Source organism: Camellia sinensis, chromosome 6 (genome assembly GCF_055761805.1).
Source record: "Camellia sinensis isolate YWXY chromosome 6, ASM5576180v1, whole genome shotgun sequence".
Taxonomy (NCBI): Eukaryota; Viridiplantae; Streptophyta; class Magnoliopsida; order Ericales; family Theaceae; genus Camellia; species Camellia sinensis.
Window position 1 is genome coordinate 13,116,457 of NC_138966.1, and position 72,089 is coordinate 13,188,545.

Below are 72,089 nucleotides of genomic sequence, written 5' to 3' on the forward strand. Positions count from 1 at the left end.
GATGGCAGTGGTTGTCGAAAGCTAACGGAGAACGGAGGGAAGAGTCAAAATTAGGAAGAAGGTAGAGCTCGAAAATCATGGATTCGAGCCAAGAAGAGAGATTGGAAGGGTTGTAGTGAACAGTCTCGGAAGCAAGGTGAGACAAGCCATCTTCCTGAGCATGACCCATCACTTCTTCAAGCTGTTCGAGCTTCTGAGCAACTTCGCTCATATCGGAAACTTTCACTTTGTAACCCAACACAGCCAATAGCTCATCCATTCCAGCATCATGTTCCTCCCGCATCTTACTTTTCCTACCCGCCTCCTCTGTCGAGTAACCACAGCCGCTGCAGAAAGTGTCCTTATAGGGAGGAAAAAGAAGAGGAGAATGAGGAGGAGGATGAGGGTTATGGAGGTCGCGCTTCATCTCTCTCTCACTATTTTTTTTGTCTAGAACGAGGGGAGCTCATAAAATGGCATCATGTAGCCAAATGCAACAAACGGAACAACGACGACGTGAGTCTCTGTCTCTATTTTTTCCAACAAAGAGAGTTTTTTATTTTTTGAAGTTGTGAAAGTTTTGACTAGTAAAAGAGAAACAGAGTAGCAATACTAGTAAAAAATTGTTAGCTATAAGCACAGCATTTGGGAATGGAAAGTTGTGTTGCATGACCTACATTTAAATATTGGCACAGCAACTGGAAATGATTGTATTCATTTCACTATATTGCATGTTCACAACACTCAATTTGTTCATACGAGCTTAGATGCACAGATTTTCCTTTCAGCTATTGAATTCCTCTCTCTTTTATCAGGAAAATTTATCTAGTTTGGTTAAAACAATTTTCTTTGGTTTAAAATTGTGAACAAATACGGAGAAATTTAAAATATCTCTAGTTTTAAACCCAGAGAAATTCTTTTATCACTCAATTTGTCTACATCTTCAAGCTCATGCAAGTGAGTTTTTCTATATACAAACATATATTCCTAATTTTTTGCCCTAACTTTGCATGTGTAGTTGTTATTGATAATAATTCTTTTTTTTTTTTTTTTTTTTTTTTTTTTTTTTTGCTTTTAGATCATTGTAATGGCATTGATTACAATGATAGTCTTCCTACGAACTGACATGCATCAAAATTCAATAAGTCAGATTAGAAATTTGGGAGTTTTTTCAAATTTATCTGGTTGTTCAAATTTCTCTGATAGATCTTTAGTTTGTTCAAATTTCTTTGGTAGGTCTCTTGGTTGTTCAAATTTCTCTGGTTGTTCGAATTTCTTTGGAAGCTTTGTTATTACCTCATGCTACCTCCAGTTAATCATTTATCTTGTTGTGCATTTGTGTTGATGCTATCAAAGTGCTCTTGCTTATATTGCTTTCATGGTGCTACTACAGCTGATGTAGAAAGAAGATGATGATGATGATGAAGGCTATCAAAGAATTTCTCTAGAGAAAGAATTTGAATTTGAACTCAAAGAAATTGGTCTAAGGTCCCTCTTCTATTTTTGATAATGAAATAGATCCACAATATTTGAATTTGAATTTGAATTTGAACACAGAAAAATTTGAATTTGAATTTGAATTTGAATTTGAACCCAGAGAAAATTGGTCAAAATGATTTCATAAAATAATATTGTGTCTTTATGATCCAGAGAAAATTGGTTAAAATGAACCCAGAGAAATTTGAATTTTCTCTGGGTTGAACCTAGAGAAATTCTTTGGAAGTCCAGAATTTCTCTGGACAAAATTTCTCTGGATGAAATTTCTCTAGATCAAATTGAAGGACCTTAGATACTATAAAAATACTAGATGTCCTTTATGTTATAAAATCTTAATACCAGGGACCTTAAAAAAAAACTCCTATAAATTCTTATACCTTCAATAACATCAAGAATTAAGTCTCCACACATAAGTATTGTTTAATTCACTAAAATAAAATGATTATTTTATCAAAACATTCATTCTTATGTTTTGTTAATTAAAAACAATAAATAAAAAAATACATTATAAATAAAATTATCATTCACTATTATAATGAAATGATCATTTCATAATTAAATCAAAGAAAAGGCCTTTCTATTTCATTTCATTCTTGTAAACTAAATAAAACATTAAACTCTCCCTCTCTCAAGTCTTGAAAACTGTGGGCTGCAACTAGGGTGATGCAACCACCCCCTACTCCCACTCTCATTTCAAGATATATATCATTATTCTCAATACTGTTTGGAAAGAGTAAGTCAAATGGTCCCATGTGCATAAAACATGTCTACCAGTACATTCATCATGTTAAATTGGTGGTTAACATTCCACACCATCATCAAAATGATTTTGAATGGTGCATGTCCTCTGCACCAAAAACCATGAAAAAAAGGGGAGCCACATGTCACAGTTGCCTTAATCCACCAAGCAAATGGTTGATGTAACCAAAAAAAAGTGAAAAGCCATTTCATTTCATTCTTGTAAACTAAATAAAACATGGAGAATGAATGAGAGCACTAATTAGTGCTATCACTAATGATGTGGCAGTGGGCCTCACCATAAATGATTTGATGTTTTGGTCTTAGTGTTGTATTTTTTTTCTTTTTTTATTAAGTGCCATGTCATTAGTGGTCTTTTTAGAGCTCTAAAATTAGTGGCTCTATCATTGTTGATAAAACATTAAACTCTCCCTCTCTCAAGTCTTGAAAACCGTGGGCTGCAACTAGGGTAGATGCAACCACCCCCTACTCCCACTCTCATTTCAAGATACATATCATTATTCTCAATACTGTTTGGAAAGAGTAAGTCAAATGGTCCCATGTGCATAAAACATGTCTACCAGTACATTCATCATCTTAAATTGGTGGTTAACATTCCACACCATCATCAAAATGATTTTGAATGGTGCATGTCCTCTGCACCAACAACCATGAAAAAAAGGGGAGCCACATGTCACAGTTGTCTTAATCCACCAAGCAAATGGTTGATGTAACCAAAAAAAGTGAAAAGCCATTCACTTGTAACATCCTTCAATCTCCTGCACATATCTTTAGCAACCTCTCAACAGTGACCCACATGGTAAAAGGTTTATAATCAATTGAATATCATTACAAACTCATGGTCATGTGTACAGATCGACTCTGATAATATTTGTAACGTCTCATAATTTATTGTTCAAAACATCTTAACAGAGTGAGTCTGTTAATATGATCCAAAATACTTAATTAGTTAATAATAAATCAGTAGTTTCTTATGTATCCAAAATGGACTCAGATTATGGAATGAATTGTACCATTATGCCCATGTAATTCATTGTAAGTTATCTTAATAATTTAAATCGTTTTTTTTTTTTAGTCTACGATAGTATAATCAACGCACAAAATTTTGATACAGAGTTCCGATACAAAATGGGATCATGACAGTTAAATGGAAACAAAGATAATGACTAAGATTAAAGGCACACTACTTTTAGAATAGTTACATCTCAACTATGTCTTTATTATTCAGGTTGAATTACGCTTTCACCATTTAAAGTATGACTAATTTCTACTTTGTCCCCTAAATAAAATATTCTCCTACTTTAGACTCCCTAAACTATTTGTTGTTTCTAATTTTTCCAAATTTCAACCATTGGGCTCATCACTTGGCCAAATTGGAGGAGAGAGAGAGAGAGAAAAAAAAAAAAAAAAAACCTTCATTTGTTACCGCGATTGACGATTAGATCAAACTGAGAAAAGTTGGACAGTGATGTTGTGTTTGGTTGGGGGATTTGGGGATGGATTTGGAAAGGAAAAGGGAAAATGTGTGTGAAACTATGTGAAACATAAGCATGTTTTATTCACATTTTACCTACCTTTTCCATTTCCTTTTCCAAATCTCTCTCCAAATCTCTCAACCAAACACAGCATGAGGGTGCAAACTGGAAGAATCCATTTTCTCAAGAGACAAATTGAAAAATAAGTCATACTTTAAGAATGTGAAGTGTAATTTACCTTGATTCTCATTTTCTTTTCCAATCTCCACAACCATGTCAATCATTCTAGCAAATTATCAACAACCTTCATTAAAGGTAAGTGGTTGGGCAACCCCCACAACCACAAAAAAGACAGCAAGACCCCACCCTACCCAATAATGAACAGAAACAGTGGGTACCTGAGTCTAAAACCTAGCCAAAGTCTTAAGCAAGCAAATGTGAGGAGCAGGAAGAATGCAGCCCCTCCATGGCCATGCAGTGGTAAGAGGATCACCCAAGAGGGACCATCATAATCCGTACAATACATGTGTGTGTTGTGCGTGTGCACACGTGGGGGGCATACATGCGTAGAGAGTGGGAGAGAAGAGAGATCTCATGATTAAATAGTTAGATGCTTCTAAATATATTTAAAAAATTCCTCGAGCGAGAGAGATGAGAGATCTTGTGATCAAAGATGTGGGTACTCCTAAATTAAACCCCAAAATTTTTCACCTGAGGTAGTAAAACACCATCAACCAAGAGTTCCAAAACCAAAAATGAACAAACAATAAAAATAAATAAAATTAGAATTGAAAGAACCTGTCCACCAAAAGAGCATCTCTATTTTTACTTGCATATTCAAAAGCAAAAATCAATTAGCAATTGGTACCCACAAGCACCTAAACTTGTACTGGCCGCAAGTAACAATCAATAATATAACAGGATAGGGACTGTGCGGGGGTGATTTCCGCACTATGAAGAAGGGTTGAACTTCGTGAATGAACAGCAGGCTTTAGGAATTGAAGATCTGCACAGAATAACAAACGGTGAGGCTGCCCGACCGGGGTTTGGTCGGAAACCCCTCCGATGGTAAAGTTAGGGACTCAGGGAGAGGAAAAAGAGAGGAGAGAATACAAAGAGTGTATGTGTTAAGTGTGTGGATTTCGGATCCCTTCAGAGTGAATAGTGTTCACCTTTTATAGGAGAAGGTTGTTTGTCGTTCAAGTCTTTCTCTCTCCGCCATCTGTCCAACGTGTCTTATTCGTGGTCGTCTCCTATTGGAGGAGGACGACCACTCCGCCTGACACTCGGGTGCAGGTCTGTTTTGTTTGTCTCATTAGCGGACATCTCTCATTGGAAGAGGACGACCACTCCGTCTGCCATTCAGACGCAGGTCTGTCATATATGCTCCTTGTCCCTCTGCACCTCCATGTCTCCACGTTATGTTCATACAGAGGGAGAGGAGCAGAGTTGTTTGTCTCTAGTGGACCCAAGAAAGATCTTCAGTGAATTGGCCTTCTCTAAGTTGGTCTGCTCTAGAACGGTTGTCCAACCAGGAGGTCCAACATGTTGCTCAACCCACTTCGGAGTGGTTCTGTCCATCCAGAAGGTCCAATATGTTGCTCAACCCACTTCGGAGTGGTTCTGTCCATCCAGAAGGTCCACCATGTTGCTCGGCCCACTTTGGAGTGACGCTCGTACAATGGGCCGAACTCCTATGATTGTCTTACTTCGGAGCAAGTGTTGGCCATAGGGCCGAGGTCCGACCTAGCTCCACCTTGGAGTGAGTGTTGCATTGGGCCTAGCTCCACTTTGGAGTGACGCTCGTACATTGGGCCGAACTCCTATGATTGACTTACTTCGGAGCAAGTGTTGGCCATAGGGCCGAGGTCCGACCTAGCTCCACCTTGGAGTGAGTATTGCATTGGGCCTAGCACCAAGACTTGATTAATTTTCACCCACTTCATTTGCCCCCTGGCTTGCGCTTATGTTTGGCAAAGCGGAAGCCAATTCTGTCACCAACTTCGAAGTTTGGGTGATCACAACTTAATTTGAGCTCCATGAGCTGGATTAAAAATTATTGTTCGGTCTAACGTATGCGTCTGCCCAATGTTTTGTAGCTCGGTTGTGCCCCCAAACTAAATGTGTCTTCACTAGCCTCGTAATTGTCTAGCTTGGTGTTTTTTTTTTTTTTTTTTTTTTTTTTTTTTTTTTTTTTCCTCAGTCGGCTGAGCGTCATTGCTTGACTTGAAAAAAAATATATATGCAGAATAGTATATATATATATATATATATTTGCAGTGTTCGTCGATTGGGCCGAGCAACACAGCAACGCTTCAAAGCAGGCCAAGTGTGCTTTATCGCAGCTTTGTTCTAATTTGAAAGACATTCGCTATCTTTTTGCTCGGTCCTACTTGTAAGAGATAAATTGGTGTTGGTCTCAATGCTTGGTCGACCAAGTCCTGCCCCTCCACTCTGCTCGGTCTCGAAGCATAGCTTGCTAACATTGCTTGGTCATGCGGATCATGCACCATTTTCTTGTTTGGACATGATTAACACGTCCATTTGTTCAGCTCGTTTCTTCATATATTAGTCGGTCGTTTTACCTTCAGCTTAAGGATTGTCCGTCACTTAGTTAGTTGGCCGTAGCAGCTTGTTTGCATAATTTTTGTTTTTCAACACCGAGTTGCCTGGTCGGCCCTAGCAGCTTTGGCGTTGCGAGTCTGCATTTTTTAATTCGGTTTCTCTACCACCAAGCTACTGTCAATGTTAGCACCTCTTATCTTGAGAGTTGTCTAGCACATAGTCGTTATAGTCTTGGTATCGACTTCGATAATATTGACTCTCGTCGGGCACTGCACTCCTTCGACCTTTGCTTGTTGTTTGTAGTGTATTTATTTGGTAGAATGTTGCACTTCCAACTTTGTTTGTTGTCAATCTTTTGGTTGTTTACTCGAGCTATGAAACTTGGTCTTGCTTAGCTAGTTTTAACTTGCTTCCTTTGCTCGGTCCATTTTAGAGTGGATGTTAGGCGTCCAATCAGCCACTATTGCTTGGTCCACTTTGGAGTGAGCATTGAGCGTCCGACCAACTTTCATTGCTCAGCCTTTGTTGCTCGGCATAGGCATTGGGTGTCTGACCAACTTCTGCTGCTCGGCCCAGTCGTTGGGTGTCCGACCAACTTTTGTTGCTCGGCCCAAGCGTTGGGCGTCTGACCAACTTCTACTGCTTAGCCCAGGCATTGGACGTCCGATCAACTTTTGTTGCTTGGCCCAAGCGTCGGGCGTCCAACCAACTTCTATTGCTCGGCCCAGGCATTGGGCGTCCAACCAACTTTTGTTGCTCGGCCTACTTCGAAGTGGACGTTCGGAGTCCAACCAACCTCCATTGCTTAGCTCGCTTCAAAGTGGGCGTTGGGCATCCAACCAACCTCTATTGTTCATCCCTCTTTGTAGCTCTTCCACTTCGTATCACCTTCGTTAGGCTGAGGTCCTTTTGTAATGAAACTTTAAGTTAATAAAGTATCTTCGAAATTTGCCAAGTGTTGGACTTGTAACTCGAACTTTCAATTTCTTCATGTTTATGCTGTTTGCCCCCAGCCGAGCAACAAGGATGTAGCCCTACATTGTTCGTTGTTCGACTAGACTTCGCCTTATGCCTTTGAAAAGTTAAGTTGCTCTTCCAGTCGAGCAATAATAGGGAAACCTTGCAATATTTCCCGTTTGGCCTTAATTGAATTAGTTGTCTTGCCCCCAATCGATCATCATTGTTCGGCCGTTACTTGACTCGGTTACACCTCTGTTTATCCCACTTTGGAGTGGAGAGCAAGCTTTGACCTAGCTTCTGTTCAGACTTCATTGTAGAGGGCTCGGTTTAACCTAGCTCTTGTTCGGTCCACTTCGGTGTGGCATTTGTTCGGCACACTTTGGAGTAGACGGCTAGGTTGAACCTATCTTCTTTTTGGCCTACGTTGGGTGGCCTCTATTCAACCCACCTCTTAGTGAAGAACTAGCTTCGATCTAACTTCTGTTTGGCACACTTCAGAGTGGCTTTCGTTCGTCGCACTTCGGGGTGGACAGTTAGGTTTAACCTAGCTTCTATTCGGCCTATATCGGAGTGGCCTTTGTTCGGCCCACATCGAACTGGTCAACTAGGATCAACCTAGACCTTTGTTAGGCCCACACTAAGGTGGTCGGCTGGGATCGGTCCAGACCTTTGTTAGGCCCACGTCAAGGTGGTCGACTGGGATCAGCCCAGACCTTTATTAGGCCCACGTCAAGGTGGTCGACTGGGATCAGCCCAGACCTTTGTTAGGCCCACACTAAGGTGGTCGGCTGGGATCGATCCAGACCTTTGTTAGGCCCACGTCAAGGTGGTCGACTGGGATCAGCCCAGACCTTTGTTAGGCCCACGTCAAGGTGGTCGACTGGGATCAGCCCAGACCTTTGTTAGGTTCACACTAAGGGGGTTGGCTGGGATCGGCCTAGACCTTTGTTAGGCCCACATCAATGTAGTCGGCTGGGATTAACCCAAACTTATGTTTTGGTTGTACCATACCCTTGTTTGTTGTTTTCTCCATCAATGGAGTCTTTCCTTCCAATAAATGGAACAACTCAATTGCGAGGATATGGTAGAGCTTCACCACATCTAAACTTTGTTTCGTCAATACAGATCTTATATTTCAGAAGACTCAGGAGCATCTATCCTTTGTCATTCGTCTTCTCCATCATTGGAGTTCTTCCGTCTAGTCGGTGGGACAACTGAATAGTATTGATACAAATCTAGTATTTTGACACTGTTAGGATTATTGGTTTTTTATCATTCGTCTTCTCCAATTGGAGTCCTTCCGTCTAGATGATGAGACGAGTCAGTAACAATGATACGGTGGTGTTCCATCATATTTGGACTTTGTTCTTCGATGCAGATCTGGTCCTCCAACACTTTCATAAAATATAGTCCTTTATCGATCATCATCTCTTTCATCGGAGTCCTTTAGAATGAGGCATTAGAACGACTAAACAATAGTACAGTGGTGTACGTCGTGTCTAGACTTTATCTGTCGGTGCAGATCTGGTCTCTCTATATCCATTAGTGCAGATCTAGTTTTCCGGCACTCTTCGAAGTGTTAATTTGTTATCCTTTGTCTTCTCTGTCAACAAAGTCCTTTTCCACAGTGGCAACAAAGGTATCTCTTTCGTTCCCCTCACCAGAGCTTGTCATAGAACAGTGTGGTACTCTCTCCCTTTGGTCGCGGTTGTCTCTATCAAGGGAGCTATGTTGGGGTGACTCGCCGACGATGACGTGACGTTGCTCTACTACATCGGTGCTCTATTCGTTAAGGTCTGCAAGGTCTTCATGCCTTCTAGGGAATGCTGGACCGTTATCTTTGGTTCTCTCTGTGATTGGAGTCCTCTCTGCTAGCCCAGAATGGGGTGTATCTTCGATTCCCATCGCCGGAGGTCGTCACGAAGCAAACAGTGGTTTTCCCACAGACGGCGCCAATTGTGCGGGGGTGATTTCCGCACTATGAAGAAGGGTTGAACTTCGTGAATGAACAGCAGGCTTTAGGAATTGAAGATCTGCACAGAATAACAAACGGTGAGGCTGCCCGACCGGGGTTTGGTCGGAAACCCCTCCGATGGTAAAGTTAGGGACTCAGGGAGAGGAAAAAGAGAGGAGAGAATACAAAGAGTGTATGTGTTAAGTGTGTGGATTTCGGATCCCTTCAGAGTGAATAGTGTTCACCTTTTATAGGAGAAGGTTGTTTGTCGTTCAAGTCTTTCTCTCTCCGCCATCTGTCCAACGTGTCTTATTCGTGGTCGTCTCCTATTGGAGGAGGACGACCACTCCGCCTGACACTCGGGTGCAGGTCTGTTTTGTTTGTCTCATTAGCGGACATCTCTCATTGGAAGAGGACGACCACTCCGTCTGCCATTCAGACGCAGGTCTGTCATATATGCTCCTTGTCCCTCTGCACCTCCATGTCTCCACGTTATGTTCATACAGAGGGAGAGGAGCAGAGTTGTTTGTCTCTAGTGGACCCAAGAAAGATCTTCAGTGAATTGGCCTTCTCTAAGTTGGTCTGCTCTAGAACGGTTGTCCAACCAGGAGGTCCAACATGTTGCTCAACCCACTTCGGAGTGGTTCTGTCCATCCAGAAGGTCCAATATGTTGCTCAACCCACTTCGGAGTGGTTCTGTCCATCCAGAAGGTCCACCATGTTGCTCGGCCCACTTTGGAGTGACGCTCGTACAATGGGCCGAACTCCTATGATTGTCTTACTTCGGAGCAAGTGTTGGCCATAGGGCCGAGGTCCGACCTAGCTCCACCTTGGAGTGAGTGTTGCATTGGGCCTAGCTCCACTTTGGAGTGACGCTCGTACATTGGGCCGAACTCCTATGATTGACTTACTTCGGAGCAAGTGTTGGCCATAGGGCCGAGGTCCGACCTAGCTCCACCTTGGAGTGAGTATTGCATTGGGCCTAGCACCAAGACTTGATTAATTTTCACCCACTTCAGGGACTACACTAGTCAATTTGGGTGTTCTGAAATAAGGCAAACCAGATCCATAACTACATTAATGCCATATAGAGAGAGAAAAAAAACAAAATAAATCAACTCGCAGTTATAATATTAACCCTAACAAAATCACCAGCTAGATACAAAATCAATCAATTCTATAGAAAGTTACATAAATTTGAAAATAAATTTTCCAGTACATTACATTGGTATTTCCTACTTTCTCTTGTGCCATTTTAGTTACAATAATTTTAATTAATTCAGTTTTGACCCTTAATTTTAGATTTTGTATCTGTGGGAACATAATTTTGAGTTGTCCATATGACCTAACACTACTAATTAAAGGGCCATTTGAGTCGATTTTTTGAGTCGACCGATTTTGCCGTCGCAAAAGCTAGTCTTTTTGCGACGGCACGGAGTTACCGACGCAAATACCAAACTTTAGCGTCGGCACCGTTGGCCAACACAAAAAATTTAATATTTTATAGCATTGCTTGAGTCGGTTGAATACCGACACAAAAGATGGACCTTTTGCATCAGCAAACTCGTGTCGACGCAAAAAACTAGACCTTTTTGTGTCTGCAACTGATGCCATGGCAACAAAAAAAATTTTATACTCAAGATATAAATGTTTACTTGATTATATTTAATAAATATAATTGTTTATACATATACATTTACATTAATGTTGAGTGTATATACTATAAATAATATACTCAAGTTTTCAAGTTTTCTAGATGAAGTGGGTTCAAATCTTGGGAGCCTTAATGAGAAAATCATGGGTTAGATTTCTTAAAGCATTTAACCACTTTTTGTGTCGGCAACTTACCATTTCAAAAAATTGAAACTTTTTGTGTCGGCAACTTGTCGACTCAAAAACCTTTTGCGACCCCACCAATTTCGTTCTTTGAGTTGCCGCCGCAAAAACTTTTTGCATTGGCAAAATATGCTATTTATGATGATACGCTGCTGACTCAAAAACCCTCTTTTTTAGTAGTGGTTGTTAGCTAAGGTGCTACGTTGGTGATTCTGATTGGCCGATGTGTGGTCAAAGCACATTTGAATCTGAGTTGTTCAGATGAGGGACTAGAGTCCTAAATGATGACTGACTTCTATTTGGGTAAGGTTGGACTTTTGAGATGGTCGATTTTAATCCAAATAGAAGGAGTCTTGGATAATTGATATCATTGTAAAGGGTAGAGTCCCATGAAGTAAGACTTTTAGGAGAAGTTGGATACTGATTATTATAAAAGTAAAGTACTCTCATGGATCTAAGGTATGTGATTTATTTTGTGAGCTTTTGATTTGAATTGATATCTTGTGAGATAAGTTACTAAATTGTTCGTTGGAGTGTCCTCTGGTAGACGAGCTATCGTGATATTTCTTGTATTCTTATGCGTAGGTACTGACTTAATCTAATCTTCCATGTGCTCTCCAGCTGAGTTCTTTAGATCTTGGCAAAGAGATCTGTTTGGTTATGACGTCAGAAATAAACACTCATAATTTAGCGCCGTCTGTGTGAACTTAGTAAAGAATAGATGGCCAACGCCGGACAAAATGTAAGAGTTGGGAACGACATACACAATGAGGAACATGAGTACGTAGATCCAAATGGTGGAGGAGGAAACAATGATGAAGAAGTGTAAGAAGTAAATCCCGAAGTAAACAATGTCGTCAGGGACCGTAATGGCCCAATAAGAGACAACCGAGAAAAATATTACAACGAGAGTGATTTCCAGGTATGGAAAGAAAGGTGTCTGAGAGGAGATGATAAGGTGAAGGACCTGGCCAACAAACTGATGGACTTGCAAACCGTGGTAAACTTCATGATGCAAAGCAAGGTAATGCAACTGGCGTTGCCCTTACCGGAAATGCCAACTTCAGCAGTAAATGCTGACACCGAGAAGGGACGATAGGTTGCAATACCAATTATCGCGCATCACGAGAAGAAACCTAGAAACTCGTAATGTGATCACAAAACGTCGGACAGATAGAATCATGGTGGGAATAGTCCCAGAGAACCCCGAGGACCAAAGGAACCCAGATCAGAGGATCTCAGTAGATCAATGGACAAGGCCTCTATTTTGATAATGTAATAGACATGGAAAAGTCCCAGAGAACACATTGAAACACAGGAAGCAGCGTACTGAAAAGACTGAAGTTGACTGATAGCCGAGCTCTTGGATAGACTAAGGAAGATTTGTGAGATTACCTCCAAAAGAAGAGGCAAGACGCCGAGGTTACATCCATCGCTTAGCCGAAGACGCCATTCTCGATAAAGTTAGATACGTTTGAGGCACTGAAGAGATTTAGTATCCCAAGGTTCCATATCTACGATGGTAAGTCAGACCCAAATTCCATGTTGGTTTATATTTAAATGCAATATCTCTGTGGAGTGGAAATGAGCATTTGTTATGCAAAGGGTTCCCTTCGACATTTGGGGAAATATCATCAGATTGGTTTCTCAAACTTTCGAAGGGATGCATCAAGAACTGGGAAGGCCGAGATTTTTGTGGCTAGGTTTGTTACGAACAGATTGCAGCCGCTCAGGGTTGACTCCCTATTGGCCCTGAAGATTGACGATGGCGAAAGCCTTAGAGCTTACACCAAGAGATACTACAAGGTTTACAATCGGATACCTGCTTGTACGTAAGTAGGAACTTGCAGCTTTGTTTTTTAAGAATGGCTTGGAGAATGATTGCCCACTTCGGTAATCCCTTGCAAAGACCCTCTCGAAGAGTATGGAGGACCAGGCATGCCATAGACCAAGAACTGTGTCACAATAGAGAAACATGTGATAAATACGATCTTCCATGGAGTTGAACATCAATCCCAAAATAGTATAGTTATCAATATGCCACTATGCACGTGTAGGATTTGTTGCAGCAGGCTAGGTAGTAGAAGATAAATCCAATGATCTTTTCCCTTGCCCCCTAAATAGAGTTTAAGGGAGCAGCTCTAGGTGGCAAAATTTTTCTCATTCAACACCACACTCATAATACAATGAACAAGAGTGTGATGAGAAAGAGAAAATGATGGATCAGTCATGGTGAGAGAAAACGGGCTGAAAAACCCACAAAGATAGCAACATAATCCAAGAAAAAAATAAGAAGTCAGAAAAAAAACTCAACGGCTTATCTAAATAGATACTACCGAATAAACTCGATAGCCCGAAAGAATAAAAGGATAGACAAAGGGACTTAAACATCAGTCCAATCACCCCAAGAAGGGGAAAAAATAGCCACGAACCACCTGAAGAGGCAGTCGAAGCACGTAAGACTAGAACCAGGTCTGGTCGGCAGCAATCAGAGCCTCGACAGGAATAAAGAAGGCTTGCCAAGGTGAAGACAAAGAAGGAGATGGGCTACATAGGGTGGGTTGAGGTTGGGTTGAGGCTGTTAGGGGGAGAAAATGAGATGGAAAAGGCAGTCGGAGGCTAGAGAGAAGAAAGATGGCAGTCGATGGTAATGGGTGGTTAAGAGAGAAAAGGTTAGGGAGGCTCTGATACCAAAACGAATGGAAATAATTATTTGGCTTACCAATCAATGAGGTAGAGGCCATGTATATATAATACATTCATGATACAATTTAGGAAATAATAAACACGAAGCAAGATTTCTATAATCAAAATAATTCCTATTCTAATTTCTATATTCAAACATAACATTTTGATTCCTATATTCAACATGCATAAGAAGAAATATAGTGTGCACTATCCTACAATAGAAAAAGCTGATTTTCACAAGGAAATGGCCTCAATGCATGGGTCAAGAAAATAGCTAGAATATCCAAAATCAAACTTTTCCCCCTCATGCAGCCCTTTGGGTAGAGACAGAAAATACCATGTTTGGGCTGGGGGCATTCCCCTATAGCGTTTTGTTTCGCCTTCAAATATGCCAAGTTCTTTGCCTTGTGATCAGGGAAGGGCAACAAAACTTTTGATACTAGATCAGCTCCTTCATTTTCGATGTATAAAAGAAAGTTACGAAAGAATCACAAACAATGGCAAATTTCAGGTATACTTAGACATGAAAACACACTATTTAAATGACAATTAGTGGTTTCAGAGTTCAGAAATAGAATTGACTTATAAATGAAGATCACAAACAAATGGAAAAGAAAATTTGATGTCAAAGACCCAAATAATGGAGTTGAAAAGGGGAAAGGGAAAGGGAAAAAAAAAATTAATAATAATTTCCTACCATTGATGTTGCTGTGATGTGTAGGATTTTTTGAAGTCAATCAATCTGCAAGAAGAGGATCAGCAGTTATCCTTGTTTAAGAGCTTGGCAGGTCACAGACTCACAGCTAGGTAGGCCTAATATGACATTTCTCAGGCTTCAGTTTTGGCATACAAAAGAGTTAGCAAGAACAAAAGTACAATTTATGATGCAAAATAAGGAGATAGATTTTAAAGAAATGAAATTAAATCAAATCCTATTTATGATGAATAGAAAAGCAAAACATCCTGTTGATCAACCTTCAGTAGAACTAGATTGGATAGAGCAGGTGCCCACAGTGTAGCGATTGATAAGAGGAACAGATCAAAACGATACTCCATCTCTTCTATCGCTCGCTCTTAGCCTAAATGGATGCTCATTTTCTGTTTGATTTTATGCTGTACCCGTACTTTTGTGTTGACAATTTGACTACAAAGATTGAGTCAATATTTTTATGTTCTTAGGCTTGGATGAGTGATTAATTTTTATAGCTTCAGTATTGCACGTTCATTGATTGAGCTTGATGAAGCCTGTAGGGTAGTATTCATATAGTTGGCACAGCTAGTATAGATCGACAGAAGTAAAAATGGGATATCGACTAACGTAGAACACAGATTGAGCTAGGAAACTGTTCTACAATTAAGTAGGTAAGATCTACGCATTTGAATATTGGTAAGTCTTTATTTTTTTTTTCCCTTTTACTAGTGGATTGGTGCATCCATAGATTTTTTCCATGAGTTTAGAGTTTTTCCATGTAAACCCTAGTTCTCTCGTGTGGTTACTTTTTATTCCCGATAAAATTATGGTGAATAATTGATTGGAAAAACTACGAAAAATTAGAACAATATATATTGAAGATTGAGAAGCCAGTTGGTGGGATACTGAATAAATGGGAACTAGTTGCACTGACAGTGAAATTTGAATGTAAAAACTCGAGAGAAAAAATACAATGAAAAACCAACATACAGAACCTTTAATCAAATATCATGTATCATCATACAAATACAATTGAGAATTGTTGGACCAATCAGGCAATAAATGAATTGCATCCCTGTTGTTGCATCAATCTTCCAATCCTGATTGATTAGGTATATGTAACAAAACACAACATCAAAACCAGTTTCAATCTGTGTTTCCGTATAGTACAATATATACATAGACAAACATGGTAAATGTAATGAAGAGAAAATACAAGCCCAGGTGCAACCATGAGGTATTTCATTATCAACATTTTCCCCCATCCTAGTTCATTGCCACCCACAATCATGTACCACCTGTTAATAGGTCGCGGTTGCCAAGTTCAACCCCTTTATGATCCGAGGGTGCATTTTCTGCACGAACGTCCACGCTGGCAATTATGTTGGCTGATGATGTGTTTGTGTTAGGTGGTGGTGCATAGCTAGGGCGACCGAGTGTAGGAGAATGCTCTGGTGAGACACCTGGGCTCCCCGGCCCGCCACCTAAAGTCCGGGTAGCAACCGGTCCTGGCTGGCCCTCACTCTTTTTCTTCAAAGCATTCTTATGCCAGTTCCTTAGAGCCTTGGAAGTTTGATCATCAAAGATAGACCTCTTCATAGTTGATCCCATCTGAAAATTCCCAAACATAAATATGAGAAGAAAAGAAAACCTAGTGTTTTTTTAAGCTAACAAATAACATGTTTAACATGATTATAATTTTCTGTTTATGTTTGCTAAAAAAAAAATAATAATAATAATAATCAAAATCAAAAATCAAAAATCAAAACTATAAACAAAACTTATTTGATGTCTATTTTTGTTTTCAAAAAATTAACTAAATCACCAATTTTCCCAAAAGCTTAAACTAATAGGAAATAAGCCTAACAATGAATATCAAGCTATTTACCGAACATTTTTTTTTTTTGGAGAGAGGTGTACATATCTTCTCATTTCCTATGAAGAAATATGTGAGAGAAATTATATGCCCATGCCACTTTATGACTAGAGAGGAAATGTAAACAAATTTATCACATATTAGATAAACCGGTTTTTGAATGAGCATTTTGGTTATAAAATTGGCATGTACTACTCACATGCCACTTTTTTTATTCTCTTTTTATAGCAGAATGTCAATATAATGTTGAGATTGAAATAAATCAGAAGATTAGGGGACAAAATTTCACATTTTTTAGTTGAGGGAGTAAAATGAACTCATAATTGAGGGGAGTAAAGTGTAACTTGTCCTTACTATAAATATGCAGATTAAATAGCAAGTACCTGAGTGACGAGGGCATATAGTGGAAGTGTAATGTAGCTGCACAAAAACTGAACTCCTACCCTGCCCAAACAAATAGATCCATTATTTAAGCCAGGAATTTCAGTTCAATAATAGGAATTAACGCAGTCATGAATCAAACAGTTCTGTAACTTTACTTCCAAGGAAGATCATGGTATGTCAGATTACTTTCTTGGAAGAGTAACTTCTGATGACGTTGAAATATTCTTGTAAAAATAAATTAGCAATTAAAATTGCTAGAAGTTTGTTAAACTAGAGCACGTTTTCGATATGTATAATGCAAAAGTTGTAGTAGAAGTACTTCTTTCTTTTATGATTACATTCGAGGCAAAAACGTACTCTTCCAATGGGGTTGGGTGCAGGGCAGATGGTTTTAAAGTAGACCCCCTATTAATAAGACATAAAGGATCACAAACTTATTTCAACTTCAAGACTCATTTAGTAGACAGTGAGCCAATCTGCAAGCTAAGACTTTGACAAGCAGCAAGCACCTACCACTATCAAAATGAAAAGTAACTAGTGAAGCTTGAAGAAGCAAGCCTCTGTCAGAGAAAAGCATTGCGCGCTAGTCCCTTGGTTAGGATTTAGGAATCTACTACAACTTTTGCATTATACATTCACTATTTGAAGTATTTGACCCTCAAAAACTTAATATGTACACTCTTCACTTACCCAAGAGCAACTCTCATTATTATAAGACTGAAATCCTGATGAAAGCAAGATTTCAACCCGAACTCATACTGCACCAGAAAACGTTACTTCAAAAAAAACTGAAACTAATATAGAAATAATGATGAGGAAGAAAGAGGAGAGCAATTCATTACCCATATCCAGAAGAAATATGTTAACTCCAATGCATTCTGAACACAGAAGAAAGATAACCAGCTTGTTAGAAAATTTTGGAAAACAACATATACCAGACTTCAAAAAGTATTTTTATGTGATTTCTTTACTTAGGGTGCTTTGGTAATAGTTTTTTTAGTTCTTTTTTTTTTTTTTTTTTTTGACTTGACTTTTTCAGGATAAAGTTATTGCTCAAAAAGCCAATGCGTTTGGCAAATGCTAAAAAAAGCAATTTTTATGCCCCTCATCCTTTTTTTTTTTTTTTTTTGTGAGTATTTTAGCATTTTTCTTCTTTTTTTTTTTAAAGGTTTTTCTAGACTGCAGGGGATCAGCAAAGAAAAAAATTAAATACAAATTTATAAGTTTTTTTACTAAAGACAAAAAAAAAAAAAAAAAAAAGGAAAAAATGTTATTTTTTTAGCACTTGCCAAAAAGGATGAATCCTGTTAAGAAAACTTTCTCCTTCTTCTTCTTTTTTTTTTTTTTTTCAATTGTTAGCTAAATAAGTTGAATCAAACTACCAAAAAGTGGCCTTTTCTGTTAGAGTGAATACCTGAAAGAGAGTGATATGGATGAGATGGAGAATTAATTGAGGCCAGCCAAACCAAAAATGTCTATCAGAGACTTGTACAAGAGGTATGCCTTGGACAACAGCATGTCTTTCTACGATTTCAACAGCCATCTGAGTTATAATTGCTTGCAGCTTTGTTCCAACTGATAAGACCACCTTTAATCAATTCAATGGTTAGTTCTTTCCTTTCTCCAACTAAGAGCATCATAATCAATGAGAGATTATTAGAACACAAATTTCTTACAATTAGAGGCAAAAGGGACAGCCAAAATATAGATTGCCATCCTGCAAGAAATAAAAAGATTTAAATTATATCATGTAAGTTGTCCAATATGTATATCATGTAAGTTGTCTTGAATCTTTCACAAAAAAAAAAAAAAAAGTTGGTTATGCAAATAGTTTCTTAAGTAACCTATCTATTTCATTTTGGTCCCGAATCTTTCATTTGTATCAATTACATTCCTAAACTTTGCATATTAGTTCAATATGGTTCCTTCCCATAACTGCCATTAACTTTAGATGAAAAATGTTGACACCATGCCTAATGGAAATGCCAAAGTTTCCAAACACAATGTGTTGTTGCTTCTCTACCATTTTAGGGCTTAGCACAGCGAGTAGCAAGCAAAAACTGGGGTCTTGGAAAATTTTAGGGATTGACTCACCAAATTAGAAGCACAAGGGACATAAAAGTTTACCTGTCACAATATGGAATGGAAGATTTGGATGTATTATTTCGTAAATATTGTGCATATCACTTGTCCCACAATTTATTTTAGGCGAGAAATGTGATAAATTCCTCCCAATGCATTTCAAATGCCTAATATAAGGTTGATGTAAGCATGATGCAACATTTTCTCTCTAAAATTAACGGAAGTTATGAGAAGGACCACATTGAATTAATGTGTGAAGTTTAGGGACATAATTGACAGAAATTAAAGATTATGGACTAAAATGATGTAGCTAGTATACTTTAAGGACTATTTATGTAATTTATTCAAATGAAAACTAAGTCTGTTATTATTACCAAGTTGGGCTTGTCTCTAGTCTACATTGGATTGAAGGGTATTGTCCGAGGCTATAGGGGCCAACACGGCCTTAATTTGATCATCCAACCCATTCATTTTTTAAGCTTGTGTGGATAGATCATTTATGAAAAAAAGAATTAGATTGATTCGATGATCGCAACCTTATAATTTTATCATATTTGTTTTGATAAAAATGATTTTGAAAACTAGATGGTCTATTTTTTTTACAAAAAAAAAATGATAAAATCATGTCCTTACAATTATCAAATCAATCTAATTTTTTGTAAGTGATAAAAACACGAGTGTCTATAAAAATGAATGATTCGTATCGTCAAAATGGGGGCCAAAATCCAAATTTACACCAGAACAAATCCATTCTCAATAGTACCAACATGAAAAGAAAAAAAAGAAGAAGAAGAGACTAACTCACCATTAACATTGAGCAATAGAAAGATGACTGCAGAAGCCCATAATACTGGGCTGAAACCATAGTGAATATAAGCAAACACATTAATTAGCACATTGTTATAAGCCATAAAATTTTTGAACCAAAACTAATAGGAACCATACAAAAGGTAATACCTGATTCCCACAACTACCTTGAAGTCATCTTCTAGTGATCTTTTGATATATTTTTGGAAGTCAAACTTAGTTCCAGGTGCTAAATGAACCTAAAAAAGAAAAACATAATTAATCCATCAACTATAAGAATACAAACACAATATTAGACATATTTGGGAACATTTGTTTTTACTGTTTTCTATTTATATTTACAAAAATGTTGAAAATTGTAAATAAAAACTCATTTGGTATCTATTTTGATTTTTAAATTTTGTAAACCATGTACAAAATTTTCTAAATTCTTGAATGTTCAGGAAAAGAAAATCATTCTTCCCCTTCTCACCCCCCTATTAAGTCACCAATAACCAAAGAAAAAAGAAACAACCAAATTGGGAATAAACGCCAAATGTCAACGGAGAGATTAGAACCCAAGTCCTCTCTCAACCTAAGCTCTGATACCATATTAATTTCCCAAAAACTCAACAATGTGTAAGTTTTCTGAACAAAACTGTATATTAGTCTTGAAATTAAAATTTGAACAAAGAATACATACATCATTTATATAGAGTACCACTAATTCCTAACCCTACATGAATACATTACTGAGATATATAGAAGTCTAATAGACATAGGACACTTATTCCTAATCCGAGAAGAACACATATTCTCACACCCCCGCTCAAACTCAAGGTGTTTTAGCAGAAAACACTGAGAGTTTGTCAAGAAAAAACCGAAACCGAGCAGTGGTGTGAGTCTTAGTGAAGAAGTCAGCAAGTTGCAGAGCCGAAGAGACAAAAGGAAGGGAGATAAAGCCAGACTGCAGATGCTGACGGACGAAGTGACAATCAATCTCAATATGTTTTGTCCGTTCATGGAAGACTGTGTTATGAGCAATTTGAATAGCACTTCGGTTGTCACAATAGAGAGAGGTTGGGGAAGATTGAGGGACGCCCAACTCAGATAAGAGCTGACGAAGCCAGATAATTTCAGCAGTAGCATGAGCCATAGCACGATACTCAGCTTCGGCAGTAGAACGGGCAACAACAGGCTGTTTCTTGCTTTTCCAAGAAATTAGGGAATCGCCAAGAAACATACAGAAACCAGAAGTAGATTTACGATCATTAACATCACCAGCCCAATCAGCATCAGCATAAGCCACCAAGTCTAAGGAAGAAGTAGAAGAGAACAGCAATCCCTGAAAGATAGTACTGCGAAGATAACGAAGAATCCGAAGCAAAGCAGCCCAATGTGTAGAGCGAGGGGCAGAAACAAACTGACTAATTACATGGACAGCATAGGCAAGATCAGGGCGAGTAACTGTCAGATAGACTAAGCAACCCACAAGCTCGCGATACAACGTAGGATCATCTAGAGGAACCCCATCAGTAGTGTTGAGCTTTACATTAAGTTCAATGGGGGTATCAGACAGCTTAGTGTCAGTAAGTCTGGCACGATGGATAACCTCGTTAGCATACTTAGCCTGGGACAGAAAGTAACCCTTAGGAGAAGAAGCCACCTCAATGCCAAGAAAATACCGCAATGGTCCCAGATCCTTCATTTCGAAGGTGCGAAAGAGATGCTGCTTGACCTCAGAGATAGCAGAAGAGTCAGAGCCAGTGATGATCATATCATCTACATATAGTAAGAGGGCAACAAAACCAGCCGAGGTATGTCTTAGAAATAAAGCAGAGTCGGAAGCAGAAGGATGAAACCCAAGCTCGGTAACAGCAGTCTGAAAGCGATCATACCAAGCACGAGGAGACTGCTTCAGACCATATAGAGCACGCCGAAGACGACAGACTTGGCCAGAGGAATGGTGAAGACCAGAGGGAGGACGCATGTAAACCTCCTCAGTGAGAGTACCATTAAGAAAAGCATTCTTAACATCCATCTGATAAAGGGGCCAAGAACGAACAGCAGCGACAGAAATCAAAGTACGGACAGTAGTCATCTTGGCAACAGGAGCAAATGTCTCCTCATAATCAATACCATACTCCTGGGAGAAACCTTTGGCCACCAGACGAGCTTTGTAGCGCTCAAGAGAACCATCAGAATGAGTCTTGACTTTATAGACCCATTTGCAACCAACTAGATTCTTACCAACAGGTAAAGGAACCAACTCTCAAGTACTCGTTTTCTGTAGAGCAAACAACTCATCCTCCATAGCTTGAACCCAATGAGGATCCTGACAGGCCTCCTTGTAAGACTGAGGTTCTGCAAAAGAGTGAATAGCAGACAAAAAGGTACGATAGGAAGCAGAAAAACAAGTATTAGACCAACCCAACCTTTTTGGAGGATGACGCGCTCGAGGAGGATATCGGTGTGCAGCAGGATCAGAGTCGTCAGAAGCAGGAGGATCAGCAGCAGGGGTAGAGACAACTAGTAGAGGAGGAGCCTTACGACGAGAATAAACTAACAGCGGAGGAGAAGAAGAAAGAGAAGGAGAAGGCGAAGGAGGAGGCGAAGGAGGAGAAGTAGTCAGAGGTGAAGCAGAAGGAGAAGATGGAATAAGCTCAGGAGGAACTGTGGAGATGTACTCATCAGATGGGACCTCAGAAGGAAATGGATCAATATGAACCAAATCCTCTTTGGAAACTGGGGCGGTGAGAGGAGGAAGCTGAAAGTAAGATAGACGTTCAAGAAAGGCAACATGGCGGGAGACATAAAGGCGACGAGAAACAGGGTCATAACAACGATAACCTTTCTGAGTGAGACTATATCCCAAAAAAACACATAGGACAGATCGGGCACTAAGTTTAGTCCTATCTTTACGGGGTAAAAGGACAAAACACGCAGACCCAAATACACGAAGGAGGGAGTAATTAGGAGGTTGAGAAAAGAGAGCCTCATAAGGAGACCGACCCGAAAGAAGGGGGGTAGGCATACGATTGAGAAGAAAAGCAGCAGTAAGAACTGCCTCACCCCAAAACGGAGCTGGAACGGAGGCAGAGAGAAGAAGAGATCTAGCTGTCTCAAGAAGATGACGGTGTTTACGCTCAGCTCGGCCATTTTGGGCAGGTGTATCAGTACAAGAAGTTTGGTGAATGGTACCCAAGTTGGCCAAATATTCACAGAATTCAGTTTTAAAGTATTCCCCACCCAAGTCAGACCGCAACAATTTAATAGTTGATCCAAACTGTGTAGTGACCATAGACTGAAAAGTACGATATATTTGGTAGAAGTCAGACTTATGAGTCATAAGATAAACCCACGTGTAACGGGTGCAATCATCTACAAAAGACACATAATATACTGAACCCCCTTTAGTAAGAACAGGAGAGGGTCCCCAGACATCAGTATGCACAAGAGAGAAAGGAGAAACAGAAATAGACGTACTTTTATTAAAAGGTAAAGCTGACATTTTAGCAAGTTTACACCCCCGACATTCATCAATTTGACTAGGAGAAACTTTACCCAACAATCCTGACTGAGCTAACGACCGTAAGCGGTCAACAGACAAATGACCAAGACGAGAATGCCATAAGTAAAACTGACTCGACTGAGAATCTAATTGAAACGAGGAAAGTGCAGCTGGAGAGGTAGATAAGGGGAGATGCAAGCTTTCAACCACATAGAGATCTCCAATTCTACGACCGATCCCAATCTGCTTCTTGGACACCCGATCCTGCACACAACAGACAGAAGAGGAAAAGATAACATCAAAACCAGACGCATCAAGTTGACTGATAGATAACAAACTGACAGATAACTGAGGAACATAAAAGACAGAAGGAATAGTAACAGCAGACATGGCAGAGGGTAAGACAGACCCAACAGATAAAACAGACATACCAGATCCATTAGCAGTATTAATAGTAATAGGAACGGGTGGGGGAATACAATTTTGAAGTAAGGCAAGGTGAGGAGTCATATGATGTGAGGCACCAGAATCAAAAATCCAAACAGAAGAAGGGATACCTGAAGAGGACCCAAGCAAACCTGAATGAAGAGAGGTAAGAGCGGAGGCAGATGGGGATGACTGAGAGGTGGACAAGATATGCTGAAGTTGTGCAACCTGAGCACTCAGGGAAGCCAAGTCAGGATCGGGAGCCGGAGTAGATGCAGTGTAAGCAGCAGGAGGTCGGAAAGTACTCGAAGTAGTACCGCGGAACTGTGTCTGAGAAGACGGAGCAGGCTGACGTCCCTTTTTAGGACAATTGTTCTTCCAATGACCCCTCTGATGGCAGAAAGCACACTCATCTAGCCCTAATGGTCCTCTCTTGGGTTTTGCAGTGGCCTGAAGTTGATGAGAAGGAGGGGTCGATAACAAGGGCGGCTTGGTAGGAGCCAAGAATACAGAAGGAGGCAAAGTCTGACTGGCCGTCTTAAGACGAGTTTCCTCGGAGAGGAGTTCACGAACAATAGCATCCACAGAGGGAAGAGGAGATCGGTGAAGGATGCCACCTCGAATAGCCTCATAATGAGGGGAGAGAGCTGTTAAGAACTGGACTAAACGACCCTGTTCCCGAAACTCAATATAAGCGTCTAGTATCTTGAGACTAGGTGGTTCCATAAGAGCCAACTGATCCCAGAGACCTGTCATCTCAATATAAAAGTCCTGAATAGTTTGATCCCGCTGACGAGCACCCTGAATAGTTGTTTCCAACTCATACCGCTTGGCAAAATTGGACTGCTGTTAAACACCGAGTAAATAATCCCATACTTCCTTGGCAGTACTGTACTTGGAAAACATCATTCCAATACGGTCATCCACAGAGTTATGAAACCAGGTAAGAACTTGGGCATTATCACAATCCCAAGTGTCACAGGAAGACAGATACCCTTCTACTTTTGGGTCCGATGGACGAGGAGCAGAACCAGAAACATAGCCCCATTTTTTTTGACCAAGAAGAAAATTCTTCATAACACTGGCCCAATAGGCATAATTGCCACCATTGAGTTTACATTTAATAGCTTGAATTTTAGGGTCCATTATTGTAATAAACTAAAGACAAATGGGTCAAAGAGGAATAAGGGTTTTAATACTGTCGATAACAAATCACGGAGACAGAGATAGAGAGATGAGAACCAAGGTTGAGAGAGAGAGTCGCAATGATGAACCGGCAATGATGAACCGAGATGAAGCCACAAAGAGAGAGAGAACCAAAGTCAGAAAATCGCGAGAGGGAGTTGCGATGATGAACCGAGATGAAGCCGACGAGGACTGAGAGAGATACGATGATGCAAGGGCGATAATTGATCGTGATTTACAGCCGATGGGTTGCGACTGAACAGAGAGGCTACGGCTGTTAGGGTTTCGACTCTGCAAGAAGGCACGGAAGAGGCAGAAACAGACAACCAGCAGGTTGTGACGATGGGTCTTGAACTGAACCCAGATGGATCGCGATGGACAGACGAATCACGATGGTTGGGTTGATTTTGAACCAGACGAAAACGAACAGAGATGGTTGCTAGGGTTTCGAATCCTTCAGATTAGGGTTTCGAACCAAGCTCTGATACCATGTAAGTTTTCTGAACAAAACTGTATATTAGTCTTGAAATTAAAATTTGAACAAAGAATACATACATCATTTATATAGAGTACCACTAATTCCTAACCCTACATGAATACATTACTGAGATATATAGAAGTCTAATAGACATAGGACACTTATTCCTAATCCGAGAAGAACACATATTCTCACACAATGTATATCAAGTTATTCAACACACCCACCCCTAATCAACACCATTAGCTACCATATCCGACCAACTGTCGCCGATGACCTCTTCCAACAGCCATCATCAATGATATGCTCTGACAATCACCCCCAGCCACCATCTCCCACTAGCGACAACCACATATAGGCAATAGCCACCTCTTGTGAAAACCACATTTGACTACCACCTTCGGCCACTAGCCACCATCTTTGACCTTTAGCCACTACCTCTTGCAGCCAGCAAAAACCTCCAGCCACCACCAACTACCTCCGACCAAGGTCTGGCAACAACATCCAATCACCACATCTGGCACCCGACAATCACCTCCAGCCACCATCTTCAACCGTCAATAATCGCCTTTCAGCCACCACCTCCCGCCGGACATCCCTTTCACTTATTTTCAAAACAATTTTTAAAAATACACGAGGTACCAAACATCTTTTTGTTTTGTTTTTATCAAAAATAAACATAAACATGTTCAATATATTTTGTAAACAGAAAACAGTAACCTGCACTACAAGAAAAAGCAGTTTTGGCGACTAAATTTTTAGTCGCCAAAAGTCCGTTTTTAGTCTCCGAAAGTCGAGTTTTTACTTTCAGCGACTAATTTTTTTAGTCGCCCATTTTGTCGCGTATATATGGTCGCCGGAGGTATTGGCGACTAAAATTTTTTTAGTCGGCAAAAAATAGCTCTTTAGCGACCAACTTTTTAGTCGCCAATAGTGATTTACACTTTTTAAAATCACACATTTGGCGACTAATCTTTTAGTCGCCAATAGTCCATAAATCGCCGACTAAACGGTTTAGTCGCCCAAAATAAACACTTTTGGCGACTAAAATTTTCATCGCCAAAGGTCCTTCCGTGAAAAAAAAAAAAAAACAATTTCTTTGCTTTTTCTGAGATTCGAACCGCCAACCTCTCCCACATTCGAACCGCCAATACCTTTAGCAACACACTCCCTCCACTATGCCACTTCAACATCACATGAATATATATGCAATATATATTATTTATATAGTATATTGACTGGTATTAATACAAAACTATATATATAAATATAATTATTTTTATTCAATATAATCTATGTAAAAAATAAATTATTTATTAAAAAAAATTTAGGCCACTTTTGGCGACTAAATCCATTATTTAGTCTCCAATTCTATTATTTTGGCCTACTAATTAATTTTTTGTCACTAAAAAAAATAAGTTCAAATTAAAAATAAGCAGTTTTGGCGACTAAATCGTTTTTTAGTCGCCAAAAACGTCCCCTTTTGGCTACTAAACTGAATTTTAGTCGCCAATTGACTGTTTTTAGCTACTAATTTTTTTTTGTAGCCAAAAAGCTTCATTTTCAGCGATCAATCTGTTTTTAGTTGGCAAAACACCTATAATCGGCGACGAAAATGTTTTTTAGTTGCCAAAACCATCACTTTTGGCTACTAAATTATTTTAGTCGCCAAAAACCGTCACTTTTGGCTACTAAACAACCTTTAGTCGCTAAAACCTCTACATTCGGCGACTAAACTGCCTTTTAGTCGCTAAAGCCCCTGTATTCGGCGACTAAGCTCTTTTAGTCTGCAAAAGTGTTCAATTTTGGCGACTAATTCCATTTTAGTCGCCAATTCTACTACTTTCAGCGACGAAAAATGAAGTTATAGTCGCCAAAAACGCTTTTTCTTGTAGTACTGTAAACATTTCCAAATGGCACCTCAACTTCTTACATTAAATTCTTATCCCAAAGAGAAGAATTATTGCACTTAAAAAGACTCACAGAGATGAACCCATGGCGCATTGTCAGGTAGTCAGCTCTATTAACAGACCTGAATAATTGCCGAAAGAAGCATACCTGAAATGGTTAAATTAATTCAATTTCAAACCAAAGGTTATATAAAGAGAACCAAGTGAGCTGAATCAAGAACTTTAGCGACTTACAGCAATGTTATAAAAACCATACCAATCACCAAATTAGCAAAGATGTTTAGGTTCTTTTGCTTTATTGCTTTCTCTTTCTTTATTTTCCTTTTTCTTTTTCTTTTTTTTTTTTTTTTTTTTTGAGGGGTGGACTCGTAAAACGGGATAAATCAGATATTATTTTTAGTTATATTATATAAACAGTATTAAAGCTATGACTTTAAAAATAAAAATAAAAAATCCAAACAAAAGAGTTGTTACATAAGTAATAAAACTTGTGTCAACAATTTTATTGAATTCAGCATGTTTCACTAATGTTGAATTTAAAGCACTTGATGGAGCTCCATTGTTTATCTAGACACGCATTTTTCTAAAATATTAGAATTAATATTTTTGTGTACGTAAGATAAAATTTAAGGGAGAGAATTGCAAATCAATGAAAAATAGACAATATAATTACAAAAACATGGAGATACAAGTGGGGTTTGTGCTTTGGTGGAAAAAGAAAGCTTGCATCAGAGCACAAACCCCACTTACACCTCTATTTTTTTGTAATTATTTTTCTTGAAACTTCCCATTGATTTGCAATTTTCCTGAGAAATTCAATTAACTAATACAGCTTTCTTGTGCAGCTTTACAAGGTCATCTGAAATATTCACCTTTATCCTAGACCATTAGCAACAGCTATTGATGGTTGGATGTATTGAGTATAAAGAAAATAGCTTCCCACTGAAAGTTTAAAATATAGAGCTGCTAACTCGAAGTTGTTATTGTAGTTATTCATATATTTGGATACTTGTTGTGAGGCTTCTTTAAGCTAAAATGTCACAATGCTAATTTGCTATCAATTTTATCGCACCAAATTCAGTATGCTAAAAGAAATAACAAAAATAAAAAGTTAATCAGAAGCAACTTGAATCTTCCTTACAAAATAAAAGAAGAATGGTGATTTGACCCAGAAACTCGTGTGCTCTTTAACAAAAGACGTCTCATGGGTAAGCCTGAATCTATTAGGATCTGCATGACAGGACAGAGAGTTCAGCAATGAAGATACTAGGAGAATATGGAAAATTCAATGGGGGATTCGAGTAAAAAATAATTTGGAAGATAAATAAAACATATTGGATTGTTTGATGATTTACCATTGAATTCATCATTGGTTTCAGTTTCATGTTCCCATTCCTTCCACCCACGTATCTGCATGTAAAAAAACCTTGGAATAAAGTATAAAGTATAGATCACACCGTGCACAAATTGAATATCAAGATAGAAGGCTGTGAAAATGGGCTAAAAATATAATATAATCTGTCCCAAGGTAACTCTTAAGCCCCTCGGCTAATCCATATAATGAAAGAACTTTCAAGTAATAAAACAGAAAAACTAAAAGCAATCAATTATATACACGCACCTTCAATCTCCCAAGTGTCATTGTTATGGCACTGTATATAACATGAAAGACGGCCAAAAAGAATATGAAGATGTGCAACTGATGTAACCCATGGATAGATATAAGTGGCACGTACCCCTATTGATAGGAATTGTATTAGTATTTCTTGAATAAGTATTCGTCGTGCTTCAAATCAAATAGGGAGCACAGTATAGAAATCAACTATGTCAATTGAAGGCTTCACATATAATTTGAGAATATGATTCAGAAGAATGCCAAAAGCATGAATTTTGAAAATTAAACAAAATCAAGCAAACAAACAAAACAAATTCGTTTTTAAATAATAATAAAAAAATGCCTGAGAAATGAAAACCTTGATGGACTCAAGCATATTATCAGCATATCAGGCATGCAACAAAAATCATTTCTGGATTTTGGAGGTATTACTACCACAAACAGCACCAATACAACTATATGCAAACAAACACCTTAATAAAAAAAATTCGAGTGATGATTCGTGAATTTAAGCTAGAATCAGCAGATCTGTGAATTCATCCTATGTTCATTAAGCTGATTCAAGCTAAAAATTGATTGTTTGAAAACTCATCTGAACTATCCATAGTCTGTGAATGGGATTTATAGATGATTTTCCTACAGAAAATGGTAGTGTTGAGATGTTCCGCAAGGGTCTCCCCCTCCCCAATTGAGTAAAAGGGAACAAATTTGGCTGAGGATGTGGGAGATGAAGGAAAGAGGAGAAAAGAAAATGGAACATACAATGGTAGATCTGCAATTAAACCCTCTTTATTTGGCTGAGGATGTGGGAGATGAAGGAAAGAGGAGAAAAGAAAATGGAATATACAACGGTGGATCTACAATTAAACCCTCTTTATGTTGCGGAACAAACCACACACACAAACGATAGCAAAATAAACAATCACAAACAAAGAAACACGACACAGAGATTCACGTGGTTCAATAAGATTGCCTACGTCCACAGCTCACACCAGTTCCACTATAATGAAATAAGAAAAAGGTACAACATGGATGCTGTGAAGGCAGCAATATATATGTCAGGCTTTACATCAAGAAAGTACTGGAATACCCTTAGTACAATTTGCTTGTATCCGTGTCCACTTTAATTCTCCATTTTTATGAAATGAGAGCATGGCTAGTTCAGCTTTTTCCCATGCATAAGTTATAACTAAACATATAAACCTTTTATTGCACCAAAACAAGCAGAACAAAATTTAGATTTAAATCACCTACAGAACAAGACACTTACTTTCTTGCACCCTTTAGCAGGTTCACCACCAGCTAAAATTCTATGGTCATTCCATAGAAGCCTCCTATGGTGGTCTGGCTCCTCCTTAGGGGCAGGTTCATGCTCTGGTTCAAGATGGTGGCCACCATGATGTTTTATGGGACATGGCAACATTGTATCTGCAAGCTTCGTGGGTATACAGACGTTGGCAATGTAGATTTGCCCAAATGTCAAGAGTAGGGAAATGAATCCTAGAACCATAAGCTCTGCAAAATTTAATCAAAAATGCAAAATTTAATCAAAAACAAAAAAACAAGGGTTGCTAAGAACTGGAGAAACACTTGAAAATTTCAATTGCATAAGTGTTTTTGTACTTACCGCCTTTAATCTTCTCAAGAGCTTCCAGCATAGGTTCCTTTCGTCTTTTCCTAAACCACTGAAACAAAACAGTGTTTCTTATAACAATAAGACCCATGAAGAAACTAAAGGTGGCGATGAAACAGAAAATAAATAAATAATCCACCAAAACAAAATTTGTTTTTATAGTTTTGGTTTCTTATGGATATCATTTTCAAGAGAAGAAACAGTAAAATAGGTAAAAGAGAAGGCAAACAGAATGAAAACAATTTTTACCCAAGTCCTTGATAATCTATAAAATAAAAAGATAAAAAATACAAGTTTTTTATTTTTTATTTTATTGTTTTCATTGTTTCTTATGGATATCATTTTGGAAAGAAGAAACAGTAAAATAGGGAAAAGAGAAAGCAAACGGAACGAAGGCAGTTTTTACCCAAGTCTTAGGTTTGTAATCTATAAAGAAAATTTTTAAATTTTAAAAATTAAAAAAAGAATAATTCAAACAAATAAAAAATAACAAAAAATGGTATTCTCAAGAAATGTCTTCTGCTACTTTCTTTCTTTCTGCACCCCTTATTTCTTGTTTTGTTTTTGTTTAGGTTCAATTTCAACAGCCCCAAAACAGAAAAAAGACAACCAGAACCCCACAAACTTTATCTAACCAAAATAATTGTGATGCATCCAACATAAATATTTATATATATATATATATATATTGACTCCTAAGATTGAAGAGACCAATTTGCATAATATACCAAAAAGTGAAAGAGAAAAAGAAAAAAAAACCCTCCAATTAAAATTGCATGGGTGATGGAATAACAACATTATTAACACAATTACCTCTCCGACTCCGTGAAGAAGCTTCTCTAATAATATAGAGATAACAACGATAACTGCGCAAACCAAAGCTACTGCCCACGTTGGTGTCTGATCAAGCTCCCTCCCAGCAGAACTTTCATCTCCTCCTCCTCCTCCTGCTGCCATTTTCCGTTGCTCAATTCACACAAATCCACGAACCACGTCAAGGTTCAGAGAAAGAGGAAAAAAAAAAAAAAAAAATCCAAGAAGAAAAAATAAAAAATAAAAAATAAATAAATATTCCAAGTTGAAAATTCTTTGGGAAAATTCACATTTGTGACGAATCTCCCAACCAGAGAGGGTAACAATGGAGAAATTCAAAGTGGTTTAGGGTATGGGTATGGTAGTGGCTCATGATGCAAAGGACCGTTGTGTTAGCCTCATGGTTTTGGCTTTGACGATGAAGGCGGTTCCATGTTTTGTTTTGTCTGTCTCGTAACGGAATCGAACCGGGATTGTACGGACTTAAGGGTATGGCAGTTAGGTATATGTATATTGCACGAATTGCCCATCATTTTGGCGTGTATTTTCCAAGTTGCCCCTCAAACAAACGTGTTAACCAGAGCATTAGTAGGGATTAAGTTGGGTGCGGTCCAAACATGGCCACAATGGAAGTTGTGTCTTCTTTTTTTTTTAACAGATAGAAACATATGCGGGCAAATTACTTGGAAGTTCTTTTTAAAATAAGCGAAACTTATTTAGTTCACTACGTTTTTTTTCTTTTTTTTTTTTATACTCTTAAAAGTTCATTATGTATTTTTTTTTTTTTTTCACTGTACAATCGTTCTTCTTTGCCTTTTTCTTTTCCTGATTTTTGGCAACCACCATTGTTTGGGATTCATCGCCAATCACCGACCACTGACTCCTTACTTACCCTCACTGATAGCGAAACGAGTTTTCGGCAAAAAAGATGACTAAATCTACTCAAATCTAATATAGATCTACTCAGATCTACAACAGATTTAAGTAGATTTACATCAGATCTGACAAAAATTTATATAAAAAAAAAAGTTGTATGAGTACAATCTTCTTTCTATATCTATTTCTCTCCTTCAATCTCTTAATTTTTCTACTTTTTTTCTACTACACATTTCTATTTTCTTGTTTTGATGGAGAAAATTTTCAAATTCCGAACAAGTTGTTTTCAAGTTTTAGTTACAGGCGGTGAAAACTATAAAATTTTACAGTTTCATTTTTTTTTTGTGCTGAAATGAATCATGATTTAAAATTGTAAAATTTTGCAGTTTCATAACATTCTTTATAACTATAAAATTTTGCAGTTTCATAATATGTTTTTCAGTTTGAGTAACAAGGATAAATGCTTAATAGAATAATATTTTGAAATTCTAATATTTTACTGTTTCAAAACTTGTTTTTCATTTTGATCAATATTGGTAATATTTTGTTTATACTCTACAAAAAACTGAAAAATAGTATATGTTTTTTCCCATTATTGTTGTTTGTTGTTGTTAAGATTTTTTTTTTCCTTTCAGTTTATCAATATTTATCACATTTTGTTACGTTTTTTCATTCTAATTTCTCAATTTCTTTTTTTTTGGCAATATTCTGGATATTCTTGTGAGTCTCTGATTATATTTTTGACATTGAACGAACATTCTAGACATTCTGACAACTTCCAATGACATTCAGAATACTCCGGCGAACTTCTAGTGATACTTCGACGAATTTTTGTTGATGTTGAACATTTCGATAAGTCTCTAGTGATTGTTTGATGGAAGTCTGGCAGTGATGGAATGTAGCAGAGTTTTTAAATTTATTAAAAATAAATAAAATTGATAACAATTAAAAATATGTAGAATTAATAGGTGCAAGTGTTTTGTTTTGGAATTAAATGAGTTTTAAATTTTGTATATAAGAGTTACTGGTTAGTGCTCCAAAATATACAGACCCTGGTTTACAAATTAATCAGCTAAAAGCAGAAAAATTAAATAAAAGTAGAAAAAACACACACTCATGCCTATTATTAATATATGAATCCAAAGAGTGTAGTGTAGAGGTGTAATTTGGCCCGGCCTGCCCATGTTGGGCCTCGTAGGCTCCTGCCAAAACTCTGGCCGGCCCGACCTACGGGCCAGAAAATTGGGCGTAGGCCCAGGCTAGAGGGTATTCGGGCCTTGGGTTGGCTGACAGGTCGGGCCTTGGATGGGGCCAATGGGCTTGGGCTTGGGTTTGGGTATGGCTTGAACATTTTTTTATATTTTTTTCACTAAATTTTTATTTTTTTCACTAAAAATAACACTGGGCCTCGGGTGAGCCAGGCTTTAAGTTGGTCTTGAGTGGGGCCAATGGACCGAGCCACGGGCTAGCCCAGGTAGGTCGGGCTTCAAAATGATGGTCCAGGACTAGGGTCCGGGGCTAGGCTCGGGTCCGAGCCTAATTAGGTCGGACCCACCCAGGGTCGCGGGCGGGTTTTAGGCCGTCCACGAGCCGTGGGTCATTTTTACACTCCTAGTGTAGTGCAAGACGCAACAAGATTTGTGTCCCTATGAAGTATGGACATGGATACATCATACATCCGGATAGAATGATATGATAAAATGTAAAATAAAATAAAAAAGTAAATTATATTGATAGTTCTTATATTTTGTCTCGTATGTTATTTTGATTCCTACACTTTCAATTAACTCAATTTTGATTCTTAATCTTAAATTTTGTATCAATTTGGTCCAATTGATAATGTCATTAGTATTTTTAACAAAAAAATGATCATTGAATTGGTTAAGATTAACTTACTAAGTAAAGCAAATTTATAATTTTGCCTATAAAATATGACATATGTCATTTATATGCATAATGTTTGTTAAAAGAATACTAATAATTGTAAGCAATTAGACTGAATTGATACAAAATTATAAATTTAGAGTCAAAATCAAGCCAATTGAAATTACAATGACCAAAATGATACAAAAACTAAAATACAAAGACTATCAATATAATTTACCCATAAAAATAGAATACTTGTACAGTGAGGGATGTTAAAAAAAAATTATAGCTTTTAATAGTTATGTTACAGCACTGGTTGGTGGCCCGAAAATATGTAACTCGAATGGCTCGAAACACCCAAAACGACGTCGTTTTGCCATTTTCGAGTCATTCAAGCCACATATTTTTGGTCCACCAAACATTTTTCTTTATGTTATACATGAACTCAAATAATAATGAAGTACTATTATTTAAGAATTAAATATTAGTTTAATATAATTTAATAAAATTAGAAGAGAAATAATAGAGTAATATTTTAATCTCGTTATTTATTTTTTTTGACAAGCAATAAAAAATATTAAAAAATTTGTCTATTATTTATTCTAACAATTATATTTTAATATACAAAAATTGTACAATAATTTGAAAAGAAAATTGATGATAAATTCAATCTGAATAGTGTCTAAGGTGTTAGGTCCTATAGATAAAATTTGTCGGTCAAAAGTACATACTTTGTGAAATATTATGATAAGAAGTATATTTTGTTGTTTTGAAAGACATTTTTCTACTTTTGCCATTTTTTTAACATATATGTTCAAATCTTTTCTTAATTCAATTTTGATTCCTACACTTTCAATTAACTCAATTTTGACTCTTAATCTTAGATTTTGTATCAATGTGGTCCAATTGATAATGTTATTAGTGACATGGGTAGGCCTATAAAGGCTACAGCCCACTATGAACAACCAAGCCCCACCACTTAGGGCCCAATACATAATCCAATTAATAAAGCCCAACGTTGCTAAAACCCCACATAGCAATAAGAACCAATGACATCAAGACACGTGGCGAGAGAAGGACAAGCCACATCAACAGACAAAGATCTGCAAAGTTATTGCCACGGCACATCGCCATTAATGAGGCCCCTTACAGCATTTATTGCGATAACCCCTCACCGTTGGGACAGCACGCTCTCACCCTGAACAAGGTAAGCTACAGCATAGACTTTCGGCCAAGGTGACAGGTCGGAAGGGACAACGAAATGATTACCAGAGGATATAAGCAGACGTTGAAGACAAGAAGAAGGTTAAGCTTTTCTATCTCTAGTCTATCTCTACAATCCACTTCTCTTTCTAACTTGCTCGTCGGAGGGTTCGCTGAGGGACTCCCCGTTCCCCGTTGAACTCTTGTGCAAGTTCCCCCGTGGGCTTGGTCATTCGGACATAGGCTTGAGGAGCGTGGATCAGTCCGACCCGTTCCATCATCATGAATTGTATCATCAGTTGGCGCCGTCTGTGGGAACGCTTTGCTCCGCGCGCCAGTTGTGCTCATTGTCACCGGAAACTCTGTCCCAATAACCCTTTCTTGCTACCCATCAAAGTGTATGGTCACGACTAGATCCGTGGCTTCTCACCATAACGTTGCCGACCACCAAGCCGACGCCCCCAATCCAAACAACCCACCACAGTATTTCATCGAGCTTACCAACAGCATTAACCGCATGGCCGAGCAAAACCAAGCCCTGATAAATGCTCTACCCCAAAGAAACCTTCCTATGCCTCCTCTACCACCTCCAACTATTCCCCTCAACCAAGAACGAGCCCCGAGCCATACTATCCTGCAGCTTAATCCACCCAACTTGGAAGGCTTACAACCTCCTCCCCTAAATATAAATCCACCACCCCGACCCCCACATCCATCAGTCTCGGCACCAACCCCTGAAGGAGAGGCCAGTAGCGTCCAGCCCCCGCTGCCCTCAGGTGGTGACAACATTCCTCTCTGGGACGCAGAACTCCGAGCCATGAAGCTCCAACTCTAAGGGGTCATGCAGAACATCCAGCATAGATCGTCTACAACAGCCAACTCGCCATTTATTGCCTCCATCCGGGATAAACCTTTACCCCCCAAGTTCAAAATGCCCACCATCGACTCTTTTGACGGTACGACGAACCCAGTCGACCACTTGGAGACCTACAGGACCCTCATGATCCTCCATGCTTTCCCTGACGAAATCATGTGCCGGGCTTTCCCCGTGACACTCAAGGGGTCAGCTCGACTTTGGTTTAGTCAACTGCCAGCAGACTCTGTCTCCACTTTCCAACACCTCAGTGACTCTTTCCTCAGCCATTTCATTAGAGCCCAGTGCCAGCGGCGTTCGGCAACCCAACTCCTCAACATCCATCAGACCGAAGGGGAGTCGCTACGCAGCTTCGTTACCCGCTTCAACACCGAAGCCCTGCAAGTAGCGGAAAATGATGACAAGGTCATCCTTACGGTTTTCATGGCTGGTCTGCGATCGTCTGACTTCCTTTTCTCTCTCTCTAAAAATCCCCCGACCTCCATGGCAGCCCTACTCTCCAAAGCCCAAAAATACATGAATGCTGAAGATTCTCTAACCGCCCGGCAAGATCCTATAACCAAAAATTCGACCCCCAAAGAAAAGAGAAAAGATTCAAAAACCAGAAATACCCAGTACAATAACCAAACATCTCAGTACACTGACCAATCCCCCAGAACCGACCGGCCGACCCCAGCTCGACTGCCCGGCCGGTTTGAGCGGTACACCTCTTTAACCTCCCCCATGGAACAAGTCCTCCATCAGATACAGCGGGACTACCCCCTAAATTGGCCCCAACCATCACGGACTCCTTCCAATCGGAAAGACCAGTCCAAATATTGCTGTTTTCACCAGGATCACGGCCATAATACCGAGGAGTGTGTTAACCTCAAAGATCAGGTCGAGGGCCTGATTCATCAAGGATGCCTCAGCCGATTCACAGATACTCGCCCTCAACAGAGGCAGCGGACTGAACCCATCAGAAACAACCGCCGGGGCACCCCTCCCCGACAGCCAGCACAGCCTAACCAAGGTTATGATCGCCCTCCATAGAAACCTTGGGCACAAGGTAACCCCGCCCCACCTGTTGGGGAAATCAGAGTCATCTCCGGCGGGCTTGCTTATGGAGGACCATCCCGGTCGGCTCAGCGGGCAGAACTCTGGAAAATAAGGCAGGGCTCAAACAAAGAAGTTTCCACGTTGGACCTACCCTCCAAACACCCCAAGCAGTGGACCGAGCCTATCACCTTTACGGACACCGACTGCACAGGCATCCGTTATCCTCATGACGACCCTCTCGTCATTTCCGCCCTCCTCTCCAATTACAAGGTCAGACGGGTTCTCGTCGACAACGACAGTTCTTCAGACATCATCTTCCTCAATTGCTTCCGCTAGCTCAAGATTGGGGAAGAAAGTCTGTCTCCCCTCCAAACCCCTTTGGTCGGTTTCACTAGAGACCGAGTGACCTCCATCGACTCCATCGATCTTCCTATCACAATTGGCGAGTACCCGCGGCAGACTACAAAGTTGCTCACCTTCCTCGTTGTTGACTGCCCCTCTGCCTACAACATCATCCTTGGCCGCACTGCCCTAAATGCTTTCCAAGCTATCACATCCACTTACCACCTTGCCATCAAGTTCCCCACCGATCTTGGGGTCGGAATAGTAAGGGGAGAGCAGACTGTGGCCAGAGAATGTTATGTCGCCTCACTTAAAGAAGTCAAGCTGAAGGAGGCTATGATCATTGAAAGACTCGATGTCAGAGATGAAGACGAGCTGGTCAGAGGGGAACCAGTGAAGAAGCTCGTCAAAGTCCTTGTCGACCCTACCAACTCGGCCAAAACTACCAAGATCGGCAGCCAACTATCCCCCCTAGCCAAGGCCGACCTCACTCCCCTCCTGGTTGAACACAACGACGTGTTTGCCTGGACTCACTCTGATGTGCCGGGTATTGATCCTTCCTTCATCAGCAACCGTCTCAGTGTTGAGCCCTATTTCCGACCTATTCGCCAGAAGCAGCGCATTTTTCACCCGGAGCGTAATAACCTTATTGCTTCTGAAGTAGACAAACTCCTTGAGGCACAGTTCATCACTAATGTGGACTGCCCCAGATGGCTGTCGAATGTGGTTCTGGTTCGTAAAAACAATGGTAAATGGCGACTCTGTATCGACTACTTCGACCTCAACCGAGCTTGCCCCAAGGACAGCTACCCTCTCCCTCATATAGATCTGCTGGTCGACGCCACGGTCGGTCATCAAATGCTCAGTTTCATGGATGCCTTCTCTAGATACAACCAAATCTTGATGCACCCATCTGATCAAGAGCACAACTCCTTCATCACCGACCGAGGCACCTACCATTACCGTGTGATGCCATTTGGGTTGAAGAATGCTGGGGCCACTTACCAACGGTTGGTCAATGGCGTTTTCCATCATCAGATAGGCCAGAACATGGAAGTATATGTCGATGACATGCTGGTCAAGAGCAAGCTCTCCACTGATCACCTGGCTGACCTGCGAGAAACCTTCGCCACCCTACGAAAGTACCAGATAAAGCTCAATCCGGAAAAATGTGCCTTCGGTGTAGGATCTGGGAAGTTCTTGGGATTCATGGTCAGTCAGCGGGCCATCGAGGCTAACCCCGAAAAAATCAAGGCCTTAATCGAAATGCAGTCACCTCGAACGGTCAAGGAGGTTAAGAGGCTTACTAGCCGAGTGGCCGCCCTTAACCACTTCATTTCCCGAGCAACGGATAACTGCCTCCCCTTCTTCAAAGTCCTTCAGCAAACTTTTGAATGGACGGCAGAATCTGACCTGCGAGAAACCTTCGCCACCCTACGAAAGTACCAGATAAAGCTCAATCCGGAAAAATGTGCCTTCGGTGTAGGATCTGGGAAGTTCTTGGGATTCATGGTCAGTCAGCGGGCCATCGAGGCTAACCCCGAAAAAATCAAGGCCTTAATCGAAATGCAGTCACCTCGAACGGTCAAGGAGGTTAAGAGGCTTACTGGCCGAGTGGCCGCCCTTAACCACTTCATTTCCCGAGCAACGGATAACTGCCTCCCCTTCTTCAAAGTCCTTCAGCAAACTTTTGAATGGACGGCAGAATCTGAAGAGGCCTTTCAACAGTTGAAACAGTGCATGGCTAACCCCCCTTACTTTCTCAAGCCATCACGGGCGAACCCCTCTTCCTCTATCTAGTCGTGTCACACACCACAGTCAGTGCAGCACTCGTCAGGCAAAACAGCTCTGTCTAGTGACCAGTCTACTACATCAGTCGGGCTCTTCAGGAGGCGGAACAGAACTGCCCATTGTTAGAAAAAATGTCCTTGGCCTTGGTCACCGCCTCTAGACGACTCCGCCTTTACTTCCAAGCCCATTCCATAGTGGTCCTCACTGACCAACCGTTGAAGAAGATAATGCAACAACCAGAGCTTTCCGGCAGGCTTATGCAATGGTTGGTCGAACTCAGTTAGTTTGATATCTCCTACCGGCCTCGGACAGCAATTAAGGGACAGGCTGTTGCCGACTTCATCCTGGAATTCACTAACCTCACCCCAGCCACAACTCCTCCAACCCCACCAACCCCTACCGAGCCAGAAGACCCCTATTCTTGGACCCTCAACGTCGACGGATCATCCCGCAAAGAAGGCAATGGGACTGGTCTCATCCTCACCGCCCCTGACGATGGTTATTTCAAATGTGCTCTCCGCTTCCTGTTCGATGCAAGCAATAATGAGGCCAAATATGAGGCACTAATAACAGGTCTCCGCCTAGACAGAGACATCGGTGTTAGCCACATCCGGGTGTTCAGTGATTCCCAACTTATCGTCGGGTAAATTATGGGAGAATTCGACGCCAAGGAGGACACCATGCGGGCATATAGGGATATTGCTCTCTCCCTTGCTCGCCTCTTCAATACCTTCCACATCAAACACATCCCTCGGGCTGAAAACTCCAAGGCAGATGAGATGGCCCAATTGGCTTCTGCAGACCAGTCAAACCTCAACAACGGTGTCCACCTTGAATACCTGTCCCACCCGGCCATCTCCCCCAACCTGCAGGAAGTCCACTTCCTCTAAAATGAACCTATCTCATGGGCGGCAGACATCTTTCTATATCTGACAACGGGGAAACTTCCAGACGACAAACAGCAGGCCGCCAAAGTCAGGGCCCGGTCGTCCAACTACATTCTTGTTGGCGACCTCTTATACAAACGTGGTTTTTCACGCCCATACCTCAGATGCCTCAATCCTGCTCAAGCCACCTACGTGATAAGGGAAATCCATGAGGGTATCTGTGGTAATCATTTGGGCGCCCGGTCTCTAGCCCACAAAATACTTCGCACTGGTTATTTCTGGCCTACTCTTAATCAAGATGCGACAGACTTCGTGCTCAAATGTGATAAGTGCCGGCGTTTTGCCAACATCCCCCATGCTCCTCCTACAGAATTGATCACGCTTTGCATCCCCTACCCATTCGCCAAATGGGGGATTGACCTGGTTGGCCCATTGCCCACTGGCCGAGGCCAAACCAAATTCGCAATTGTCACCATTGATTACTTCACTAAATATGTGGAAGCAGAACCCCTTGCTACCATTATTGAGCGGAACACAACCCGATTTATTTGGCAGTCAATCGTATGCAGGTTCGGCATCCCTCAAGCCATTGTCTCCGACAACGGCAAACAATTCGACAATGCCAAGTTCAGGAAATTCTGTGCTGAACTCCAAATCCAGCCATGTTTCTCTTCTCCAGGTCATCCCCAAGCCAATGGCCAAGTTGAGGTCACCAACCGTTCTCTCCTGAAGATCATCAAAACCAAGCTGGAAGCGGCTAAGGGACTTTGGGCTGAGGAATTACCCAATGTACTCTGGGCTTACCACACCACCGCTCAGACTCCCACTGAGGAGACCCCCTTTCGCCTAACATACGGCGCTGAGGCGGTCATCCCAGTGGAAGTCGGTCTGCCAACCCCAAGGGTTTTATACCCGAATCCAGAACTAACTGAAGAGCTGCGTCGGGCAGACCTAAATCTGGTCGAAGAACTCCGAGAAACCACCGCTGTCAGACGGGCCTCATACCAACAGAAAATGAGAACACACTACAACCGCAAAGTCAGACCGAGGGAATTCGCCGTGGGGGACCTTGTTTTGCGAGAAGTAACTCTTGCCACAAAAAACCCGACTAAGGGCAAACTGGCAGCCAAGTGGGAGGGACCTTACGTTGTGAAAGCCAGACTACGTTCGGGCACTTACCGACTTCAGGACATAGAAGGTCGAGACCTCCCCCATCCTTGGAACGCTGAGCATTTGAAGCGCTATTTTCAATAAAAGTTGTACTTTTGTATTGTCCAATTGTTGTATGTTCTTTTTGACAATCTGCACACTTGAATGTTCTTAGTTTCTCCTCATATGGTGTAAATTTATGATCCAATGGGCTACACTTTGTATGACAGCAAGTTTGTATCTCAGTTATCTGTGATATTCCAATAACACTTTGATTGCAGCCTCAGCCAGACTGGGCAACAAAAAGCCTCAGCCAGACTGAGCACAACAAGCCTCAGCCAGACTGAGCATGAAGAGCTCGGCCAGACCGAGTCACTTAAAGCCTCAGCCAGTCTGAGCACAAAAAGCCTCAACCAGACTGAGCATGAAGAGCTCGGCCAGACCGAGTCACTTAAAGCCTCAGCCAGTCTGAGCACAAAAAGCCTCAACCAGACTGAGCATGAAGAGCTCGGCCAAATCGAGTCAATAAAAGCCTCAGCTAGACTAAGCACAACAAGCCTTAGCCAGACTGAGCACAAAAAGCCTTAGCCAGACTAAGCATTAAGAGCTCGACCAGACCGAGTCACTAAAAGCCTCAAACAGACTGAGTATAAAAAGCCTCAGCCAGACCGAGAATTAAGAGCTCGGCCAGACCGAGTCACTTAAAGCCTCAGCCAGATTGAACATGAAAAACACGTCCAAACAGAGTTACTTCAAGCCTTAGCCAGTGTGAGCCACCATTGCAACTTCATGATCATAAGCATAGCGGCTATACGCGCTCCGCCAGACGAGTTACTTCAAGCCCCAGCTTCATGATCGTAAGCATAATGGTCATACTTAGTCAAATTCCAGTCCAACATTTTCCAAATCAGACCGTTTCTTTGCTGGGTTGGGATTCACAAACTGCGCATCTTTAACACTCTTACAAGTTATACTTCACTCAGCATTGAGTTTTTCTCACATTCACTATGCATTGAATTTTTCTTATCAAATTCCAGTCCAACGTTTTCCAAATTAGACTAGTTCCTTGCTGGGTTGGGATTCACAAACTTCGCATCTTTAACACTCTTACAAGTTAAACTTCACTCTACATTGAGTTTTCCTTACAGTCACTCTGTATTGAGGTTACCTTACATTTTAAACTTCACTTTACATTGAGTTTTCCTTACATTTTGCACTTCACAATGATTTATACACAAGCCTTATACAAGTCACCATTCTCATTCATTTCAGAGGCACAAACAAAAGCAATAGCATGAAAACCCGACTCAAAATTTTATTTATTCACAAACTTGCACATAAGTTTATTACAACCATTCCAAAAAAAAAAAAAGACCAAAACTCTAAGTACATATTTTCTCCACTCCATTCATTCCTCTTTTTCACTTGAGGCGAGATCTTCCTCTTCAATGCCCTCATCTAGGGGGGTCTGAGCCACGTCGTCTTCGTCTATTCTAACACTACTGAAGTCTATGTCTGGGAACAGCTCTTCTGCTTTACGCTTGAACATCTTCCAGCCACTGTCCCAGAATTTAGCCATTTCGTGTTTGTAGAAGTCCCACTGCTGGAAGCTCTAGATCACTTCGTCTTCGCTCCTGCTCCCAACGGTCGTCCCCGACGGACCAGTTCCTTCAACCCCCTCTCTCGCCAAGTTGCTGGCAATAGCAGCATCGATGGCCATCTGAAAGTCAGCAGACACCTTAAATTGCTCTACTACTGCGACGTACAGATCAGGGTATGCTGCCCTTTCAGAGGCTGCCTTAGTTTTTTCTTCCTCTAATTCCTTCTCCAACCTCGCCTTCTCCTCCATTGCTCTAGCACGCTCATCTTCCAACTCCTTCTGCAACCCAGCAATCTTCCGGTCTACTTCATCCTTTTCTTTGATCTGCTGGGTGCGCAGTTCTTCATTGCTGGTCATAGCCTCTTTAAACCGCTCGGTGGCGACCGTGCAGGCATTTTAAGCATCCCCCAGCTTCTTCTGCTTGCCAGCCAGCTGGAACTCGAGCAACACTACCTTGTGGCGTTCGTCTTCCAGCTCCAACTTGACCGCGAGCAGCTCAGTATGGGCTCGAATGGCAATGTTGCGCTACACAATCGCCAGCACCTCCATCTTCTTCGCCTTTTGAGCCTCCCCAACACCCTGGCACACGCACTCCGCGTAGCCCTCATCCAACCCACGCTCTCCTTCTTGAAATTTTCAAGTTGGGCCTCCACCTGCCCCAACTTCTCCATCTCCCTCCTCAATTCGCCCTTCGCCACCGCTGCCTTATTCAACAGGGCTTCTACTAAGGCAGTCGCCTCCATCTGGGCTGAGCACAACCCCTTCATCAGCTCAGCCTCAGTATAACCAGCCACCAAGTGAACGACTGCGTCTTCCACCACCCCCAAGAGGCGGTCTGCAGCCATCCTGGCCTCTCTCCATTCCCCTTCCACTCGCCCAGACACTGCAGGGACGTGGTAGAAGGCGGTCTTCAACCTAGGCCTCCCTCCCTCTCCTTGGGGTGCCAGACCCTCCTGCGGTTATGGCTCTTCCCTTGGCTCTACCCTTAGATCAGCGCCGACCCCACCACTTGCATCTGCTCCCCAAGGCCAGTAGCCCCACTCTCTGCCTCTTTGGCCGCTCCCTCCAACCCTATTTCAGGGATCCCCTCTGCCTCCCCTGCCAGGGGGGTCTGCTCCGTCGTTGCCTCCTCCCTCCTCTTCAAGGCAGGCTCCTCTTTACTCCTCCTCACTCTCCTCTTCTTCTTGACCACACCCTTCATCTCTTGGTAGGCTCTCTCATTCAAAGGATCAACTGGGGGCGATCGTGGCTCAAATCCACCTAAGTCCTTTTCCCCCAGGAGTTTGGGGCACGGTCAGATCCTCTCCCTCGCGATCAGCTTCGGCGGTTGGTCTGCCTGGGACTCTTTGAACTTACTGGCTTTGCGAGGATGGTCATATCCTCAGCCTCTTACGCTTTCCTTCTCGCCTCTAACTCCGCTGGTCCCAAGTCTCCACCGATCGACTGAGGACCCAACCCTGCCGCAAACAAGGCTGATAGCTGAACAAGCTCATCCCATTTGGCGCCCTCCTTCTCCCTCCATTCCTTCACCTTCTTCACTCTCGCCTCTGTTGCTGCCCCCAGTTTTGGCTCCACAGACTTGGTGGGCACTTTCCAAACTGTGCGCACTCCAATCCCTCCGTTGGTGAACACATAGAACCACCGCGGCCTCCACCCCTTTATCGATGACGACAACCCTGCCACCAGCCCCTTCCCTGTCGCCGCCTGCAAAGTGACCCAAGTCTCTTGCTGCCCCGACGCCTTGTAGCACGCAAAAAACTCGTCCATCGTCATTTCAGCCCCCTCGTTCGCCTTCGGCCACACGCTCGCACAGGCCAGTAAGATTTTGCACGCATTGGGCATCAGTTGGCCTAGAGCTACCTCCAACCGGTTCAACACCTCCACCACTATCCGGGGTATGGGGCAACCTCAAAGCCCCCTTTAGCGCCTCCTCGTATAGGGCGAATTCCCCCGGCCAAACATCAGATGCCCTCTCCTTTGATTCCGGTAGTCTCAACTCTATCTCTGCGGGAATCTGGTACTTCTCCCGCATACCCTCCAGCTCCTTCGCGGTAATGATCGACTTATCGGCCTTTGTATGCCAGTGATCTGGCTCCACCTAGCTGATTGGCGTCGGCGCCGCCATCATTATGGATGAACGAGGTCGCCCCGACGGCTCCCCCCCACTTCCCACTCACCTCTCTGTCCTGTATTGCTCCGCCAAATCCACCGCATCGTCGTCCCCCAATGGATCAACCCTAGCGTTTGTAGCTTCTTCTTGGGCCATTTCTATGGTGTGTCTACGGATAGCTTCGGATGCGGGCGCAAGGAAATTCAAAAAATATCGCAAGGGTGTATCACTTGCAACGAAGGAGTCTACACTTAGAGTGTTTTGATTTTTCGAAAAAATGTAGGTTAAACGTATAATACCAAAAGCCCAAGGCTTGCCTGTATTCCAAGGGTCACAATTAATTTTCGCCAGTTTGAAAAATTTTCAACCATCCGCCAAAACTATCTTTTCAACAACAATAATGACCTATCGTTTCACTTCTGGCTCAACGCCTAACCTTTCCCACCACGTGATTCTGCCACGTGTACGGCCACGATTCACTGCCCCCTTATCCTACCCTGTCTTTTCCACTTCAAGTCACCACGTGGCCCGCCGTCTCTCGAGCCCCGCACCCCGCCACCTCCCCCTTCGTGGTCGGCCCTCCTCATGGTCGGTCCCTCCACTCGGCTACCCTTCGTGGTCGGCCCTCCTCGTGGTCAGTCTCTTCACTAGGCGACCCTCCGCGGTCGACCCTCCTTATGGTCGGTCACTCCACTCGGCCACCCTTTGCGGCCGGCCCTCCACATGGTCGGTCTCTCCACTCGGCCACCCTTCCCGGCCGGCCCTTCTCATGGTCGGTCCCTCCACTCGACGACCCTCCGGTAGTCGGCCGTCCTCATGGTCAGTCCCTCCACTAGGCCACCCTTCGCGGCCGGCCCTCCTCATGCTCGGTCCATCCACTCGGTCACTCCTATCGGTCGGCCTCCATCCTGCCGCTCTCTCACAACCCTCATTTTCTTCATTATTCCTTTCGTTGGACTAAAGGTGCACTTGGGAATGGGGGACTACTGACATGGGTAGGCCCATAAAGGCTACAGCCCACTATGAACAACCCAGGCCCACCATTTAGGGCCCAATACATAATCCAATTAATGAAGCCCAGCACTGTTGAAACCCCACATAGCAATAAGAACCAATGATATCAAGACACGTGGCGAGAGAAGGGCAAGTCACATCAGCAGACAAAAATCTGCAAAGTTATTGCCACGACACATCGCTATTAATAAGGCCCCTTATAGCATTTATTGCGATAACCCCTCTCCGTCGGGACAGCACGCCCTCACCCTTAACAAGGTAAGCTACAGCATAGACTTTCGGCCAAGGTGACAGGTCGGAAAGAACAACGAAATGATTATCAGAGGATATAAGCAGACGTTGAAGACAAGAAGAAGGTTAAGCTTTTCTATCTCTAGTCTATCTCTACAATCCACTTCTTTTTCTAACATGTTCGTCGGAGGGTTTGTTGGGGGACTCCCCGTTCCCCGTTGAACTCTTGTGCAGGTTTCCCCGTGGGCTTGGTCATTCGGACATAGGCTTGAGGAGCGTGGATCAATCTGACCCGTTCAAGCATCACGAACTGTATCATCAATTAGTATTTTTGACAAAAAATGATCATTGAATTTGTTAAGATTAACTTACTAAGTAAAGCAAATTTATAATTTTGCCTATAAAGTATGACATATGCTATTTATATGCATAAATTTTGGGAAAAAATACTAATAATTGTAAACAATTAGATTGAATTGATAACAAATTATAAATTTAGGGTCAAAATCAAACCAATTGAAATTACAAGGACCAAAATGATACAAAGACCAAAATATAAAGACTCTCAATATAATTTACCCATAAAAATAGAATACTTGTACAGTGAGGAATGTTAAAAAAAAAATTATAGCTTTTAATATTTATGTTATACATGAACTCAAATAATAATGAAGTACTATTTAAGAATTAAATATTAGTTTAATATAATTTAATAAAATTAGAAGAGAAATAATAGAGTAATATTTTAATCTCATTATGTTTTTTGTTTTTTTTTTTTTTGACAAGCAATAAAAATTAAAAAATTTGTCTATTATTTATTCTAACAATTATATTTTAATATACAAAAATTATATAATAGTTTATAGAGAAAATTGATGATATATGCAATCTGAATGGTGTCTGAGGCATTAGGTCCTATAGATAAAATTTGTTGGTCAGAAGTATAGTTTTGCTATTTTTTTAACATATATGTTCGAATCTTTTCTTATATATTTACTTTTTTTAAACCTATCTATCAAAATTATTAACCTACCTGTTGAAATGTTTTAATTTTTTTCTTATTTGTTCAAATTAACACCCATTGTTAATTTTTATTTTAATATATATAATCTATCTTTTAAAAAATCTATCTGTTGAAATATGTCTTAATTTTTTTTATCTGTCCAAATTATATTAATATTTTAATCTATTTGTTGAGTTTGCAAGCCTGTTTACTCTATCTGTTGAAATCTTTTTTATCTATTCAATTATTTGAACCCATCTCAACCTATCTGTTCAATTTTTTAAACAAATCTGAGCCTTTTTTCTATCCAAATTTTATATGTACAAATTTTAGCTGCAACAACACACTTCACAACTAGGAATGGCAACGGGGCGGGGCGGTGCGGGGCCGGGGATCACCCTCCCCGTCCCCGATCCCCGATGGCAGAACTTCCCCCCGTCCCCGTCCCCATCCCCGACGGGGAACCCATTACCGCCCCCACCCCCGCCCCCTAACGAGGATCGGGTTTCCCCGGCCCCAAAAACTCCCCGAGCTTCAACACCAGAACAACAAATCACAGATTTAAATTTAAAAAAAAAAAAATTACAAATCTAAATTTACAGAGAGAACAGCGTGAGAGAGATCTAAATTTACAGATCTGAATTTACAAAAAAAATTACAGATCTAAATAATAATCACAGATCTAAATGAACATCGAGAGACAGATATAAATTTACAAAAAAAAATTATAGATCTAAATAGTAATCACAGATCAGATCACACACACACACAGAGACAGATCTAACAGAGAGACAGCGGTGGTGGTGATGTCGCCGTCGGTGAGAGAGACCAGCGGTGGTTGTGATGTCGCCATCGGTGAGAGAGATGGGGGGTCGGGGCCAGCGGTGGTGGTGACGTCGCCGTCGGTGAGAGAGAGGGGGGTCGGGGCCAGAGAGAACAACGAGAGAGAGAGAGAGTTGAAACGAGAGAGTGAGAGATGAGAGTGAGAGAGAGAGATATATCAGAGTTAGAGGTAGAGAGTGAGTGTGAGAGATAAATCAGAGTTGAACACAGATTTGGTTTATTAAATATACGGTTTGGTTTTGTTTTTATATATATATATATAAGGGGTATAAAAGTAATTTCACTTCGGGAAAATTCGGGGATGGGGTCGGGGCCGGGGATCGGGCCGGGCTGGGGCTTAAACATTGATCACCGTCCCCGGCTCGAAACAGATCGGGGATTGATTTTCAGATACCGTCTTCTCCCCGTCGAGGATATTTTTCAGAGAAAAATCGCTTAAATCGGGGTCGAGATCGGGGATCCCCGTCGGGCCGGTTTCAAATTGCTAGTGCGATTCACAACAAATTCACAATCAATTCCCTATTTGTTGAAACCACTACGAAAAGCAACTCATCTACCTTGCAAATCTGAAACATACTACAAAAAACAAACAGATCTGTAGAGAGCTCAACTCATATGTATAGATCTGTATTCGTCTCATCTTTTCAACCTCAAAAAAATAAAATATAAAAAATAAAACTAAAACCCCACTTATAGATTCTACAATCACTTTAAGGAGTTTTTTTTTTTTTTTTTTTTTTGAACAACTTTAAGGAGTTATTTTTTTTACTTTTTACAAAAAAAAAAAAAAATATATAAAAAATAATAGAGAGAAGATGTAATCCAAAAATGATAAGTATACTATAAATCATGCCAAACAACCTCTAAAAAATATACAATCACTTTAAAGCCCCACCACCATAGATTTTACCTTGAAGAAACTGGGTTCAAAGCTCTAGCAATGCCATTCATGGTACCATAATTCTTTGAACTGAAACCAAGCACCCAAGTAATCCTTGCCTGTACAGACGACGACGGCGACGGTGACGAACACGACGGCGACGAACTCAATGACGAAGCATACATCGATGGCCTAGTTTCGCTCAACGAAGGCTCGTTCTGCTTGCTCTCGAGTGCTTCGATACCTAGACTACTCTGTATTTTCTCAAATTTCTTATCATCGTCCTCACTTTCATGCCATTGAAATGAAGAGGATCTCAACGGCGACATAGATCTGGTGCACATGTGTGTAAAGTGGTCCAGAGTTTTTTCCAAAGTGGTTTTCTCCTTAAAGAAATCAATCAAACAAATCTAGTTTTAATTTCAAAGGTTAGTAATCCGGGGAAATTATCTCAATTCCGTCCTATTAGCCTGGGAAACTTTATCCTAAAGATTATTACCAAAAAAATTTCAACTACCATGTCCATCTGTTAGAAAAATGATTTTTTCAAACAAAGGTTTATACAAAAATAAAATAACACACAGTTAAGTTAGAATGACATGTTAACGATATTGTTGAAATTACGAGGATGATGGTTGGTATTTTTGTTGAAAATGATGAAACCGCATGAAGTCACAAATATGAAAATTTTGTACTATACTAAAAGAAGTTGCTGGTGCTGGTGCTGGTGCTGGTGCTGGTGCTGGTGCAGTTCAGGCACAGAAAAATGGAAATGGTTTGGCAAAACATAAAAGAATTCTGACCGTTTAGAACTCAAAACTTTAACACCATGATTGGATGGTTGATTTAGGGTTGGTTTGGGATGTCCTAAAAAAGTGCACTTTTTGACTTATTGGTGGGTTTGGGTTGGGTTTGGGTTGGGTTTGATGTGATGTGTTAGAGAGGTGATGTGATTTAAATAAGATGATGTGACTTAAATAAGATAGTGACTTTTTGACTTTTTGACTTTTTGACTTATTTAGTACATGCCAAACTAGCCCTTAGTTAAAAATGATGAAAAAGGGTAAGAAATAGAACTTTCTTACTAAACCTATTTTACTTGGTAAGATTTAATGAGATATAAATTAATTAGTTATCAAATATTTACAATACTAATATTAACTTTTAAAATATAAAGAATAAAAAAAATAAAAAAATTTACTCATATTATTTTTCACATGATTTGCTTTCTTACTTATCCAAGTATGATAATTTTTCTTTGCCAATCCAAACACTGCATACAACAAAAGGAAGGACATTTAACAAAATAATTAAAGAAAAGCAAAATAAAAACATATGTACGCCGTTGCCGGGGATCGAACCCGGGTCACCCGCGTGACAGGCGGGAATACTTACCACTATACTACAACGACTTATTGTTTCTATCTCGTAAATATAATCATTTATTGTTATTCTTAATTTGTGACATTAAATTTATGATTGTATTAGTGGTGATGTTTCTAGTGGTGGAGGTTGTGAAATGTCTTAATAGTGTGGCTGTATGTTAGTACTTTAATCTTTAAAAAAAAAAAAAAATTATATTTTTGTGTCTAAATAAACTTTCCGTGTAAAAATGCTAAAAAATATTTTTCCAAATACTAGAATTCCAAATAAAAGGAACTTACATTAAAAAGTTATATCATTTATTTGGTCAACTTCCTCTCAAGGGATAGTATCATCGGTTTCTGGGTTTTGGAAATTTATTTATTTTTATTTTTTATTTTTTTGTGTATTTTAAAAAATTGAAAAGAATAAAAAAATGAGAAGAAATCATAATTTTCATATTATTTTCATTGTGGTGTAAAACAATTTTTTTTTGAAATTTGAAAAAGTAATTTACCAAATAAACTTTATGTCTCAGCATTTTCAAGAACAGAAAACAAAATCAAACACAAAGCCTTTTCATCTATGTTTGGGTTAGTCAGGATTGGATTGGATTAGATTCATTAATTAGATATCTAAAAACCACAAAAGATGAGTAAAATAAAACAGAATCCGAAAATCGTGGATCGAACTCTATATATGTGTAAATATATCTCTGGGAAAACAATTTGGTGTCTCATTAAAGTCTCAATGCAATCTAGAAGAAAATTGGCTTTGCCGTGAATCGCTCGGAACAAACACGGGAAGCTGGCCGCCCCTCTGTGATCGACCCTGCTGCTGGTAATAACTTGACGTGGGACCTCTCTCTGGAGCAGTAGGCATTGAACTGCTGCTATTTCTTGGCCCTCTGTTCAATTGTTCATTCACAAGAGGCCCACCAAAGAATATAGATTGGCCCGCGTTTGAAAGCTCTGTTCCCGAAGCATGAGAAGAACCGACACTTCTGGTGGCTGCAGAGACGAACCGCCCAGCGTCCTGATCCCAAAAAACCGAAGACCTTGAGTTCTCTGCAGAGCATGAGTTGTTTTTCCTCACCGGTATCCATGATAAATTATCATTTCCACCACTTGGTTTTGCTGAATGAGGAGATTGATTAGCTGATGACTGATATATGGGGTTGAGGTCATCTCTATTCGAAGTCCGCTGATCCAAGGGAGACGGTGTGCGAGTGTTGGTCAGGTAAGGACTACTTAGGTTACTACGGTCGTGACCGCAACTCTCAAGATCTTCGTGGCTAGCACGAGATATTCTTGGTGTCCCTGCTCTAGCAATTCCGTCATTAAATCCTTGATTGGTACTGATAGGACTGCTTTTGCTGCTGACATAGCTGCTTGATAAGTGATCGCCATCGTAAGGATGGTGTCGAGAACTTACTGGACGTAGCACGGATGATGAAGCTCTGGCCTTAGCACCTGCTTTAATAGCTTCGTTGGAATCCAATTTTGCGAGCTTCCATGCACTAATTTTGACTGGACGCTGGGGTACTTTCCCCTGGTCGGATGGCCGTGCTGCATCTGGATCCACCGTAGATCGTAGATGTCCTGGCTCCAAATGATGGATAATTTCATCCTGCTTATGAGATACCAAAGATGAATGAACATTAAGCCCAAACTCTTGAAGAACTCAACGTATCATAATATGAAACAGACGATGCATGCTGCAAGAATGATGAAGCATCCAAGTCCAGTAACTTTTGAAGTAGTTAATAGACTTGTAGTCATAAAAAAGACTGGATTGTGAGACAAAAAATATGAACCAATTACAATTATCAACAACTCAACAACTCTAATAAAATATGACAATTTCTAAGAAAATATCTCTTCTGTGACATAATATTTTACATAAAAGGGTAGTTGTTGCTACTGCAAATTCAAATACACAAATTTTTTTTTGCATCAACATTTCATTGGTGCTTTTGAATGGACATCTGAACTTTCTTCATGCTATTAAGTTGTCCAAAACCTTTTTCTCCTAATTCTATGGTTGTAAGTCAATTTGTACATGTGAATTACAACCACCACTAGTTGTGTATGTTGTGTAGGAACTGACAAAACAAGGACACTACAAATGCGTACATTTTTGTGTATGAATGAATAGGTATATATGTTTATGCACACGTACAAAACTGTGATTATTCCTCCTCCCAGCCACTGTTTGTCAAGGTAAACCTTTATCTTTCATCAATTTTACAAAAATGCTTATACTTGTCAATAAGTTCAGCAAATGAGTTTTTTCTACATAAAAAGAACAGCTGTATGCCGTGTCTCAACTTCCAAAATTAAAGTCTTCACATATTGGTGGGTAGGAAAGACACGCAAGTCAAGTGTCCAAAATTGAGCTCTATAATTACGTTATAGACATCTCCACATTTGTCAACCATGTTCTAGAGGTGGATGACAAGTGATAAAGTCTGACATCTGCACCATTTGCAATGCTCTCCCTTATGTATTATTTGATTCATTGAAATAGAATGGAATAGTGATTCCTTAGCCTCTATTGAATGACTATAGCCTTAGAATGGTGAATAATGATTCCAATTGTAATACATTTTTTCAGTGAATCAAACATGAGAATAGACATTATGATGGAATGGAAATGCCTATGCTTCTTAGACAACATAAAAGACTTCAGAATGGGCAACAGTACCTGGTGGTCCATAAAGATTCTTGGAGGCGTACACCAAGCACCTTTATATTGCAGGCCCAACCCGACAGAGCTTCTTCCACTAATTGCAGTCACAGCCGAACTTGTTGGTGAAGAAGGCAAACTAAGCTGATCTCCTCCATCTACAGATGGTCCAGGAGGTTCGCTCTGTGCCCTCATGGCAACAACATACTCGTATGTCGTGATACCCTGCAGTAAAAAATTATAAATTTGCTCCCACACAAACAAATGAGCAAATTGAGAACAAATGAACAAACCTTCCGTATCAGAATCATGTGGAAAAAAAACAGTTCTCCGAGAGGCACCATAGCAAGAAAAGAAACAGCTGTACATAGGGCCTGAAACAAAAGAACCACAAAGAATGAAGTTGATTTCGTGAAAGGAATCCCTGTAGCACAAAATAGAGCCATAATAAATAGGATCCTTCACTCAGAATAATCGATGTGAAGAAAAATATACAACAAATAAATTCCCAAGATCTCAATGATTATACAAATTTGAAGTAGCAAAACATATTTTAAAAACAGTTGCTTATAAATTTACGTGCAGCTAAAAGTCACTCGTCAATTACTTTTTACAGCAGATAACAGTATATATAGCATGTGGATAGAGCCATGAGCAGTTTTATGAGTTCAAAATAAGACAAAACACCCATTTACATTCTTTTAAAGTTAAATTCGCTAAGGATATTGCGACAACAATCAATTTCATTGACATTTCTTCAAAAACTTTTGGCCACTCTTCTTAGCATCAATGAATACAAAAAGTCTGATTTTATTTAGTTGAGCAACCAAAAAGCTACTGATAAATGGTTGCATCTGATCAGGTATCAGATGATTACAGAGAAACACCCCGGAAATCCCATACCTATGGTGCTTCAGCACACTAATGGTCAATCATTATGACTTTATAACAATTTACCAACGCAGTAAGGGGATCCACTCTCCTAAGTCTAATAACAGGAAATAAAATAATTACTGAATGTACAGATGCAGAGATATCTGCAAGCAAAAAAGGAAGAAGGTATACCACAACGGAAGCGAAGGGGGGGAGGGAGAATCCATCTCCAAGCCTCACAGTTATCTGATTTTCAGTAGCCTTTCGATCAACAAAGCATCGGACAAAGACGGCAATGCCAACCCCACATTCAAAAACAAGCTGATGCACATATGTACACACAGACACATCCATAAAAGAACAAGTTTAGTCGTGACTAAATGAAAAGGAATACAGAAAATGAAGGCTAATCAGAAGGAAATGAAAAAAAATTAATTCAAGCAAGCATCTCAAACTTACCCAGACAAGGCTCATGCCCATAAGGCAAACAAACGTGATATAATTTTTCCTCCCCACACAATTATTTAACCACTGCACCACAGATTACCATGGTCAAACAGATATCATAACTTCCCCAAAAATTAGGAAAAGAAAAAACCAATAAGAAAAGCAACCTGATTGACTTTGCTGAAATAAACTACCATTATAAACAGAACATCAGGACATACTGTATAGGGAAAATAATGGTAGTTACTTATTACATCAGGACATACTGTACAGGGGAAAAAATGTCCTATTACATTCACATGACAACCGTCAGGACCTGCACATTCCTTCAAGGACCAATCACAGTTTCTTTCTAAACATGATTGACCATATAATTGTAAACATTAAGACAAGAAGGGTCTTCACCTCATGAAAATTACAAATATTAAAATATTAAACTTACACGACAATGATGATCAAATCCATCAACACATTTATCGCAACTTCTGCAATGTTTGCTGAATTTGCGTACCTGCAAAAGAGCAAAAACAATCAAGATAAGGCCAACGAATTTCAGTTTCTAGTGAAGCTTATATGAGATATGACACAGGCAAACTGTCCCAAAGCTTGAATAACATATCTACATTTTTTTCTTTATTATTTCCTTTGCTGCCTGAGGACGAGAATTCTACTACATAATTAAACAGAAATAACATAATAACTGGTTTAATCTGTTCTGAAATAGGTTTGATGTTTCGTCTCTCTCTCTCTCTCTCTCTCTCTCTTCCTTCTGTTGGGGTGCAGGGAATCTAATGGTAGATCAGAAAGATATTTCATCAATGATGACAAGTGAAAACTTTAATCAACATTGCTAAGGCATGAGGATAGGCCTTCCACCATCCTAAATTGGGAGCCACAAAACTTCCAACTGCACACAAGCATTAATCATACAGAATTGTTGAAACTCCCAAGAGAGAGAGAGCTACATTTTAAGATAACTTCCAAATGTGAAGAGGATAGAACAAGAAACTAACTCAATATCACTCCAAGACATGGATCGAAAAATCGGTAATGGATTTTGGTCCTCCAGATTCGGATTCTCTGCTTTTTATCACCATGAAAAAGTCACCCTTTAAAAGGAGACAGTGCATATTGGGGTATTGTTCTGTATTGGGGAGAATCAATCAATACTCCCAAATAAATCACCCTTTACACACTGCCATGAGCCAATACTCTCAATAAGTACCATTTACACACTAATGAATTGCCCTAACCTGTGGGTGTGAGATTGTGATTGAGATGAAACGGGGTGCCAGTCTAATGAAAAGGGTTGCCAGTCTAATTATCCTAGAAAGTGAAAACCCCTTGCTATATGAAATTCTTCAATAATTATTATTTTTTTAAACCTTTGAAAACAACATAAAATTCAATAATATTTTACAACACATGTTTCAGGTGCCACAACGAGAATTAAAAATCATTACAAAGTACAAACATTCACATTGTGATAAATGAGTTTAGAACATGCTTATTAATGAGTTTTTTGACATTTTCCAGTGCTTGAAAAAAACTCAAGAGTGTGGTTTCTGATTCCCCTTAGACGTTGGCTGATAGTCCTGATAGTCGTTATAAGAGTTGATACTACAATTTAAAACCATGCTTCAAGATGTCTCAAAGCCATTGGCCGATACTCCTAATAGTCATCACCCAATTGAGTTCCTCAGAAATCTAATCGAACATCGATTTACTTAATTCTTTGCACAAGAGAATAAAATTTGACAGTTGATAAGATCTCAAACAACATTGCATATCAACAAATTGTACACCTTACATGAATTAAAATCCTTTACCTCAGCATGGCACAATGTGCAGAATAAACCCTCTTCTGCAGATTGTTGTTGCAGAAGATGTTCATCTTTGCGGCAATCTTCCTGAACAAGAAAACCGCAAAAGATTCCTCCAACTTTTGAACAACAACTTGAACCATTCTTATAAGGTTTTCCTCCATCATTCTGTCCTACCTTGACAGATTCCTCAACAGAACATGCATTCCCTGCTCACATACCAACAATTATATATGAAAAATGTGGAGAACAGAATAACAAGGTAGTTTTAATAATAAAAGAAACACATATAAATTTATAGAAATAGTATCATATTGTGTTTTTTATTATTTTTTAATTATATATAACTTATAATAAATATATAAAATTATATATTTCATGTGTGTCCTCCATGTGTCGTGTCCTGCATTTTTTTAAAATTGGCATGTTAGTGCAGTGTTGTGTCACGTGTCCGTGTCAACGCTTCCTAGACCACTGAGCTCTTTTGTTTTGGGATGGTCCAATAGGAACATGAAGAGGTGTTACAATCATCCAACTATGTCAGTAAGTGATTGAATCCCCTTGGAGGCATCATCAGATGGTGAATTTACACCCCTCTGAATATTACATGAGTATCTGTATTTTTATTAGAACATGAGAGTATCTGTTTATCGAACAGAATTATATATACAGGCATAGCACTAACCAGGTAAATCTGTGTCATTGTGTGATCTATAGGCTGATGTCTTGTCAGCTTCAATCAGAATTCCAGGATCAGCAGGATCAATACCCGTGCATCTAACATAGAGTACAAATACACCAATTGCCTGAAAATAAAAATGCAGACAATGAGATAGCAATAAATAAAATGTGCAACAAGTTATCACAAAAAGAAATAAAATGTTAGGCCCATATTGTGCTTACCAAGAACGAATAGACACCAATGGCCACGTATTCATAAATATCCTTTCCAAGAAAGGGAGCAAAAAATGCATAAAATGCAACAGATAGCAAGAGAAACACTGTTATGGCCACAACCTGTGCATCAAGGAAAGTGAGAATAGGAAAGAGGTTTCAAATCAAAAAGAATTTATGAAATCATCATAAGATAAAAATATTTGTTTTTAAAAAAAAATGACACCATGAGTTCATAAAACATACATTGACCAACAAACTGATTATAAGTCGGGCTGATCTCATATTACTAATACTTTGAATAACCCAATCAAGACCACTAACCGAGGAATGGATAACGCTTGTAATATACAAAAAATTATAATGACAAACTTGGAAAATCAAATGAAAAAGATCAAAGATTGTGCATTGCAGCGTTCCCGTTTTACCTCAATAGAATTTCCATGGAAACTTCTACAAATATTTATGCTAGTTGAAAAGCTAGACTTGCAGAAAGAAATTTAGGTTTACAGATTATTAATTCAGATCAAGTAACTCGACCAGAAATTCAAGGCCTCACTAGTCAAAATTTATATATCAGGTTGTGATGTCCTTCAAACAAAAATTTATCCTAAATCCACAAGGTATGATTTTCATACATACTCACAATTTGCACCAGTAGGGAATGTGAAGCTTCTGATAAGCATTTTCTCTCTCTAATAACATGTTTCATAGAACACAATAATATCTTTTACAATAAAGCGTGTCCTCGATGGGATTCTACATTAAAATAAATGCATAAAGCATTAAGATGCTATGCATAACAGATGGATCCAAAAAGACTCAAGACAATCTTGTAACAAGGAAAAATAAATAAATTAATAGATAAACAAAAATTGATCAAAAACCCAATGATGAAGAAACTAATTGAGAAAGAATGGTAATGAAGAACACAAAGAATCAAAAACTCCATAAGTTATATACCCAAAGTTACATAACATGTGAATTTCAAAACATGCTTATTAAGAATCGAAAAAAAATCACATTTCGAATTTCCAATTGATCAGAAAGTGAAGAAGGCCTCGAATGAGGTACCTGCAATGTGTGAGCGGGAAGTTCCCACCCATGACGCCTAACCATGATTGAAAATCGAGTCTGAACTTGAGAATGAAGAACATCTACAGTCAAAGAACAGCCCAAAGAACTTGTCTCAATCAAAAACCCAAAAGAAAAATTTGAATCTGAATCAGAATCACAGGCTACAGGTTCAGAAGAAGTCGAATTTCTTGTTTTCTCTACTCCAATCACTGAAGACCAAAGCTCCAGATGGGTTTCGTGAAAGTTTGATCTCGACCCAGATGTTGAAAACCCAGTTGAAGACAACCCATTAAGTGCATTTTCAGTTCTAGGGTTTGTGGAGATCGATTCATGGATCAAAATGAGCCGTGGAAGAAGAAGAAGAAGAAGAAGAAGAAGAAGAAGAAGAAGGGTCCTCTGTTAGACTAGTTTGCTGATTATTTTCACTTCGGCTTTTTATCCAATATTTTTCTGTTATATAAAACAGTAATAAGTCTAATGACAATGACTCTTTACATTTATTACGAAGACTAATATTTTATGTATTAATTAATATATTAATTAGTGTGTTAATTGACGATGTGATATAATTTAAGAAATTTTAATATTTGTAATTTGTATAATGAGTGTGGTCAATAATAATATCATAATTATAATTAATACACTAATTAATACACTAATTGAAATATTTTTTTGTTATTGTTAATATCGAAGTGATCGAGAATAATTTTTAAAACACATTTTAATAAAAATATTAGGAACCACTCTTACTAATCTAGAGTTTATTTGAAATATATTGGTGTGATAGAAATTGAATTAATGAAATGTCAAATTCATATATAAAATGAATCTAAGTCATTAATTCATTTTTCTAAATAAATTTTAAGTTTTTTTTTTTTTTGTTTAACTGGATAAATTCTAAGTTAATAAGACTGGATTTGAAGTGTTGTTCTCTAAAACGGTTTGGTATTATTTTTATTTTTTTGCTAGTTATAAATAAAATATATATATATATATTATTATTTGCTTTATATTAAAATTTATATTTTTTTATTTAGTCTTTTTTTTCACACTATTTGTATTAGTTTTAATTATTTTAATTTTATTAAAAATGACATCAATATAATTATGTCAAAATTGTTAAAATGTTTGTATTTTTTTCAAATATTAGGAAATGGTAATTTATTCTATTTTTTATTTTCAGTTCTTAAAACTCTAACACTTGTTTGAAAAACTGTTTTTGAAAATAATTTTGAAAAAAATAATTAAAAATTGGGAAACACCTCCAGTTTATAAAACATTTATAATTTTTTTTATTTTTAATTTTAATTTTGAAAACTTAGTTTTGCACAAATAAAAGAGGATCGGATTTTTCAAACTATTCATTATTTTTTTTAACACAAAAAATTTAAAACAAAATATCAAAAATAAAATGATACCAAACAATAAACATTCAACTTCTAAATACTAATTGAAACTAAAAAAAGACAATTATCTTTTTATGAAAAATTCATGCCACCATTTTTTCGAGCAAAAAGAATTCATGTTGTTAAGTTTTTGTAATTGACAATCTCTTTGGACAAAACTCCATTCAGTTGTATTTTTATTCGCTCTATTGTATCTGTGAATTATGAGAATTTAAATGCGAATCCAACCCAAATTGTATCTCTGTAAAGGAGTTCGTGATGACATTGCGTATATTGACTTGAACCTGCCTTATCTGCCACTTCGTTGACTAAGCTAAGAAGTCAAAGTTGATTAACTGCTCGAGCGATCTTTCATGCGCTCAAGCAATGAAGTGGTTCACCTAATATCTCTACTTGTGTTCTAAACTTCTAGGAAGCATGTTTTACTGCTCGAACGGTAGATGTTGCGCTCGAGCGGTTCGTCTATATGTGAACACACCTTTAGTCACATTGCTCAAGCGATAAAGTGAGCGCTTGAGCGATTTTGTGACTCTGTTTAGTATAAAGTGTACCGTTCGCACGTTTTAGGGTTGAACCCATTCAAATTCTCAGTGAGGAGTAAAAAACAAAATGTTCTTTTTTGGAAGGTGTTTATATATGAGTTTTCTTGATATATAGAAAGTGATCAATCGATCAACGAACTACATATTGACAAAAATTAAGGGTTAGTTTTGTTCTTTTATTCACAAAGAGATAGAGGTGTTCATCGATAGATTTTGAAGAACTTGGGCCTGCAACTTTGATGGATTTCGGAGTGGGTCATCGTCGTGGATTTGACATCGGTGTTGTAGATTCAACGCTGGGTAAAACTATTCCGAAGTGAAGATGGTAGTGGAAAAGACACATTAGGTTTGGTTTGGTTTAATTTAGGTGTGAATTCACTAAGTAATTGAATGTTTTCGTGTGTAATTATATTTTGTCTTTTTAGTAGATTATTTTGTGACTTTGACCTATGGTTTTTTTTTATCACAATTGAAGGAGTCCAATTGTGGATTTTTTCACATTAAATTGTTGTATCAATTTGTTGTTGATTGTTTGATTAGAATTATCATTCATTGTTTAAAATTGAATCATATTCACAAATTAATATCTCGCTGGTTTTTAGATTTTTCACATGCTACCCCTGCTATGTGACAACTATTTTGATTTTATTATCAATTTTGAGTGTGAAAATTTTAGTATGGAATTTTTTGTTAAGAAAAATTTCTTTAAACTTATCATATTTTTTCTTGTTAATATTTTTCTTTTGATCAATGTTTTTTCTTGTTAATAAATTTAGTTTTCGTTAGATAATCAGAGTCATAGATAATAAGTCATACAAATTGTGACATTTGAAATAAAAATTATCACAAAATTTTTTTAATGTACGATGAGATAAAGCTAAAAAATAAGGATTCCATCCTTATAATTTATATCGGGATTATCAGGTTTACTCAAATACATAATTAAAAAAAAAATTACAAAAAAAATCTTATAATCTATATAAATTGTTCTCTTAAGATGGGGAAAAACAAAATGTATATGTATAAGAAAAACCATCACTTATATATTTCCTAGCTTAGGGTTATGACTCGAATCATTTGCCAATGATGGAAAGAAGAATGAAATTTTATTTATTTTTCAAGGTAGATAAATTATAAATATAGTCAGAATTTCATTACATAAAATATTTAATTATAAAAAAAATTAATATACAACAAATCGATCAAATATAACAAATACTAAAGATAAATATAAGGAAGAAAAACTTAAAAATTTGTGAAAAATTTGAACCCCTTACGTTTGAATCGTTAAATTCTAGAAAATATATAATAATAATAATAATAATAATAATAATAATAATAATAAGCGTAAATTATATTAAACCCCCTCAAACTATCAACCATTTACATTCTACCCACTTAATATTTAAACCCAACAATAACTCTCTCAAATTATTTAAATTTGAACATTAAATCTTTCTATTAGCCATCTGTTAGATATTTGGATGGAAAATTGTCAAGTACTGTGCACGTAATGATTATATTTGTTAGTAATGGACGCCCATGTGGCATGACCATTTGAATTTGAATTTGAATCTTATCCAAATAGGTTTTGAAATTGAATTCAAACCTATTTAGGATAACCACTCAGGATACAGATATTATCTCCATTACTGATATAGATAGATAACAATAACATATTAGATATCTGGTATATGGGTTATGGGTGATTAAGAGAGAAACAACGTATGATCTGAGTTTTACCCATATACTGACTCTCTCCCAAAAACAACGATCAAGTCATTTGCGCTGTGATTTGTGTGGGTGATATTCATTCTGTAATATCACTTCACTGCTGGGTTGGTTTATCAGATTCTGGAAGCACGTGATTTACCCACGAGGTTCTATCATCTAAAGGTATGATCTAAATATTTTATCCGCTGCATTTTTTTATACTTTGATTTACATTGGTATCAGAGCCATTAATGGATATTTTCGTGTTTCCTTTAATCATGTGTATATTTTTACATGTGTATGTTTACATTACATACATGAATGTTTGTAAAGGAAAAAAAAAAATCTACTTTGATTAGATTAAGAGCATAAATATTTTTTTTTATGTTCATTAATGTCTTTTTTCATACCATAAACGGTTTTATTTTGAAAAAATGAGTCCGGCAGTACAAAAATCGGACCAAAAAGTACCCTGGAAGGCGGCGCGTGGTCTTCACGCGCCACTTGATGCTGTGAGCCGCTCCCACGCGCTCTCACACGTAGCCACGCGCCACCACGCGCCAGACGCTCTGCCGACGCGCCTGCACGCGCCCTCACGCGCGCGTCTGCGGCGCTGTCCACACGCGCGACGTCCGTGCCACGCACGCGCGCCGTGCCCTGAGCCTCGGGCTGAGCCGCGCGCCGAGCCGCGTTCTGAGCTGCCCACCGAGCCACCTACTGAGCCGCGCTCGCTGAGCCGCGCCGTTTTCCTCCGCCGGCTCGGCTGGCTTGGCTGCTGATGCATTAGGCGCTGTTTGTTTTGTTTTTAATTCTAAATCGCGTTAATTGGCCATAATTTATTCGTTATAGCTTTGTTTTAAGCATGGTTGGTACCGTTAGACTCAGAATTAATTTTTCTACATTCTGTAAAATTTTGAAAATTTTACGAAAATATAAAATATTTTTTATGTGTTAATAATTCATGTTTTATGCTTTAAAATGCTTCTGGTATTGCATAAATAATTTTCTGGGGCTGAATTTTTCATTGTAGACTATTGATGTAGTTTACTATTTACTGGTATAGTTATAACATTTTATCAGATTCTGAAATATTTATTTCTGATTTTATGTGTGTTTATTAGTTATTTAAAATTCCAGAAAATACCAGAAAATTCCAGAAAATTTCAGTATGATATACTTTCTGTTATGGCATAATTTGAATATTAAATACAGCATATATTTTTTTTGGTTTGTAATATGTTGTAATTAGAGGAGCATGATTTTTTATTTATTAGAATTCCATTATTAAATGAATATAGCATGAGTTTTTTGTAAATTTACATTAAGATGCTATTGTTTGGAATTTATCATGCTTTGACATGACATAGTCAGTGGGAGGTTGTTCAGTTGAGAGAAATCTTTGTAGGTTTACTCCCGAAAACCAATATTTTGCGCATAAATTAAATTAAATTTTGGATAATTGTCACCTATGGCGCAAGAGATGATTACGAGTATAGCGGATTTTCGATCTTGCGACTTGTGTAATATTGTCACTATTTAATTTAGATTTTTGTGGCAAAATTATATTATGCTAATCAAATTAATCCCAATGCGAATTTCTCTCTAAATTGACTTAGCTTATGGAAGTTAATTGGTTGACCTAGACTTAGTAAAGATGTTCAAATATGAACAATGTAATCTCATTCTTTAGATGAGCAAAAGTCTTGGAGACTTTAGGTCAAGTCTTAATTGAGCCAAAGTAAGGAAACATGACTCAAAGTCGCCGTGGTTTTGTTGCCTTGTTTGGCATAATAAAAACTAATGTATGCGCTATGGTTAGCAGCACGCTACATAGTTTTGGTTGGCGAGTTTTGGAGTTATGAAATTAGTAAGCCCTCAATAGATCTGTATATGATCTTGACCATTGAGCTGCGCGGATTGACTTTGTAATTTGACTTGTAAATAATGTTACATCATTGGATGAAGTAACATTCAAGAGTCACGTCATCCAAGAAACGCGAGCTTAAATAAATTAGTCATTAAGTGTAAGACAAGTAGCCAGTATGAGCAGTATTTTGCTCTTTACCTAATTATTGGGAATTGATGGAGCAAAAATTTCATGCACTATAATAGTGTGCGTTGAAATATCACGTGAAGTTAAAAGATTAGCGTTTAGAAGCTGCAAAATCTATTAACATTGAGTGAAAAAATTAGCGCTTAGTGGCTGCAAAATCTATTAACACTACGTGAAAAGATTAGCGCTTAGAAGCTGCAAAATCTATTAGCATTGCCAACTTGTCTAAGTCTGGACACTTACTGTTTCCACACTTGAGTGTGAGACATGAGGAGGGGCTTCTTTGTATGATTCCTTAGCTAGGCTAACGTTTTTTTTAATAACGTTTAGCACTAAGCGCAAACGTTGCAGCATAGTGATGAAAAGATCAAGGTTGACAAGGTTGTTATGACTATAAGAATTTGACGCATCGCTTGTAAGAGCATTGTGTTGAATTAGACTCTTTGGCCTAATTCGCGCTTAAGTTATTTCAGGAGCTGTCATAGTTGATAGCTTATTCTCTCCTTCTTGTGGATAGTAGAATTAATTGCAAGTAACTATGAAGCGAGAAACAGAGATGGCAAGAGGAGTATCGTCATCTTTCAACTAGATGTAGTAAAGTGTATGGAGAATAAAATTGACTTGAAGGTGCAGGGGATTAGCACTTACTAGTTAAATTTGCGACTTAGGCGCACTTGATATCTCCATGACATCCCTTTTATGATCTAGTGAATATGACTTAGTCGTGAGTCATTACCTAGTTGGGCCTAAACCTTTAAAACTTGTCTTCGAGAACTCACACATTAAGATGATTGGAATTAGTTTATGACATTGGTCATGAACCAGTGGCTTATTATACTTAATCACATTAATGAGATGATGACACGATAGTTTGAGTAGGCCTTCTCGGGCACACTCGCTTATGACATCCTGCTCTCATATGAATGTGTAACTTTGTTCGCAATGGGTGCACACAAGTAAGTAGGAAAGCCGTAGACGGTCATTTGTATTGGCGCATTTAGTCCACTATGATATTTTGTGACTAGATATGTGTGAGGGTATGATAGCTAAGCCTCAATCTCGACACATTTATAGATTACGATACGCATCTGAGTCAAGACTATTTGATCTCCCATAAATCAAAAGTTTTGAGATGATTTTTGACATTGCACATATGAGGTCGAGATCAATTAGATAAGAGCTTTTGTGCTTTTAGTTTTGACCAAGGTGACGAGTATCTATTTGAGTTATTTTTTAGAAAACTCTATGAAGAGAGATGGACGCTTAGAAAATTGATTATTCCTAGTACTCAACAACACAATGGTGTAGTAGAGATAAGAAATTAAATATTGTTAATGTTAGGTGGATAATGGCGCAAAATGTTTCCCAATTGGGAATTGCACTAGTTTGTTGCCTATATCCCTAACTAAGTGCCCTCCATATCAGATTTTACACTCCATTTGAGTAATGGATTAGCGGAGAGCCATCTATGGGCGATCTGTAACCGTTAAGCAGCTTATCTTTATTTTACTTCTCATAAGATTGCGAAGTTCAGACCTAGGGTTCTATAGCACATTATTGTATGCTGTCTTGTAAACACAAAGGGTCGTGTGGCGCATTATTGTATGCGGTCATGCAAACCCTCCGGGTCATGTGCATATAGGTAAGTAGCTTTGTGGTAGTGTAACTAAGTCACATAAAGTTTTATTAGTAAAGGTGACGTGAATAGAGTTTTTGGAACTCTATAAGATAGAGAATTCTAAGCATAGCGCTCTATGTAGCCTAGTTGAGAATGGAAAGAAATTTCCAATCCGGTCTGGTCCGGTATGGAATGAACTTATAATCATGGAATCGACTCGATCATCAGATTATAGATTATAAGTTCATAACCCTAGCCCATTCCCATTTTGGACGGAACAGATCTACTAATTCTTTGATTCCAGTTAGTAAGAGGGATCTTGAACTAAGAAATAGACCCTAGAAGCTAAAAAAGGGTATCCTGAGCAATTGCAATAATCGGGTTCATTGATATTCCTGGTATAGTAGATGCTATCACACATACAATCATACTCAATTCGATGGAATTGTTTGATCTTAAAGGAGATCTTCTATAATTTCGCACGTAAAGGGTTATTTCTTGGTTTCGTCCAGTCATTAATAACTTGACAGTGGGAGCGATGTGCCTACTAATGGATTACTCCATTAGAGAAGAATACTCTACATTCTTAGTTGCGTGGTAGCGAATGTGAAAGTTTTCCACATCATCACTGGGTGATTGAGCGGGAAACATTCATGATTGCTCCGCAAGAAGATAAAGAGCCTAGGATAATGCCAAAGGCTCTAGTCCCCTGTTTTTAAAAAGTGGATCAATGTTGCGCAGTTTAAGACAAAGTCTTTGAGGATTAACCATTTCTATAATTTGGTTGACTTTCCATTATGACGCAAAACTGTTCTAAATTTATGCGTAATTTGGATAGTCATTGTTGAGGCATAAGGCTCGCTAGATACCGAAAAGTCGCACCATTGAGGAAAGTGTAGACCATGAGAAGACTTCATCCTGGGGAGTGAGGTTATTTTGACTTAGGCTATGATTGACATAAGTTCGGAACATTGATTTGTGGACATTGTGACCCAACTTCTCGTTGGAGAATTGGATAAGTAGATCCGTAGGGATTTACCTTCTGTTTTTATGGTGAAAAGTTAGGAGCGCAAAAAGGTTGCTAGTTCCAATAAATCTTTTACAGCCTAAAGCAGTTATCCAAACAGTGGTTCTTAGATTTCGTCAAGCCATGATAGGCCAACGATGATCGATGAAGACCACTGAGACATGATCAATGGTCCAAAAGAAGTTTTTTCCTTACTTAGTCATTATGAGCCAGGAATTTATAAGGTTGTCGCCACCTAGGGTGGGCAGTCCTCTATTTTAGATATGATGGACATGGGTGATGTAATTTATATGCTCGGATGTACGATCCTTAGGGATTGTTTTAGGAAAATTCTTGGTTTGTCTTAAATGACTTACATAAGGAATATCCTAGAACGATTCTAGATGCAAAATTGCAAACCCATTGACTTACCTATCGGTAAAAGCCAGAGCCTTAGCTATTGAGTGAATCCTCGGATTGTCTTTGGGAGAAACAGATGACCTATATTCCTTGATCTTTTCTTTATTGTGGGAGCCTAAAGTACGCTATATGGGCATATTCGGCATGATAAGTGTTATCTTTGGTAAATGGTCAACTGAGTTGTTTAGACATTGACCTTGCTCATTAGACTGTGGATAAAATGCTTTACTAGTAGTATATTAATTTGCTCCTTGTAAGATTCAATGAGCTAGTTGGGCGCATCTGTGCTAGTTGGGCGCATTAAGAATGAACGCAAATTGGTCACCAAAATATCTTTAGAGAGGTTATTGCGCAAGAGGTAGTGATCTTAAATTGCTTCATGTGAGGCGCACATGGTGGATTCCGTTGTATATACTTATCGCAAGAGGTGCTGATAAGGCTTATGTTTAGAATCTATAATTGCGCAAGCTGTGGTCAATTTTTTTTTTTTTAAATTGATCACTTATTTTGAGATAATGGGATGTTGACACTATTATGGTTTGTGTCATAATGATTAGCGAATGATGATGTCAGCAGGCAAGATTGGCTCACTCACACGAGCAATCGCCCTTGGCGCTTGGGAGCGAGCAAGGATGAGACTGGTGGTTTATTTTTATTTGGAGCCAAGAGAGGCTTAAATCATCCACTATGTATGTCGCCTTGGTTATAACCAAGATGAGGTCATGTTAAGGACCAAACATGGATGTTAGTACCCACTTTCCATGTTGTGCCTATTATGATTAGCCAGATGCGAGATCTCATTTGGCGCCTAGAAGGCGAGCAAATAGAGAATTTGGGTTAGGCGCTAGAAAGCGACTAGACTAATATCTGTACGGTGTATCGAGTATGACGTCACTCTTTATGGAAGAGTTACTCCACCGTAGCATGTATCATACTATATGTGCTTAGCGACCGAGTAATGAGGTGAGAAAATGGATCCCTGCTTCCTCACCGTGTGAGTCTTACGTGTCATTATTGATATGACTTTCATTTATGTACCCTTTTGTGACTTTTGACTATGTCATAAGGTAAGGGGTTGATGTTCTGCTACTTTGGTATGTTGCCTGCGGTCATGCATGATTCGGCCTTAAGGGACATCACTGGGAAAGCGGTCAATCCTAAACTAAATGGCATGAGTGCAAAGGGAAGATCATCTAGTATTACGCCACTGTTGTATATTCACTGCCGGCAACTCACATCGCTCTGTATGAGAGACGAATTGAGTGTGAATATATTGCAAGAATTGAGAGGGTCAAACATGCTCTTTTTGAGGGGCTAGAGATGTTTTTTTTGGACCGGTGTAATTAGATGGGTCTGGGGTATATGAGACACTATTTCTGTTTTTTTTTTGGGTTGATGTCTCTATGCTGGCTCATTTTGAGTTTCTAGTATAGAGCTCCCACATGCAGGTGTTCTCAGCAGTCGCACGGTGCAGTGGCTAGTATGAGATTGTTTATTTTTTGGGAGATTGAGATAGAGATGTGGCAGTATCATGCCAACTCATGTGCGAGTGAGAGATGTTAGTAATGGGCGCCCATGTGGCATGACCATTTGAATTTGAATTTGAATCTTATCCAAATAGGTTTTGAAATTGAATTCAAACCTATTTAGGATAACCACTCAGGATACAGATATTATCTCCATTACTGATATGGATAGATAATAATAACATATTATATATCTGGTATATGGGTTATGAATGATTAAGAGAGAAACAACGTATGATCTGAGTTTTACCCATATACTGACTCTCTCCCAAAAACAACGATCAAGTCATTTGCACTGTGATTTGTGTGGGTGATATTCATTCTGTAATATCACTTCACTGCTGGGTTGGTTTATCAGATTCTGAAAGCACGTGATTTACCCACAAGGTTCTATCATCTAAAGGTATGATCTAAATATTTTATCCGCTGCATTTTTTTATACTTTGATTTACAATATTAAATTTTATGACCAAATTACCTTAATTTATCTTTTGTAAAAATTTAATATAATGTGCACAACATTTGATAATTTTTCATCCAAATATCTAACAGATGACTAACAGAATGACTTAATATTCAAATTCAAATAATTTGAATTTGAGAGGTTTAATATAATTTGCCCTAATAATAATAAAATATAATAATAAAATATAATAAAAAAATTTAAAAAAAAACAGTTTGACTTGGAGGGATTCCCTAACTTAGGTGGCCTGCCCTTATTATTAAATTATTTATTGGTTTTTCTACTTTGTTTATAGTAATATTACCAACCCAAACTTAATTACCCAAAATAAAATTTTCCATATATAAATCTTATACTACATAAAATCTTCCACCAAAAAAAAATTTAAGTGGCTAAGTCTGGAACTCCAGACTTGTTCTTTGTTTAATTAACATCATGATGGACCTAGAGATACTTGTTCTAAAGTTTTTGTTGTTTTTATTGCAAATGCTTTCTTGATAAGCTTCATTTTCATAATCCAGAGGCAACATGGTAGTGACGATATGCGCTGTACCTGACTACGACTTTTGGTTTGGAATTAATATATTGTTTGTTTTTCTAATAAGTTGGGGATTAAATTATATCTATATTGCTTCTTATATTAATTTGGTTTTTTTATTTATTTAATTATACCAATTTTATCATTGAATTTTTAACATTGTGTCAATTGTTCGCTGGGTTAAGGGTTGGATGACTCTCTATTTACACCACAAAAAGTCTCATTACGCCCACTTATTATTAAGATCCAAATCCTAAAAATTGAGAACACGTTTCTCAACCAACTCACCCCCTCTCTCCATTTGTCATCACATGGTGGTTGCAAAAGGTATGTATTAGCCTCATTTGAGAACAGACTAATTTAGTAATTTTTTGATTATTTAGCTAAAATATGAGTTAAAAAAATTAGTATGTTTGGGATGATTTTTTAGCTTTTTACGAAAAGATGTGCAAAAAGTAGAAAGAAAAGAGAATCTTTGACTTTTTTGTATGAGTTGTTGATTTTTTGGCTTAACTTTTTGACTTTTTGGCTAAACCAGCTAGTCCCCAAACGAGGCCTGAGTATTTACATCAGCAACTTGTTAACAAAAAAAAAAAAGATTTTTTTATTAGGGTTGTCAATGGATAAATTTTGCCTACTTTTTTATATCCATCCAACAAAAGTTATTGGTTATTGTATATGTAAGACTCACCATAATCATTTTTTTTTCTTTAAAAAATGAAAGTAGCTAGATATACTCTTGTTTAATAAAGTCCAAAGGAAATTAACAAAAATAAATAAATAAAGTCCAAGGCATATTTCACAAGTAACATATTAAGAATCACTTCAAAATGACACCTTCATAGAAATTTAGTTGCACCAACTAAAAATGGAAATTTCTTTATTCAAAAATTTGGTCACAACTAACAAGCCAATCCTCAGAAGTGGCTGGCCTGCCACCTGCCTTGTCATGAAGGAAGTACAACTACCAATCATATACAGAGAAAATGGACAATTAGTGTATAACATTTTATTAAGAATTCCAAACATAAACTAAAAAGAATAGTCAATGAACTTATTGTAACAACAACACATGAATCTATCTATGGTTTGGATTGTTATGATCAGATGTATTTACTTTTGTCTAAGGCTTAACAAATGAAAAATCAATACTATGAGATTCATGATCATTTCTTTGTGATTTAACATGAGGTCTTGTCGTTGAATCATGCCTACCATGAGCGAAAATCTCAGTTTCTGAGAGCTCAGTATCAAGATCAGATTGGTAAGATCTCGGAGAACTGGGAACACTTTCGAGTTCTGGTCCTGCACTTGAGGATACTTTGTGCTTGTGGAGCAAATATACGGGTGATGAGCCTCGGCTTGGTGTATTTTCACCACTCGTTAACCCGGAAACAGAATTATCTTGTGTTCCTCCTTCCTTTTTTCTTAGTTTCTTTCTATCCTTAGCAGCCTTCTGCCATTTCTTCAGAGCCTTTGCTGTCTGCTCCTCAAAAATTGCTTTCTTCATGTGAGATCCCATCTACATATACATACATCACAAACCATTAATGGGTATGTGTGAAATGTTTTAAACATTTGAGATGTAAGAACATTTGATAAGAAATTGTTTGAACCATCCATGTATCCATTCAAAATGTGAGATGTAATTAAGAAATTGTTTGAACATTTAATGAGAAGAATTTTGTGGATATGTCTCGAATCTAACTTGGATTATCACCTGATTAATGGGTAAATGGCGAGGTAAATGGTATGTGTATTTGGGTCTTTTTTGTCTCAATTTGGCACTATTGGGATCCTTGTATATATTGGGTTCTGTGGCTTTGTGTATGGTTTTGACAGCTTCTGTCACATATAGTTGCATTGAGGTAGTCGATTCATTGTGTTCTCTATATTTATGAAATTCCTCTGTTGTTCTTCACCCTTGAACGTAGATTTACAATCGAATCATGTAAATACTTGCACACTTGTGTGCTTATTTTTCGTAAATTATTTCTTAATGTCTGATTCCATCATAACATAAAATTTAAATAAAAATTAAAAACTGTTATAGCTGCACACACGAACTTACTTGAGTCACCAAGGCATAAAGAGGGAAGGTAATATAGCTGCACACGAACTGCAGAGCTACCCCGAGCAAAATTCTTGGCAAAAGTATGTACAAGCTTTCGTGGAAGCATGATTTAAACCCGAACTCATACTGCATTATAATTTCATTTAAGCCAGTTCATTTGACATCTCTCACTAATTGAAAAAATGATCAAACTGATAAAAAAAAACCTTGATTTTTGCAATTTATTTAAGAATCAATTACCCATGTCCATAAGAAATATGCCATCTGGAACGCATTCTGCAGAGAAGACAACAGTAGTCGTAGGAGTCAATACGCTTGACCAAGCTACTGAAAAATATTGTTATATATGTCAAAAATGTAGAATGTTGTTGAGTTTAGTTTTAGCATTTTGAAGGTACATTTCCACCTTTGAAATCAAACTTAAATTTCTGTCCCTTGATCCAACTATGTAATAATGAGAATTTCAGAGGGTACCTGCCATGCCTTTAGGTACACTAGCATCTGTTGTATCCTTTGGTGGGATTCACTCCAAACCCATTTCAATGACTTGAATTGTTCATTTTGTAGAGCATACTAGTTAGATCATTCATGTAAAAAATTAATTTTTTTTTTTTTTTCAAGAATGCTATTAATATCCAATCAATCTGATTTTTTAACATGAATAATTTACTCAACAGGTATTCCTCATTATGACTTTCTTAGTTGTTTGAGAAAGCCACACGTACCTCTCAAGATTGGAAAAATGGTCTTTACAAT

At 38.8% G+C, this 72,089-nt stretch overlaps 3 protein-coding genes and 1 non-coding gene across 4 annotated transcripts in view; all 4 read right to left on the reverse strand.

Annotated features, from left to right (window-relative positions):
- Positions 1-15,373: 15,373 nt before the first annotated feature.
- Positions 15,374-31,529, reverse strand: LOC114286733 (MLO-like protein 9). Its single transcript, XM_082873326.1, has 15 exons — positions 31,104-31,529; positions 30,285-30,342; positions 29,928-30,172; positions 28,664-28,780; positions 28,398-28,452; positions 28,184-28,272; positions 27,116-27,190; positions 19,704-19,792; positions 19,552-19,601; positions 18,341-18,381; positions 18,079-18,252; positions 17,507-17,542; positions 17,355-17,422; positions 16,664-16,724; positions 15,374-16,015 (listed from the first exon to the last, which is right to left on the reverse strand). Exons 1-15 carry the CDS (start codon positions 31,245-31,247, stop codon positions 15,692-15,694), a joined length of 1,626 nt encoding a protein of 541 aa, XP_082729452.1. The 5' UTR covers positions 31,248-31,529; the 3' UTR covers positions 15,374-15,691.
- Positions 31,530-50,150: 18,621 nt separating this feature from the next.
- TRNAD-GUC (transfer RNA aspartic acid (anticodon GUC)) lies at positions 50,151-50,222 on the reverse strand. The gene has a single exon. It is a non-coding gene; the product is annotated as a tRNA-Asp (tRNA).
- Positions 50,223-50,824: 602 nt separating this feature from the next.
- Positions 50,825-58,444, reverse strand: LOC114286732 (protein S-acyltransferase 21). Its single transcript, XM_028229959.2, has 10 exons — positions 57,972-58,444; positions 56,907-57,020; positions 56,689-56,809; positions 56,010-56,212; positions 54,623-54,691; positions 54,193-54,264; positions 53,926-54,054; positions 53,154-53,234; positions 52,879-53,085; positions 50,825-51,801 (listed from the first exon to the last, which is right to left on the reverse strand). Exons 1-10 carry the CDS (start codon positions 58,014-58,016, stop codon positions 50,920-50,922), a joined length of 1,923 nt encoding a protein of 640 aa, XP_028085760.2. The 5' UTR covers positions 58,017-58,444; the 3' UTR covers positions 50,825-50,919.
- An 11,804-nt stretch (positions 58,445-70,248) lies between these two features.
- The window catches only part of LOC114286658 (MLO protein homolog 1), a 7,190-nt gene continuing 5,349 nt past the window's right edge, over positions 70,249-72,089 (reverse strand). Inside the window, exons 12-14 of the mRNA XM_028229829.2 lie at positions 71,574-71,609; positions 71,331-71,459; positions 70,249-70,781 (exon numbers count right to left, since the gene is read on the reverse strand). Coding sequence (XP_028085630.1) covers positions 70,383-70,781; positions 71,331-71,459; positions 71,574-71,609 — 564 coding nt within the window. The 3' untranslated portion in view covers positions 70,249-70,382. The remainder of the gene's footprint in view (positions 70,782-71,330; positions 71,460-71,573; positions 71,610-72,089) is intronic.

Bases quoted from the DNA above. Each gene is read 5' to 3' on its own strand.
- LOC114286733 (XM_082873326.1), bottom strand. From the start codon at position 31,247: ATGGCAGCAGGAGGAGGAGGAGGAGATGAAAGTTCTGCTGGGAGGGAG. The intron at 27,191-28,183 runs GTAAGGAAGATT...TAACCATTTCAG, and splicing joins CACCATTCTTCTTTTATTTT to GTATGCTTCTTTCGGCAATT. The intron at 19,602-19,703 runs GTATTACCTTTT...CTATGGTTTCAG, and splicing joins AAGGTAGTTGTGGGAATCAG to CCCAGTATTATGGGCTTCTG.
- LOC114286732 (XM_028229959.2), bottom strand. From the start codon at position 58,016: ATGGTTAGGCGTCATGGGTGGGAACTTCCCGCTCACACATTGCAG. The intron at 56,213-56,688 runs GTTAGTGCTATG...GTATGTGAGCAG, and splicing joins CAATGACACAGATTTACCTG to GGAATGCATGTTCTGTTGAG. The intron at 53,235-53,925 runs GTATACCTTCTT...CTTTTGTTTCAG, and splicing joins CCCCCTTCGCTTCCGTTGTG to GCCCTATGTACAGCTGTTTC.